We start from the raw sequence: 61076 nt of genomic DNA, 5'->3' as shown, positions 1-61076 counted from the left end.
TCTTAGTGTGTGCGTGCGTGCGTGCGTGTGTGTGTGTGTGTGTGTGCGTGCGTGCGTGCTTGTGCGTGTGTGTGTATGTGTGCGTGTGTGCATGTGCTTGGGTGTGTGTGTTAGTCGTTGGACAATGGCGATTGGCTGGCAAGGGATGCGGTTCTGCATTCTAAGTTTCTAACACTGAGAGCCTCATTATTTTCTGTTCGACCGCCCCCACGTGTGTATTGACGTGTGTATAGTTAAAGAATGCACGTGTTCCGTGAGCATTATATTATAATATAATAAATTCAATTATTTTTTTTATTAGTTTGTTACTTTCTTGTTTATGGCCTTTTGGTTAAACGTCGTCTACGAGTTTCTGATTTACCAGATAACTCGGGTCATCGATTACGTACAGAACTCATCCGACAATACTGCAGAACCATTGTTGATCAGACATATACGCTTCCAAATCTTCAACCATATTCAAATCTATGTTTTGGTGAGGTTCACCATAGGCGTGCCTGGGCCTCAGTCCAATTTGTTGAGTGTCACGTTTTCCCGCGTACGACGTTCCCTTGTAGAGAAGATCCCACTTTCTCCGGACAGAAGCGTTGAGACCTTGCTTGGAAAAGACCGCCAAATACCGGATATTTTGTAAAAACAGTAATAAGCTTGGTACGTGTGTATATTTTTATATTATTTATTAGATTTCATAGTAGGTAATAGAAATAATTAAATTTATTTTAAACTTCAAAGCCGTTTCAATTATATTTAAATATTTAATAGGTAATACGTTATAATGAGGTTATGCAGTATAATATCATATGCATCGATGAAGATAATCATTAAAATCTTTAAAAAAAAAAAACCAGAATATTTAGACAATCTATGTAATAAGAGATCGAATGGACTATTAAATTAACTATGTTAGTTATTTTATAACAACCTCTAAAACTTTTGTATACTAACTCGCCGAAATTCAACACAATAAAAATATTGATTCCATAGTGCTTTAAATAATTAGTTGTTAACATAAAATTGCGGGTTTGAATATTTCAAGTGTGTAACGAAATAATATGGAAAACACGGATTACTTTACTAGTGTAATTCAGTTCATAATTGTAAAAACTATACATTGACAATACATAATAATTTCTCGTTTATTTGCTAACCTGACATATCTATTACCTAGTGACATATTAAAATGGTGTCGTTTTGTCGGACAGTACATATTAATATTGTTGTACCGGGGTGATAAAGATATCATGTGATTATCGTCAATAACAATGGATATCGAATTTATCGTCGTACAGACAACATTAACATATTATATATATAATACATTGTTCAGATCAAATCAACAAGTAGTCGCAGCGACCATGCGACAATCATAACTGCTACTAACCCCCTACTTCCACCACCACGGTCAACGAGCATAGGGTCTCAGACTCTCAGATACCCCACTTAAGATAACAGTCCGAATACTACCCGATTCTGAGTGTGTGTGCGTGTGTGTGTGTGTGTTAGTCGTTGATCGACAGCGATTGGCTGGTAGGGGGTGAGATTCGGCATTCCAAATTTTTAACACTGAGAGGCTCATTATTTTCTGTCCGACCACCTCCGCGAGTGTATAGACGTCCGTATTAAATAACTCACGTGTTCCCTGCGTGTGATATTATAATATAATAAATTTAATTATTATTAATTAGTCAGTGACTCTCGTGTTTATGGCCTTCTGGTTAAATGTCGGCTACGAGTTTCTCATTCACCAGGTAACTCGTGCCATCGATTACCTACAGAACTCACCTGATGATATACCTTCAGCAACATTGGTGGTCAGTCATATACGTCTCCGAATCTTCAACTATATCCTGCGAATCGATGTTTTTGCTATTATCATCATAGGCGTGCCCTGGACATGGTCTATTTTTTTTATGTTTTTCTAACCTGCGTACGTTGTTACCCTCTAGAGGACAGCTCTATTGCTCCGGACAGTAGCGTTGAGACCTCGCTCTCAAAGCTCCACCAAGTACCGGAGATCTTATAAAACAATAATAAGCTTGGTACATAAATTTATTTTTATATTATTTATTAGATTTTATGGTAGGTAATAGAAATGATTTTATTTATTTTAAACTTCAAAGTCGTTTCAATTATATTTAATAGGTAATATGTTTTAATGAGCTTTTGCCGTATAATATAATATGTACTGTCAAAGATAATCACTAAAATCTTTAAAAAAATTAAGTATATTTAGGCAATCTTTGAAATGAGAAACCGGATGGATTATTAAATTAACAATGTTAGTTATTTTGTGACAACCTCTAAAATATAAATAAAATGTTCTATAAAAATTAAGTTCCTCTATATACAATCATTACTACCCTTTCAATTGCTTAGGGAAGATAAATGGATATGGATGTATTATTATTTATAATATCTATATTATCTATAAGGGTGGGAGGAAGTACAAGGTTTTTCGTGAAATAATTACGTCCCATTTCATAGGGGTCTTAACTTATGTTATAATATATAGTTACAATTTTAGATTTCTAGATATTAGTTTTGAAACAAAATACTTTTCCATGAGTCTAAAAACTGCAAAATCTTGATTTCTAAACGTCTCTATAAGTTTGACATTACTTAAACTTTTAATTAAAACTGGTAGAACTGAAATAAAAATTGTGTTAATTAGAAATCTTGGTACCTATACTAGCATTTAGGATCGAGTCCGATAAAATCTAGTTCTGTACAATTATTTTCTGAAAAATATCGAGTATTTTAAACTTAATTTGAATGAATGATATAAGCAACATATACCTACCTATCGGGGGGGGGGGGGGGGGCTCCACTATGGGCTATGGACGCCAGCTCCCTTAAAAGCATGTGTTTCTAAACAAATATACTGCTTACAACCAAGTTAAAAAAAACCTTGTCTCTGGAGTCACCCTGGCTATCTATATGGTATAGGTATACTGATTATTGATATAAGTAACACAACTCTAATGGTTCTGTTTATTTATACTACAACAATAAAAATTATATTATAATCAACACTAAAAACGATTTAAGGTGCCTGGTGCCATTGTAATTTTGTCACAAAAAATCCGCTCTACAGAAATAATGGTCCCGTTCTGCAGAATCAATCAAAATTTGATAATTTGTTTTTTTACTAACAGAGGGTAATATTCTACAGACCACATTTAACTTAGTTTTAAGTATTTTAAACTTAAACTTAATAATGTCTTTAAAAATAAGACAATTTTAAGCTCTTTTTACACATTATTTTCTACTATTATTTAAAATGAAATAAGAATATAGGAGTTCATCAATGCTGCCTGCAGGAAGTTTTTTTCCATCGGATGAAAAAATAGTTATCAAAATCCGATAGTTCAACTAGGCCTGAGTATTTTTTATGCGTAATCGTCTTGTTATAGATATAATATACCCGTAAGCTTGAAATTGAAATAATTAAACCTATTTATCGAATACAATTTCTGAAAACATGTTTTTTTAAATAACTTTTCACTTCAAAAATAAATTAACATGTAAATATTCTAAATATTTTTAAATTTTGACATAACTTTGATGGATTCAATTTCAAAAATCCGGTAAGGTCGTTTTTGTTTTAAACGTCACGACGAATTTAAATATAATGTTCTCAGAAAAAAGTTTTTATAAGATTACTAATAAGATATCAGGTACAATTATTGTTATGAGATAGGACCATTTTTTTTAAAACACAAACCCAACCCCATGTAATGTAATATGATGTATCATTAATTTGCGTTCGTCATTATGTTATGTTACACAGCCACCATGGATAGACTAGCCGCAGAAATGATCCAGAGCAAGTGGTCCAGTGACAACATTAAATCAATTACAAAACTTGTCTTATTCTTTTATTGTATTCATATGATAATGTTGTTGGTCGCATTTGGTCAGCGAAATAGACGTGCCGTGCGTCTGGTAAGGAGCTTGGAATTGGCCATGACCTTGATGATAATATTAACATGTGTTGGGATGCTGTAGTTCTGAACAACACCGCAGTTTAAGTCAGTCTTCCTTAATTTTTGTTCTTAATATTTTCATTATCCGATGTGTACTTCATAAAATACAATTAAGTAAAACATGTAATTGTAAAAAAAAAAATAAAAATATTTATTTCTATGAAACACTGATCTTGTTCGTAAATTTAAATGAAATATAAAGATTTTTGCATTTATATAGCTGGTTTTATTTTTTACTAAATAATATTATGTATATGAAAAAGTATGAAATATATATAACTAGCGATCCGTTTCGGCTCCGCACATGTGCAATGCTGATATTAAATACTACAGAATGTCTACAAAGGTAAAAAAATAAAATAAAATCACTCATTAGAAACCTTTTAAGTTATCAGTGTTTTTCTACTGTATTATGCATGTTATACACATAAAAACCTCCCTCTTGAATCACTCTATCAGTTAAAACAACCTTCATCAAAATCCGTTGAGTAATTTAAAGGTCTGAGCGACTGAGCGACTTTATTTTATACTAAGTAGTGATAGTGATAATTTATAATTTTTGTTTTATTGTAGGTATGTGTATCTTTTACACAGCTGATAATGTAATATGAACACATTATGGTGGACAATATGAGAAAAAAACATATCATTGGTATAACTTTAAAATACATTGCTTGTAAGATTTGTACTATAATAACTAATCTATGCCGATTTTGAAAAAAACGCGTACAAACAGTTAGGATGTCTAGAAAGATGTCTATAGACATATTACGCTGTTCGTAGAATTTATCCAAATTTATGTGTGTAAAATGTGTGAAGAATATGATGCTCAATCGCTGGAAAGAAAAATAATATATATAAATGAAAGAGTCCTAGGGGAAAGGTGTCCAAAAGTGTCCACCCTAAGGTTCAACACAGTGTCACACTTTAGAGATTAATTTTTTTTTATGAAACTTTCAAGATTGTCTAGTTTAACTTGTCAGGAATCATAATTTGTAATCTGGAACAATTTTAAACAAATAAATACAAAGCAATTTAAATTTTTTTTAAAGTACAGAATAGTTCACTTTGACCACCTAGGTGTTCAAAGTGGTCAGTTAATGTCCACTTTGACCGCTGGTTTAAAATTTCTATTATTATTCATTATTTCAGAATATTATCATAAATATATATAATATAACTTAAATTATATTCTTACTACAACTTTTCTTTGATAAATAAGTAACTTCATTTCAAGCTTCGGGTCTCGTATTAATATTTTTGTAATTAATTTACAAATTAATCAAACTTTGTATTTTTTTGGTGAGTAACAAAGCAATTTTATACAATTATAATTATTAAATAGATATAATCAAATTGAAAAATATTTGAAGTACGGGTAAACTGGTTATTATAGTGAACACTTTGCCTTTTTAATAATGTGTTTAAAAAAAAATATTCATATTATTAACTAATTGAACTTAGCTAATTCTAAATGTATAAAATTATGTAGATTTTGAAAAAAAAAATGATTTTGGTATATTAATTACCATTAATTATAAAATATAATTATTTATTCAGAGCACTACCTTACATCAACAGCATCAAAAAATGAAAAAAAATTTTTAAACGAAAACGGTAAATGTTTTTATCAATAGTGGTTTAACAGTTGATAAATATGATAACAATGAAGCAATCCACGTGATGAAACCAGCTGTTTATTTATTTACGACAGGATAATAGGACATGATCACTTTACCCACTATGGACACTTTGTATACCTTTCCCAAGGAAGAGGACATTTTGACAAGCGAATATTATGTAAGATTTTAATGTTTGACATAATATTATCTTAGGTGAAAATACGCATATTATGATATTATGTACACATTATCATGTCTGATGGTTCTCTGAATTTTTTTTGATCTTACTTATTTTACGAATGGAGGCAGAAAATAATTTTTTTTATACTCATTATTCGAATTAAAATTATACTGCAGGTGAACACAGGGTCGGATTGACCCGGAGAGTTATCGAGTGAGACTCGGTGAGTCGTGACTATGTTGGACCGTTCAAGTCACGAGAGGTCGCTGGCTGAAAATATGTTAAGAGTTAAACTTTCAAGAAATTAACCTAAATATTGGACTTTCGAAGGTCAAAGACATATGTTGTAGGTTTTTGATATTAAGTTTGTAAGTGCGTGCCGATAAAGTAAGGAAAACTAGGTAGGCCGAATTTGTCCAATATCGAGCTCTGGTTGAACAACATCATAACAATCTTAAACTTCAATATTTTTGATATTATTATATAATTTGTATAAATAGACCGAATCCGTAAGTCAGTAGCTTAGACAACATACATCTACAAAAAAAATTGTAATTAGATAATTATTAATTTTAATCGTACTAAGTACTGACATACGAATATGTCTGGTTACGGCTTAGAATCACCAGAATAATGGAAGGGTTTGGGAAAAGACAGTTTAAAAAAAAAAATTTTATCATTATTTTGGTATTTTAGGCAAATTTTTGCTCTTAAGTATTATATACTATGATAATATTATAAAAGTAAACAAAGACTAGCTATAAGAATCCGAGAAAAATGTTTGTTGTTTTTAAGGATTTTGTTACTCTTATGAATAGATGACAATAGTTATACATTATTAAATCAAAAACCTAATCGCAAAATTATGCTAGGAAATAAATAAAGAGATGTAAATACGGTTTCTTATTTTTCTATATTCTTTATTTTTTTACAATTTAACACATAATCGAATAATTTGATTTATAAAAATCAAAATCATTTCTAAAAAGTAATACAATTTAAATGTAAATTTGGAGAGTTGCTTGGTTTATCAATCTGTATAAGGAACGTACCTTTGAGAGTTTAGAAAAATAGGCTGATTTTATATTTTTGTTCTCTCGTTTACTAATTTTTAACGAAACGATTTGACCGACGACAGTATACGAATATAATAAAGCAAAGTAATATTATTATAATAGTTACCTAATATATTATTAATAGTCAATAATAATATTGTTTATTTACAAAATTGGAATGGTCGTTGTCTACAAAATAATACAATTGCCATTTGTGGCTGACAATATTTAAATCGGTATTGAAATATTGTGTTTAACATTTGTAAAACGTTAAAGAATTTTTTTTTGTGGTGGAGGGGGTGGGGTATACGGACCTTTTGAACTCGTCCCTCACAGATACAGCCTTGAAAACAGTACAGCGACCGTTCGCCAATCGTATAATTGCTAGTAACCCCCTACTACCATTACCATGGTCAACGGGCACACGATCTCCGATGACCACATAGGACGATAGGCTGAACACGTCCCGATTTTGAGCGTGTGTGTGTGTGAGTGTGTGTTAGCCAAGGGTGGGTTAAGAGTTGACCGTAGTTGGAGGGGGGGGGTAGAGATTCGGCATTGAAAAAAGAGAAAGGTTCACTACGTTATTTTCTGATCGACTGCCGCCGAGTGACTAAAGAAGTATAGTTGAAGAACTCGTGTGTTCCGTGAGTACAATATTATAATAAACTATATTATATTACATTTAATTATTTTTTTTATAGTTTGTTACTTTCGTGGTTTTCTTGTTAACCGTCAGCTACCAGTTGCCGAATGACCAGGTAATTCGTGCCATCCATCACGCTTATATAACTCACCCGACAATATTCCACCAAAATATTTCTACGTTGGCCGGATGCACTTCCGAATCTTTCAACTCATCTGAATCACTGTGCCGGCGAGGATCTTAGTATAGGCGTACTTTATTGACACTTTCCAGTTTTTGGATACCACGTTCAACGTCAGTCGTTGGAGAGCGCAATCCATTCCGTGCAGAAGCGTCGAACCTTGCCTAAAAGTACGTTTAAGCTTTAAATAGGGTCTTGCAGAACCAACTATAGGAAACTCCGTATTCTAGTTAGATAAAATTTATGATAAAGATAATATTTTTGGGTCCTTCTATAAAAACAGTAACATACTGATTGGGTCCAGACTACTAGACTAGTACAATGGGGAAATCGTAAGTTCCTACGCCGGAGAAACAGGTAAAAAATTACCCACGTTAATTTCTATTTCCTACATATGAGATGTTTATAAGTTGCTACACCGCAGAAAAAAATATTATTAAATTATTTTATATTTCATTTTCATACATTTTACAATACATCCTATACAATTCTATATTTTATTTTAATATTATAAGTTAAAAACATCATACGACATTCATTCATTTCCATGCATTTAAATATTGTAAAAAAGTTAAATCTTATAATATATATTTTAATACTTGTTACAAAAAAAAAAATATACTACATTTCATATAATATTAGTTTATTAAATATAATTATAAACACCTAATAATATATTTTGTAGGAATTTACACACGCATCTTTTTTTTTTTTATTGTGTAGAGTTAGTTCCTACAACATGGAAAAAGCTACACGTTATGTAAGTTTCTAGATTGTAAAAATTATACCTATTATTATTAGGTGTATATAATAATATTTCATAAATTACATAACGTGTATCTTTTTTCTAGGAACTTACGCATGTATTTTTTCCCTGAAGGCATTTACATTCGCCTGTATAATGGTAGTGAAAGGGTTCTAGGGGTGTTTCCGTGAAATATTTAAATCCCGCATTTCATTAAAGATTTGGCGATGCCCGATGCTATAATATTACACTATTAAAATTCTAGATATTAGTTTTTAAACAAAAATATTTTAAGTTTAGGTACTTTGGTACTTGCAATTGGGACTAGGTCCATTAAAATCCAGCTGTGAACAATAAATTATTTTCTATAATGTATCCAGTCATTTAAATTCAATTAGAGTGGATGATATAAGCATCATATTATACAGCTAAGAAGTACTGATTATTGATATAATTGATACAAGAAAGTAGTTACACCACTCTAATGGTTAAAGTTTTGTGTATTTACACTACAACACTAAAATTATAGCATAAACTAACATAAAAACAGTGTTAATCTTGAAATATTTTTTTTTCTAATTTGTCATTTCACAAAGAATCTACTACCACAGAACAAACAGAAGGGAATCTTAAGGCTCATCGAAAAACCGTCCGACATTTCTGAATTTTAAACGTGCTGCCACATACCGAGAAATTCCCTTTTTTTTTAAAGTTTTCTGTAGTTTGTGGCTACACTGTTAGTCGGCAATTCCACTCATAACAACAACAACACATGGCCAATCATAGATAACATAGATTATAAATCGGTTTGATTCACGATTATAGATAGTACTATCTATAATCGTGGTTTGATTATTTGAAAATAATAATATATTAAACATTTGAACGAACAGTGTTGCGCGATATAAAGAAAAAAAGGGAAATTCCCGGTACGTGGCAGCACGTTTAAAATCTAGAAATGTCGGACGTAGTTTTATCATGTCCCATAAGAGCCCATGTTAAATGAAATAAGATTCCGTTCTGTTTGTTCTGTGCTACTACTATTACTGACTTATCATAATTTTTATATCGATTTTTAATTTGATGCAATTTATTAAATGATTTTTATTAATAATTTTTAGTAATTTATTACCTAAAGGTATAATAATATAATATAAAATTTGATATAAATTGTATATGTTGTATTAGATTATGAGCGGAGAATGTAGTTTTACAAAGGTGTGTATGGATGTATGATTTTTTTTATTTTAAACTTGATTTTGTAAGTATTAAAAGCTAAAATAATATTTTTTAAAGTAGGTACTTAGAATGCCTTAACTATATCCAATTTGCTACTATAAATCATCTTCAAAATGAAAAACCAAAGCATTTACAGTGATCCAAATGATGAACTGAACAAAAAAACACAATTTTAAAACCCATACATTTATTGCTTAGGATCGAAGCAATTATATAAACTATAAAATTCATTGAATTTTCTATTATCAGTCTTCACTTTTTGAATTCTGAGTTGATCGTTGAATGTTTTGCTTTTACAACGACGAGTGAAACACTCAATAAAACATTGTCATCGCCTTTTAGAGCATTAAATCAGCTATAACCTTATATTTTGAGGGTTGTGTCTAGTAAAAATATTGCCTCGAGTTCCGAGTTTGTACTTTGAGGGTCAAAAGTATCAATATTTTTTAAACTTACCTATGATATCTGATGTAATTTCTGAAAACATATTCGTTATGAAATTTACTAGAACACGGTGTTCTCACATTTTTTAAATAATTTTTTTACTTCCATAATAAATTAACATGTAAATATTCTTAATTTTTTCAATTTTTAATCTAATTTTGATGGGTTAAATTTCAAAAATGCGTAAAAGTGGTTTTTGATGTAATTGTAATGACAAATTACAAATTACATATTATGTTTTCAGTAGAAAATTGTTTATAATTATATCATATTCTATATTATAGTAATGGTAAAATTATTGAAATATCAAATAAGTTTGGTATATTTAGGCAGAAAATCCAAACGACATAAAAGCCTCTTGAAATTTAATATGATGTATCATTAATTCGTGTTCGTTATTTTAATGTTATATTATACAGCCATCAGCAATTCAATATGGACTCCAAAGAACAGGCTATACTTTTAGATGATGGGCAGTTGGAATGTGAAATATTACGAGAACTGTTGGCGAAGACAATAATCAAGAGTTTTATGTTGGCCTTAGTGCTCATCGTCGTCCTGCTTAATTTGTTTATATTGATTGGCATACATAACAGACAGGGTTGGCTCCAGGACTATCTAATAGTGGAATTTGCAACGGTAGGTTTTATGATTGCTGTATGCCTGGTGATGTTTTTGCTCTAAACAACACCGCAGTTGAAATCCGTCGTCGGATAGGTCGTCCCGATTGACCTGTCCTGATGGCTAAAGTGGCCACAGCATGGTTCAGGATCATCGAGAACGGCCATTCGGTGGACGGACTGCGGGCAGGAAAATTATTAAGGTGAGTGCGGCGTGGGCCATTATACCTATGTATTATTACAAATTAAACTTGGGTATTAAGTACTAATAAATATTCACAACCAAGTAAATATGAATTTATTTATGTATTTCACATGTATCTTGTAATTTATGAAGGCGAAAAACACGAAAATAGATCAAGATAAAAATAGAAAAAGAATTTTCCGAAAATCTTGTTTTTTAGGTGATCCTTCATTTATGTAGGACGAATATTTTCAAAAACTTTAATGCTTTTCAGTGTGATGAGTCGAGGAAATAGTGTTAATCGTTAAATCATATACCATAAAATAGACTAAAAAAATTGGAAATATCATAACAACAATTACGTTAAATGCACGATTTCTTGCCCCCTCAATTCAACCACTATGCACTCCGTACGCGTGTCTAAAGCCCCGTGCGCACATGATAAATGATAATATTGTGTAATTTGAACACTGTGTTTATTGTATACATTTATGAATATGTTTGTGTGATGATGTACCTCCATCATCGACTAGACTTAGTAGCTGACTTAGTAACTGTGGTACGCGTACCCCTTGGGTTGGGGGTACTCGAAATGTTTTAAGGGGTACGAGTCTGACAACAAACCAACAAGGAAAAAATTCTTTAGGTTTTTAAATTTTTTTATATATATTTTAATTTAGTAACTAAGAAGGGGGTACTAAAAAAAATGTATTGATAAAAAAGGGTAAAGTGTTTATAAGAGTTTGAGAATCCCTGGACTAAGTAATAGTTTTTGTCATTACGTTGGAAATGACAACAAATGACAATAACTATTATCTAATTACTTTACTCCACACATGACCGCAAGACGACTTCGTTTTGGTGACGCGCATTCGATAGCCCTCCCCCCACGCGAAACTCGTGCTTTTCACACCTAATGATTTTTTAACAAAAACGAATACCTAACCAAGACGATGGTCGTACATCTTATAATATAGGTGCTACTCGTGCTAGGTAATAAGTTTATCCATTGCTCGGATTTTGGGAGGAGGGGTGCACAAGGGGACGAAGCTTCTCTACGATTTTTATTTTTATTTTGCGGCTATTTTTTCGTTACTGGGACGGGTTAACGGTACAAATCGATAAGTTTCATTAAAATATGGATTTAAATTGTTGTCAATTATTCAGTAAATTTTATAATTTTTTATATAAAAATAGTTTTTGATATTACTTAGTTTACTATCTTCTTTTTTTGATTAGACTTCCTTAAACCTTCTGTTTTTTGTGAGTGTATTGATTTTATTAAACTGATTTTTCAAGTGAAATGTTCAATAATAAATACTGTGTTTTATTTTAGACACTAATCTCAAAACTTTTCACGATTTTAGTTTTTTTTTCAAGGGGAAAATTGTAAATATTTTTGAACTTAAATTTTCCTTGTTCGATGCATAAATTACTACTATAATTTATGTATAATAAGTAATTGCAAAACAAAACATTTCAGAATTCGATTGTCAATAAATGTATTCTAAAATCTTCAATATAAGTAGCTAGGCATTAAAAACGATCGACTAGATTAAAAATTAAAGTTACGTTATATTAATTTACAAACACCTTTATTGAAAATTATTTTTAAGGTGTTGTATTCTTTTACTTAGTAGGTAGTAGGTACTACAAGAGAGAGAGTACCTACAAGATTTCAATTTTTATGTTAACTTTTTTCAGATGAACTATTATTATTTAATACTATTTGAATATTTTTGTTTAACTACAAATGTATATAATATTACCTACTATAGTTTTTAATTTGACTCTTATTCATTTTTGTTTTAGATTCTGATCATGCTGAACACCAAACCTAATTAGAAAGCTTAAGTTAAGTTAGAAAGTTACTTTAGATTATGTTTTTAAAATTAATATTAATTATATTTATGTTTATATTCAAAAACATTATTCGGGTGCCGGGTATTTCAATTATTAATTAAGATAAAAAGGAAATGTGTCAGTTGTTTACACTATCTGATAACATTATTATTATGTGGATTATGTTTGTAAAATTATTCTTAATTATATCTATGTTTATATTCAAAACAATTATTCTGGTGTTGGGTTCTAAATAATGGTTAATAAAAAAAAAGGAGACGTGACAGTTGTTCACGCTGTTTTATTATATTATTATTTTATATATTAAGATTATGTAACGATTATGTTTGTAAAATTATTATTTATAATTATGTCAAATAATAAAATTACAATTAAATTTATTACGAATAATAAGATATAATTCATGTTTATTTTACTTAATTAAAACATATTATAACACAACATAACACAACACCTTTTTCTTGTAATGCATAATAACCTAACCTATAATTATAATGACCAATAGATTATCATAATATGTATTATAGGAATATCCGTGTAAAGTATCATAGGTACCACAGAATAGGTGAAATAGCCAATAACTTTCACCTATTCTTTAATCATACTCTTTGTATGTTCCTTTTTTTGTTTTACATTCAGTGCTCTCTTATGACTAATATTCCAATCCGTGTCCAGGATAACGGTTAAATTGGACACCAAGACACTGGGAAATTAGTTTATGTAATACTTAACAGATCTTGAACAAATAGGTTTTAAATTCATATTTTAAAATATAAAAAAATTTAACTTTCAACTTCTATTTTAGAAACTAACTTATATTCTAACTTGGTTAGTTTTTTGTATTTAAGTAACTTCACTTAAACTAGTTGAAAAAAATTACTAACTTGCCCAGTTTTGCCGAGTACCAATACATTGGAAAAACACATTCAAAGGTGTTCTTTGGATGTAGAAGGGGGTTAGAGGGAGTACATGTTACACACAAATTTGTTTGTGGCATTTTATCCATCGGTAAAATATACAAGGAAAATATGTTGATGATTTAAACCACAGATATTATATTATCATACATTTTACCAAAGTCCCCAAGCCATGGCCACGATGGTTGCAACGTGTTCACTGTTCAGCGTAACTACATATAAATTATAACTGAAAAATTCATTATTTTACTTTTTGATTTGTATAGAACACTTGTTTGCAAATTTCAATAAAATATAAAAACTTTTACACACATACAGTTTGATTTATTTGTAACTAAATAATATGTATATGTATAAGTATGAAATATATAATTTAAAATTGTTTTATTGTATGTATCTTTTACACAGCTGGTAATATAATATAATATGATATAAATATAATATAATATAATATATAATATGGTGGACAATATAAGAAAAAAATATATGATTATTGGTATAACCCTAAAACATTTTGTTTGTAAGATTTATATTACAATAACTAATCTATGCCGCGTATATGTATACAAACAGGATGTCTAGAGACGTTTGATACTGTTTGTAGAATTTTCCCAACTTTCTATACATTATATTTAACCAAATTTATATGTGAAAATGTGATGCACAATTGTTGGCAAGAAAACAAGTAGATGTAATGGAAGAGTAAGGGGTACAATAGGAAGAGGACATTTTGACACATGACTGACACTTGAGCAAATATGTAAAATTGTAATGCTTGACATAATATTATATTAGGTGAAAAGACGCATGTTATGTACATATTATGTCGGATGATTCTCTGTATTTTCTTTGTTTTTACTTATTTCACTAATGGAGACGGAAAATAATCATTTTTTTTTTTGGTATACATGTTTAAACACAAAGATATTCATGCACATTTAACACATTATTCAATACAAAATTATACAGTTGAACAACATTGTAACAATTTAAGACTACCATATTAAGATTAGTATATAATATGTATAAATAGACCAAAACCGTAAGCCAATAGTTTAGAAAAAAATATACAAAATATGTTTAAATTAGATAATTATTAATTTAAATCATACTAACATAAGTATGTGTCTGGTTGCGGTTTAGAATTAACAAAATAATGGAAGGGTTTTTAAGTGTTACGTACAAGTTTACTATCAAACATGAATAGCACCGAGGATGTGGAAATAGATATGAGCACGTATATATACAACGGCACATTTCTAAGAGTCGGGCACAAGCCAAGTTAAAAAAATATACTTTTGAAACGAATAACAACTCAAACAATAACACAATCCTCTTACTTTGGGGGTGGGGGGTTTAACAATATTACAAGTTAAACTATTAAATCTTAAATAACAATAAGTTAATATATACTCCCTTTTAAATGAAAAAATTGGCAAACCTTTGGGAAAAAAGGTCATTAAAAAAAAAAAATGATTTTAAAGGTTATAGGCAACTCTTCAGTATTTACTATGATAATATTAGAACAGTAAACAAAGACTAGATATAGGAACCCTACAAAAGTGTTTGTTGGTTACATGAATTTTGTTATTTTTGGAAATATATAACAATAATTATATATTATTAAATCAAAATACCACCGTGGTAGCAAGATTATGGTTGTAAATAAATAAATGAAGAGATGTGCGACTTTATATTTTTCTATATACTTTTATTTTTTATAATATGACACATAGTTCAATACTTTGATTAATAAAAATCAAAAAAATCATTAGGAATATAAATATAAACTTCTGAGAAGTTATAAAATTGAAATGTAAATTAAGGGGCTTGGTCATAAAATTATCACACATCTCTAGATTTAAATAGTACAAGCACAAATTACAATTAAATATTATTATTATTATGAAAACAAAAAAATTTTAATAGGATAATAAAATATTCTCGTCCAACGAATACAACAATAATACATTGTATTGATAAAGAAGATCAAAATTGAAAAATGTTAAGAATATTATATCACAGTAAAAACAATAAATTTGTTTTATCTTAAATCATCAACACGTGTTTCTTAATGCCACATGTATCTGTGATGTATTGTTATTGATTGAAAAAGTATGCAATTTTCAGATTTTAAAAATTAATAAGTCTAGGAAAAAAAAATGTATATTAGATATTGTAAAACTTCATAAGCATTAAAAATTAGAGCACACGTATTGATGTTTGATTGAAGCTTTTTGTAGATGAAATCCATTAGGGATTTAAAATTAACGAAAGTTAAAGACAAAAAAAAGAGAAGTCCAAACATTATGTGACTTTAGTTAAAAGGCAGGCAAATTCAGTGTAATTCACATTGCTAAGCCCTACTGGACGGCATGATTACACTGCAACAGTCGAACGATAGACGGATCACTTTTGGCACCTTCAATAAACTCCTCCAATGATAGACGGCCATCATTGTTCTTGTCCATCTGCCTAAAAATCTTGTCTGTCCTCTTCTCTGGCGTCGACTCATCCTCCGGCATTTTCATTACGGTCCCTACCATCTTATAAATGGCCTGCACACACACAACATAATCAGTAAATAAAATTCATAAATAATAATAATTATGACTACTATTTGGAATTTTAAAATTTACCGTAACAATTTCCAACATTTCTTGTCGTGAGATGAACCCATTTCCATCCAGGTCGTACATGCTGAAAGCCCATTTCAATTTCTGCTCCAACTTTCCACGCGATGTGACTGACAGAGCACAAAGGAATTCCCTGAAATCTATTGTTCCATCACTGTTGGCATCAAATGTTCGAAATACATGCTCTGCAAACTATTTTGGGCATTTAAATGAAATATCTTTTACTTTCTTAAAACTAAATTACTTTAGACGCATCACCGTAAGGAAAGAAATTTCCATAAATTTTCTTAAACTCTTCAACACTTAAATTACCACCGGGACAATCCTTTAAAAAACCTTTATACCATTCTTGAATCTCCGCATCTGCAAATGATTAAATTATGTGGTTACTTTAATAAACATTTATAAAAGAATCGATTTTACCAGAAAATTCAGTATTTTGTCTTAGGTCTTCCAAGACCTCTGGCTTTAACTTGCTGTTTTGTTTTCCCATTTTTTAATCTTATTATAAGATGTGCAGTCGAGTACCATTAAGCTTTCATTCTCATAATCTGTTAAGTTATAATTCAGTTTATTATACAAGTAGCAGATAATAACTAATAATAATGTTCAGATTTATCGACAGTATTATCAAGACCATCATAAAGAGTAGGTATTTGTTTATCATATTGGATGGTTTTCTCAAGGGTAAGTAAAGAAAAACACATTGTTTTGAGACATCAGAATGAAATAAATTTTAGTTTTTGATTCATCTGTTAACCATACACAGCGCTCAGAGCAGAAAAGAAACGTAACATTTCCTAACCTTAAGAACTAATTGTCTAAGCTATTTAAATTTAAACTTAGCCTACGTATAACAAATAAAAATAAAAATAGTTGTCACATTGAATATTTTTTTACAATTTGTGCAAACAAATGTACGTATTGTATAAAATTAAATAAGATAATTAAAATAAGTTGGTCTGTTTGATGTAGTAGCTAGACATGATTGTTACCTACTAAAAATGTATAACTATGACTTGTTAGCTCTAAATTTCGATACGAACATAAATATGAATATAATGTATTATGTTATATTATAATATATATATATATATATATTCATACACATTACACACATACATAAGTAAAGAAAATATAGTTCATTGGATTTTAAAATTACTATTAAGGACAACACTTGACACAGATTTTTTACACTATGTGTATAATATAACATCTATAATAATAATAATAATAATAATAATAATAATATTAATAATAATGGATTATACAAATTGGTGTATAGAAAAATTCTCGATTAATAATTAACCCTAAGTTTTTTTTTTAAATTTGTATAAACTTTTCTAGATTATTAATAATGTACGCGCGTACATAGTGAACAAGAATAAAATACATTGTTGTGACATATATTATTATTATGTATAGAATAAAATATAAGAAATGGCTACAAAAATATTACACGTACTCAAATTGTCTATATAATTTTTTCGTTGAATATGTTTCGTTGTCTGAAGAGTAATAATATATTTTATAAGATATGTCGAGATGGAAAAAATAAAAAAAATAGTAATGCTTGAATTACTCAGGTTTTGTACACACAAAAAGTTTAACCAAGTCAAGCGTTACCGTAAACATTAAGTATCCTTTTTCGTAAAAAAAAAAAACAAAGCGTTTCACACTTATAATCGCGTATTTTAAAAGTAATTAAATTGAATATAACATGAAAATTTATGGTTTAATATTTGGCCGTACACTATAATAACATACACATCACATAATATTATATGCATGATTTAAATGAAGTAACAGGTATAGAAATGATAACAATAATAATAATAATAATAATAATAATATGTTTAATCAAATAATAATTATAAATATAAAAAGTAAACGTATATCATAATTTGGTAACAGACACTTTGGTTGCGATTTATTGCTAATGGAATCCAACAATATAATGTGCACCATCGACGAAAAAAATAGATAAGAAATTAAGTTATAAATTAATGTGATTAGATAATATAAATATATTGGTCCAAGAGAATGTATCTTAAAATTACAAGCGGCTTAATGAACTAGCCAAAGGTAATCAATAATAATAAAATACGATTTCGTCGCATGATTATTATATTTGTGCAGGATTTTTGATTTCTGAACATAAAGTTCCCGACAGTTTTAATACACGAATGGTTCGCTCGATGACACGATTTTTGAACCCGACGTTGTTTGGAAACCCCATTATAAGCCAAGGTTTTTCCTTTTTATTATATATATTTTTTTTGTATGTTTTCTTACAGCCAATTACCTTAATAGCATTATTATTGAAGTAAAACTATAAAAATGAGACCCCGAAAATGGTTTTTGTTTTTTTTTTTTTTTACGGAGTTTTCAATTCCGGTGAACGTAATCGAGTTTTGTAATATTTTTTTTTCATTTTTGAGCTTTACTTTGCACTGATTGAAACCTGTTTCAGATGAAAACATCGCAGGTTAACAGAGTTCAATTGAGTCTCCGTCGTAATTATAATAATAATAATAAAAAAGAAACAAACAATAATATAAATGGGAATGTGCAGAAAATTATTTACACAAATAAGTCACCAGGTGAAGTGGAAGCTAACTTGAGATTCGGGAAATCGTTACTCGGAAAAAGGCCTCGGAGGTTTGCCGATGTGTTTATACTACGCCATACTACGCAAATCGACCCAAGAAGAAATGGGGCGGACACCCCTCGAGATGTAAAACGCGTACCACCTGGCAACCTGCGCATTAAAATCATATGTAATACCGTAGATAAATTACCCTATTAGAGAAAATATAACCATAAGAAAACAATTGGTTTTTTTTTTTAAATTTTTTGTTTTTTTTTTTGGATTCAATTTTTTTTTAGAAAAAACGGGTTGACTTGTTTTTTTTTTTTTTTTTTTTTGGCACCGACAAAGGCGTACCCTACGGGGCGAGAGAAAAAGATATACAAAAAAATGCGGCGAAATATAATATTATATTGGGCTTTCACGCCAGCCGGGGCAGTGGTTATGGCGCTAGCATCTTGGATAGTTCTTCGTCCTGTAGACAGCCTTTAAGGAATTCGTCCTGGGTCAGCTGTCCGTCGTTATTCTCATCCATTTTGGCGAATATATTTTTAGCCCGATCTTCTGCCGAGTCAGCTGGACGGTTAGATGAACACGCACCCAACATATCGTAGATGGCCTACAAATATATAAAATAAAAATCAGTCTCAACATCTACATTTACTCCCTGCGGGCTTAACTACAGCTAAAAACAGAATTAATGTTTGATTTTTTTTTCTGGTCGAATGATTTGGTACAACTAATTTGTACGAATAGTTTTTAAGTGAATTTGTACTAAAACATATTCAAACAACCACAATAACGTTTGAAGTATATAAGTAAAAACATACCAAAAATAAGTACATAAAATATATTTTTAACGATTAAGCGAATAAGGTATAGACCGCGATGGGGTTTGTTTTTGTAACATAGTATCAATGTCTGTACCTGAACGATTTTCGTCATCTCTTGAATATCGATGACTCCGTTGCCGTCCACGTCATACATTCTGAATGCCCATTTTAGTTTTTCCTCCGGTGTGCCGGACGACGTGACGTCTATGGCTAATAGAAACTCCTGTAACCGATACATAAATGTACGATTTTTAATGGCGCCCGTTTGGTGCGTGAGGGTTAGGTTGCAGGTTTGTGGGTGGGTGGGAGCGACCTAATGAATAATAAAAAGTTGATATTTCATTGAACGATCGAAAGGGGTCCGCCCGCGGGTGAAGTTCATTTGACGACCTTTAACGGGTGGGCGACACATGGGAAAATTCAATAAAACCACTCTGGAAATGGGGTTTTTTTTTCGATTGCATTCTGATATATTAATATAGTAAAATATTATGTATTGCATGGGTGGTTTGTAAAATATTATCGAGCGACTCACTTTAAAGTCTATGTAACCATTTTTGTCCATATCAAAAGTCCGAAATACGTGATCGCAGAATTCTTCGGCATTACCGCTTGGAAAGAACATTTTGTACATGTCCACAAATTTTGCTGGTGTTAAACGGCCGTTTGGACAGTCTTGCTGGAATAAAATAAACGTTGTCATGAAATATGAAAATCGTTTCACACAATAGTTTATATTTATTTTGTATTATATTATTCGGGGGGACACAATCATTATAATACCACCTGAACAGCGTGAGTTTGCAGGGATGTTATTATTATTATATTTACGCAACACGCGGGAATTTACATAAACCGATTTGATTTACTTGTAAATTCCAAACCGATAAATGCAGTAATATTAAATTATAATCACTCCTTCGGGGCTTATATATACACGCTGAAAAGGTCATTATTACATTTTGCTTGATTCGAAAAGGGTTGAATACAATATATTATAATGTGAAGTGTTGTGAAACCTCAGTCCATATTCAATACATAAAATACATAGTCTAAGACTAATGGTTCATAAAATGGATTTCGTGCCATAATGAGAAACCATTATTTCAGAACAATTTATATTATTTTTGAAACTTGTGAAAGTTGTATTCTAACTTCAAATTACAGATATCTCCCTGCAAACGTTAATAATTATGTTTTGAGGTTTTTTTTAAAAATCAAACAGTCATTATTTTAAAAAGTATTAACTTTTTTCGAAAATATATTTTTGGGAAATTTTACATTCAATTTTAATATTTTATATAAGTCGTGTTTGCTTTACTCGTGTGAAACTAGTAACAACTTTTCATTTATGAACATAAACCTAACCTAAACCCACATTTGTATGTATTTGAAAACAATAATAATTGCGTATACAATTTAATAAACACAGGCATGTTGGTACATTTTGAGTGCATATTGTGTAATACGAATGTTTACTGCTTTATTTGTTAGTCAGTGAATACGGCCACAAGTCCAAATGAAATATAATTTTTTTGGCACAATCACTGATCAAACCACATCAGAGCAAAAAAATGTTGCTATAGAAAACGGAATGACTCCGAAATATATGACACAATAATAATGATATACTTATACAATCTGAGGGTACAGTGCGTGCACACTTTGCATCAAATGCTGAACGAGTAACTATGCGGAGGCGATTACAACCTGAGCGCTATGTATTGTTTCATGATGAAAATACTGGTTGCTTATAATTATGAACGTTTTCCGGGTACATATGGGCCACGGCATAATTTAATAATATATAATGTGTATAATATGTAGATCGAAGGGTAGAAACGGCCGAAATGAACATACAGAGGACGGTAAAGGTAAATAAATCGAAGTGACGGATCCTGAGGGACTAGATGACTGACTACGCAGTCGAATGGGTTTGCCAAAAACCATAACGGCGGCAGTGTTGTCTTTTGGGCTGCGGAGAAAGAGAATAAAGAGAGTGAGAGAGAGAGAGAGAGAGAGAGAGAGAGAGAGAGAGAGAGAGAGAAAGAGAAAGAGAGTGTGTAGGTATAAGGGCATTTACTGCAGACTTCTTACCCCGTCGGGAGAACTCAATTAATCATCCTCCGGGTTAATGCCATTAATCTTACAAAGCAAAATCCAGAAAAGGTTATATTAATGCCTCGGCCCGCTTTGCAACTCTTCCCGACAGACCGAACTCCTTCGTCGTGTGTTTTTGGCGGTGACGTTGTAGCCAACGACAAGGTAAATTATTTGCATGACAAGTTTTCTCCCATACACATTGTGTAATATAACGGTAACGCATAACACGTCTTCATGATACATATATATATATATATAGTATTATACACATATCATTCATCGTCCGCTAAATAGACGAGAATAGAAAACGCATAAAAGAAGATTAAAAATAATTATCGCATCTGTTAAAATTCAATATCACTAATAAAAATATTTTGCGATTTGGTGGTAATCAAACGCGTGCACCATATTTTTTTTATAACTTTATAGGTAATAAAAAAACGGTATACTGTTTTTACTTTAGTAGGTATTGTAGAGATCTAAACATTATAGTTATAACCCTACAAATAGAGTATGGATATTTTGAAAATTGTATTTCCGTTGGGTTAGGTTAATAAATAAATCTCATTGATTTTTTTTAAACTGATTACTTTAAAAAATGATGTACATTTAAGTTTAATTGTATCATAAAATTTAATTATTATAGCTATTTCTTATCATTTTCCTACGAATAATTTCAATCCGATTGCTTTTACATGACGTGTTGTGAAAATAATGTCTTATGGAAACTTAAGATTAAGAGGCAACGAAGAGAGTCAGAGACAAATAATTTGTTAGAAGATTTTAGTCGATTTGATGGAGGGTTTATAATACTTCTTTTTATAAAATATTTTATTAGATTTCGTATGAAGTGTGTAAATTAATTTATGTCCATCGGTAAAATATATTTTAATTTAAGTTTTATCCATTATGCAGAAGTTTTTTTTATTAGTTTATTGGGGTTATTACAATTAAAGTTTTTTAAAAGGTAAATTTTAAGTGTAAAAAAATTATTTGATTAGTGAATTATTAAGAAATGTTTCAAACGGTTTTTTGCTGTCAATATGAAATACTTCAATAACACCACGTTGACTTATTATGGGTTTGGTTGTTGGATCATTTATAGAGCGGATTAAAGGTTATATTTTCATATAAAGGCATAAAGCGTAAACAATTTGTCAGATATAAAAATGACGGTTCTTTCGAGATTAAAATGACATCTGGTGTTTGTCCCTTGAGGATGGTTTTTAAAACCTTTATATTTTTTACTCTGAGTCGTTAATAACATAAGTCAGGATTTTTTTAAGCATTTCATTTTTTACTGCAGAAGATGTACAGAACATAAAAAAGTTTTTTTTCTATAGTAAAGTGTATTGTTTTATTTTAAGAGATATAATAATACCTACCTATCTATACTACAGTCAATAAAAATTTCGAAAAATTAAAAACATGTATCAACGAATTAATTGTAACGAATAACATTCAAATAATTCTGTCAAAGTACTTTACAATCAGATAGAACATAAATTATTTGCTTAACCATACATAAATATTTAAATAATTAAAAATGGGTGCAACGTTTCAATTAATACATTTTTTTTCTTCAAAACCACGGCCTTAGAAGATAAAGTCGGAACAATTCCCTATTTAACAACGTTAATCAATTGGGTCGCTTAGAGAGGACATTTAGGTTCAGTTTTTTGCCGCTATTTTATTAGGCATCTAGGACAGAACTTTATTAAGGTTATGTAAAAAATAAAAATAAATTTAAGAGGCAAATTTAAAAAAAATCAAAACTAATAATTATTATTGTGATTAAAATCTGAAATATATATATGTACCTATATAAATAAGAATATAAAGGCATGAATAGATATTCATTTGTATATATACATGGAAATAGAAATTATGTTAGTAGTACTGTTTTAAGAATTGTTTCTTTCAACTTAAATATGCCCAACTTATTTTGTTTTTTTTTGTTTGCAATAAAAATTCAAAATTATCTGTGTTTTGTTGTCCCAAAATGTAGTACTTAAAGCCCAACGGGCAAGCATGGGAAAAACCCTAACTTTTCTTGGAATAAAACTAAAAAATAATTTTTTTATTTGGGAAAAAAACATTTTATCTCTGATATAGAACGACAAGTGATTAAAAAGAATCGCTATGGAAATATTATATTTCCTGTGCATATCAAAAACACAAAATGTCTATCGTTTTCATATTTTCCGACCTACATATAAAATGTAAATATTCCAAAAATGTGGTATTGATTGATTGAGTATTGGGACATATTGTATTAAAGATATTTAAAAATATTCAATTTCAAATATACTTGTGTATAGATGTCTAGTGTCTACTCGATGTCTCGATGGTAACTATTGGTAAGTTGCAAGGTTTGAGTATCAATGATAAGCAAAGAGTCCCGACCTTATCTTCTAAGGCCGTGTTCAAAACAATAGGTTTAAGTGAATTGGCTTTAAAAAGTAAATAAAGAATCCTATAATGTTATACAGAGTAAGCATACTCGTATACATTTTTAGTTTATATATCATATAAAATCATAAAAGAAAGAAATATGATAACTGATCACATACTATCAATATATAGTATTTTGATAATACTTATCAATCAAATACCTATATTCTATTCATATTTTTTGAAATGGCTTCTAAAATATTTCTTTTTAGGAAGGAACCCCTTAAGACCATACTATTGAGCCACTAATGTATAGGAATGTAGTTTAAATTATTACATAATTTGAATTCTCATTAATTTGTAATGAGTATCTACCTACACTTCGTACTTTTTACACAAGTCAATCTTATTTTGTAAAAAATAACACATTTTACGGATATAAAATTTATATTTAAATCGCAGCTCTGATAGTGAAATATCAAATGTCACAGTAATATGGTAATAGATAGGTACACTATAACTTAATCATAATAATACATAATTGAAAACTTTAAAATCTAAAAAGAAAAAAGAAATTTAGTTTTTTTTAAATTATGTATTATTCATTATTATCTTACACAGTATAATATAATATAGTAATAATAGTTTTCCTGTATTTTTTTTTTTTAAGTATGCCAGGTTATACAGAGTAAGGTACAAAAGTATTAAGTGAAAAATAATAATGAAAAAAAGTTTAAAAACAACATAAAGTTCTTAGTTCATATTCAATTTACAATACTCTGCCAAAAATCTTGGTTCGATGGTAAAAACAATATTATGCAAAATACGAATTTAGTTTTAAGAAAAGTTTTTACATGTTCTAAAATAGATTAATATTTTTAGAGCGACTGTTATTTTTAGGATAATATATAAAGTGTAATACTAACACGGTTTGTTTTTTTAAACACACTATCATTAATTTAAAAGATTTTTATCATTGTTGAATTCATAATCATAAGGGTCATAGGTACTTGTAACGCATTATTATTAAATTACCAACGAATTACACTTTGAGACTCAAGTCGATGAGATCTGTCTATTTAACAGCAAAATACCCTATTGAAAACAAGTTCAATGGAGATAACGACTGGAGATCAAATTGGAGTCCATCAAACTCCGTCAGTCATCAACTAATCAATGACCCATGCTCCCAAGTACCAGGCATCTCACCTAAGCGACGAGAATGGGTCACCTTGAACAGACTCCGAACCGGACATGGAATACGTGGATAAAATGTATTCGTTTGGGGCATAAAAGACTCTCCTGCTCCCGACTGTGGCCACCCACCTCAAACAATGGAATATATCATAAAAATATTGCACAGTCTGAGCTTTCACTAAACCTATCGACGATATCGACAGCCTTTCGAATGCAGCTTTAACAGGTTAAAGGCCAGGGCTGAAATCACTTGACACGCCCATATAGAAAATCGTCCTACCGCATAGAAGTTACCACTTACCATGCTATCATACGTTCTGACTAATTATATTGTACTATTATTTTATTCTATTCTTATAAAGTTTATTTGTTAATAATTTTACTGTGTTGTTATGTTCGCTAAATACCATAAGACAAATAATAAACAATTAAATTACGAAACTTGAATGCATATCTAGTTGAGACTGATCTTTTAAATTCAAATAATATGTTACTATAATTTTGTTAGTCTGTATACGAATATTATACAAGTGGACCCAACTGCAAACATAACTAAAATTATTTTATTTATACTCGAAAAATTGTTGTACTATTGAAAAATTTCATAGATAATTAGGTTTGCATAAATGCTAATAGATAAATACCTAATATTAAAATATAAGAATAATTTTAGTAAAATTAAGTATATATGACTAACGAAAATTGAATTATCATTTAATCACACAACTGTAATAACCACGAATTGTAAACCGGGGACAACTATTTATTGTGATATCCTATTGTTCACGATTTAAGCAGCTTAAACCCAAAGATATAATAAATCGAAGTGATTTATGTACATGGTTTACATGCATGGCGTATATTTAAATCCTATTTATTGGTCCTCTAAGTCCGTTGACTGTGAAAGTGACCACTGACCAGTGGTCGTTAAAGTTTCAAAGTTGAATTGTTGGAGGGGAAGGGGGTTACTAAGCATTATACTAATCCAGAAGTATAAATGTTCTATAGGCGTAACCACAAGTTATACAACCAATTTAAACAAAATATGTATACAATATACTATATAATATATATATATAATGGGTATTTTTGATCCCGAAAAATGCATTATCCAAGGCAGATTTGTAATGAATATAGAGTGATTCTCAAAGTATCCAAATTCACCTTCTAATTTTCTTCAATTATGCAGTTATTAAAAATATTGGATTTTTGAAATTTTGAAATATACTTATAATAATTATCGTATTTTTAAGTTTAGAAATTTTTTTCTGTTTTTCCAACGAGTATCCCTTCTTTACGGTGAAATATTTAGCGTGTAAGTTTTTCTTAAAAATTTTAAATATTAGAATCAACATTTGATTGAGTAGTCATTGAGATATTCAACATGGTGTACTAAGTATAGGTCCACGATAATGGATTTGGCAGACATTGGAGCTATACTGATTTGAACTTTAAAGTGATTAATATTAACCATTACATAATTTACAATAAAAAAGATTAGTTCTCATTTAAAAATAGACACTCAAGTCTAGGAAACTGCAAGTACCTACCTAATACAAAAAACTTCAAGTATTTGAAAATATGGCCTTTCAGCGAATTCAAAAATTCCAAAAAAATGAGAATTTGAATAGATTAGTATTGTGTTGAATTTAACTCAAGATATTTAACGTGTTACCGACATTTTGTTATCTACACGTGATATAAAAAAAACCCAAACATGACTTGACACAAGTAGTGAAAACCTAACTGATTTGGTAATCTTCATTGAATACGTGTTTTTCAAACTGAATTTATTGTTCCAGCATATTTATACTGAACATGTTAATTATTACAAAAAAATATTAGATTATTATCAATTTATTTTAAGTTAAGTAATCCAAATACATAATAATATTTACATGTAACTAAATATAAGATTGTTATACAATTATTTCAATACGATATAATTTATTCAATTTTAATCTAGATGTATCTTACCTACACAAATATTCAGTTATTATAGGAATCATGGTGTCAAATATAAGTACCAATGTGATTTGTACAGTAAAAGCTTGAAATGCAATAACAAATTTACTGACTTTTCGTTGCTTTTAATTAAAAAAAAAAAAAATAACAATACAATAAAAAAGGTAGAAAAACTTTTCTTTTTTATACACTATGTTTGAAATCATAAAACACCATGTTTTAAGGATGTATAACACAATATCAAAAGTTCAGATTTTATATCCGAAACAAAAATAATCTTATGTATCGTGGAAGTTGTAAGTTGTTTTAAAGTTTGAAATTATAAAAATTCTTAGTAAAAACTGAAATTTCAAATAAATTACAATACCCACAACCAAGTTTATTTTTTAATGAACATGGAAAATGTAAGTAACTTATAAAACTTTAACTCATTAAAAAAGAAATCATGTTATATATTTTTAATTCAAGTATCCACTACTCGTTATTAAGATAAACAAAATAATTATATTATTTGTTACTAAATTACTTCATTAATATGATATGTATGAAGACTTAATACCTATAATGTGTATATTAATGTTTGTTATAAAATAAATATATTATGTTTAAAATTGTAGAAGTTATTCGTTTAAGTGTTTAATTCTAAAACCTTTTAAAAATTGATGTTACGATTTTCATAAGTAAGGGTATAGTATAATTTAAAAAAATGAGAGTTAAACTGATAAACATTTAATTACGGATAAGCTTACAGTCTTATAACCCGGGATTTAAGTTAATAGGATTATAGGAACACGATGAAAACTAACACTTTAACCCTATTTAGTCAACATTTTATCAACTCGAAACTTTATTATATACTGCACATATTAATATACTATTATATTTTGCATATTGTGTGATATCTTGTATTTATTTATTTATGGCTTATCTTTTAAGCAACTTTCAGTCCCTAAATAGTTTTATCCAATTCAATTTAATAAATGTACCAGTTAGCTATTTCAGATTTGAGTTTTTATTTGTCTTAGAGAAATTCTAGGAATTTATTAAGTATAAATTCAAAATATATAAAAAAATGTTTAGTGGGTACAGTATAATGTTTAAAAATCAACGTTAAAAAAAAGTAATTAACCTGGCAAATCCGATACGACACTTAATATTATGCAATAAATCAAAGTTATAATAACAATTTTTGTACTTAACAATTCGAAAATATAATTTAACGTTCAACAAATACCTACTCATAAAATATAATAACAATTGATATTAATTTAAAAGTACAACATTTCATTTATTTATCACAGGGTAGGCATCTAAAATTATAGACAAAATAAGTTCCAATCAAGTTTTTATTACGTTTCAGATTTGCGTGACATCGTGAACAAGAACAACAATAGAAGAAGTATGTTCTTATGAGATTTGTGAGTCCTTTGTGGAAAAGTGGAAAACGGTGAAATGACTATTATCGATCAGACTACAAACGTCTCCAGAATAACAGAGTTGAACGAACAAGCACGAACAATTTAAAGGACTGAAAGGAACGTTGTCACATTGATTCCTTTCGCAAATGGAGTTAAAAAAATATGTTCGATAAAAAAACAAAATGAAGAATAAACTTGTATAGTTCAGTCTTTATTTGGTCCAAGAGAATTATTATTCGATGTTAAACAGTCAAATCACGAGGGACTTGCAGCTAAGACAGTGATAAGTGGACAATTGTAATAAGACTTTTTATAGTATTCGTCGAAGAACAACGCGTATTAGATTGGTTCGTCTAAAAACTTCATATAATATTGAAAGGAAAAATTATGTGTTTTTTTTTTTAAATTTGTTAATTCACTTCAGGTAGGTGGTTACCTACCATACACATCAGCACAGACTGTACACCGGTATTGAATACGTGCTTAGCATAACACAACGTTTGGCCGATAGTATTTTATAATCTAGTATTATGACAATAATTTACAGATGAGAAGTGCATTATTATAGCTGTGTACAATAATTAATATAATTAATAATAACGTTGGCGACAATAATATCAACTACGCGGTACTTACTTTGAAACCTTTGTACCACTCTTTAATGGTCGCTTCGTCGTATCTCGTGTGGGATTTTAAGAAGTCCATGTCCTCTTTGGACAACTTGTCTTTGCTACCGAAACAACCCATGTCTGTAACAAAATACGATAACACAACGGTTAAACAATCATCAAATGCACAACAAGTGGTTTTTTTAAGTGTTAAAAAATATACATGACGTTTCCGGTAAAAATTAATTGGGGTAAAAAATATCTCTTTCACTATTATTGTGTTTCTATCAGACGAGCTTCACGTACACCGTTTGTCCGCTGTACCCCTTAATTGAAAGCTTCCTGCTCTATGTGCACGGCAATAAAACCACTTGACCCCAATTTCAGTGACTGATGTGGCTTCGCCAGTTCGGAAAAATATTTTCTAATCTCAGCGCGTTATTCGATATTCATAATTTATATCCACCCAGTACTACGCGTGTCATACATATACCATACAATGTATATATAGGTATACGGTATATGCGTACGTATATATTTAAAGAAAAATAACGCACATAATGCATAATGGTACAATAGTTTTTGTGTATTCGGAGCGACAGAGAGTAAATACCTCGATTTAATACAATATATTATATTATTTTTATTTTTATACACATCACTCGTGCCAATCGTGTACACACAACAACACAAACTCACGCCCGCGAAGATTTATAGGCCATGCCTTGCCACAAGTCAGCTGCCGTCATCTTATGACTAAATGGTTTTGATGGATGTTCACGAATCCTTAAAGATATTGCGTTTTCAAAATAAATTTGATAAGATGCGGGACTGTATAATATAATATATAGGTAGGCGCCTATAATAGCAGTAAGCTATTGCTCGAAAGTGAATCGCATGTTTCCATTTATTTTCTCCACAGAGAGTCTGTCCCGATAATACTTATTTATAGAATATAAATGTATATAATATTTTAATTCTTAAATACCTACGATATTTATGTGCAATTCAAAGTTAATTTACATACACCAACGTACTTACTGTATAGTGTATATATATATAATATATATATATTATATAGTGACTACTCGGTGTTGTCGATAGTTACGTTAACAATAATTTTAAAACAATAATTATCAGCAATCGCCAGGATAAAAAAAAATTGTCAACAGCGACGTTGGTAAATGCATGATTATTTGTACCAACGAATTTGATAAATCAAAATCATTTTTATTTAAACAAAAATATAAAAAAAAGGAATAGCTGCAATGCTATATAGGTACATCTAAGTTGAAATACCATGATTTGTTTTTAAATTATTTTGTAATATCATAATTTATTTTTCGTTAGGGGGATGCCTAAAATAAAATTGTATTTTATTTTATTTTAGATAAAAGATAATTAAAAACAAAAACGAGATAAAAAATTAATTTCACTTGAAAAAAAAAATGAAGTATATACCAATTCAAATGAATGACATTAAGTATTTTGGTCATTAAGTAAAGTGAATATTTGTGTAGCCTTAAATAGGAAATGATAAACATTTTAATTTATAAAATACTATCACATGAATAATGCTATAGCATTGTATAATATAAAAATGTACATCTCGTTAGTCGGTGAAAAATTTACATATTCATATTTTTACGCAATCAACAAGGATCTAAATTGAATTTTTAATACACTTTGATATATATTTGATTACTTAAGTTATACATTTATATAGTTTTAAACTTAAAGTTATTTTTATGATACTAAAACCTTTTTATGTTGATAAGAAATACACATTCCATTACAATAATTAAATACTTTATAACATAAATCAATTACATTATCATTATTTTAAATTATTCATTTATTTTGACGTTAATTTAATTCTAAAGTAGGAATATTTATTATATTAATGTTTAAAATGTCGTTGAAAAAGTGTTTAGTATATTCGTTGGAACTTGTTCGAACATTCAACGTACATCGTAATAATAGTAATTACAACGAGTATGAAACGCGCTATGTCTTGGTGTGTTTTTAAATTTAAAAACAGAAAAAAAAATCCAGCTACTTAACTTTAAACTATATACCGCGCACGACAATAAATATACCCCGTGTATACGAGTACAGCTTACAAAAATATTTTTGATACAAATTATTCTTGATAATATGTATTTTGTTTGTATATAAACTCCGCAGTAGTGCTCAAAAAACCCCTCTTGTGTCCCAGAAATACCACCAAATCTACAACGGTTTACCGTAAGACCGCGGAACAAGTATAATAATATGTACGCACTACACAGGGACGTTTGATCTCGTATACATACAGTGTGCGTGCATCAGACCAGAAGGTATTTCCTGAATGGAAATATCAACGGGAAAACAGGCGAAAATACGACAGGGAAAAGGGAGCAGAAGCGGGTACGTATTTTTCTCGAATAAATACATATTATTACGTGGTCCGCAAAATAACCGAAAGAACCTTCGGCGGAACGACGTGAAAACGAGTGATTGCACTTTGCCGTGTCAGTGGTTGGTTTGAGGGGGATTAGAGAGGGAGGGGGATTCGGGGAGATGATATCGTATCCCGCTATATACATATTTCAGTATTCTATACGTGTATAGCGCATATAAGTATATACGCCATAGATCCAGCAGCGTATATATTATATTATATAGGTATACATAGAAATGGAAGGTAGAATTCGACGCGTGTTAAAATAATGAGGCGTACCACTGCAAATGGAACTTATTAGGTACCGTCCACTTCACCTCGCCAACAGAAATAACCCCCACACCCACTTCACATACTGATTGTTTGGAGTTTCGACCCTTAATGTGAGGGGGTGTGATATGGTGTAGTTGAAGAGGACCAGCTAGCGCTCTGACCCGCGGCACAGGCGAGCACATAATAATATATAAAAACGTCGAACGTCAAAACAACAAACGATTGTTATGGATGTGTGAAATTCGAGTTTACATTACCCATGTTCGACTCAAGTTCATTTTACTGGGCACGTTTCGTTTCAAAACAACACCGAGTGGTACGAAAATGTGTTTTTGGTACACGTCCCCTCACACCAGCATCACCCCCCCAAACTGTACACTATTTATTCGGACGAAACCGAAGGCATACATTCATTATTGTGAATGGACGCAGAATATATGAGTGGAAAGACCTAGGAATAGTGAACACAGCACGCTGGCCGTATGAATAAATATCGCGATTATAGCCGTAGGTGTATTATAATTTAAATAAATTGTTATTTACGACGCCCCCCCTCCCACAGGAGCCCAGGAATGAATAAATGATAAAATCATCAAACCGATCGCTAAATTATGCGAACGCGTCCTATACTCCTATAGAATATTTATCGTTTCATCCCCGACCCGCGACGTCTTTGCCACATACCTGCTACCCCTACGGCGCCACCAAACATACCGTTATTCCTTTTTTTAAGGTTTAAAAAGCAACCGGAAAAAATAATAGCCGATCCGTGGCATTTTACCTTCAAGACCACTTCCTCCCACAACTGGCGTGGTCGTGATTATGGTCGGTAACGATAAAAAACGTTAACGTTCATAATAATATGTCCACACATATGAAATGGCGGGGTGGACAACCATACATTTCTTCACCAGAGGATGGCATAAAAGAGAAACGAGAAAAAAACTTGATGGACAGTCCAGAGGAGTGGCTAGAAATTTAGTTCGCTACGAACTCGAGAGGATCAAATATTATAGTAGATCATACACAAAATCTACTCATGTCCAATAACCTATATATATAACTAACAATGTCACAAATGTTAATAACGCACAGTTTATCGTTGATATAGAATTTTGAATTTACAGTCGACAGCATTGACGGATTCGATTTTTTTTCCTCAAACTAATTTCGGTGACCTGATGCTGGAATTTCGGTAAAGCCACCACGAGTTCATCCCATACTATGTACATACGCGAATAGCTGAGGGACGCGGCCTCTCGCCAATTTGGGAATACTGCAGGTGCGTAACGCAAGGAAGTGGTCGACCGGGGCACACGGTATAAAACCGATCCACCGAGTCACCCCCTTCCCACAATATTGACCGACACCTCTCCCCCAAAACGCAACCGCCCCGCGGTCCGTCGGTGGACGGAGGCGCGGAAAACACATTTATACCATCGTCGTTTGCAGCGCGACGATCGCAACCACGAAACAGTACCTCTACTACAGTTTATAATTTATATATACATGCTGCAGAGGGGAGGTTTTAGAATATATATACGTAGGTACACTTGTATAATATGTGACGGACGGTTGAAAAAGAAAACTCGCGGTCGAAAGAGTACCACCCCGAGCACGCACTGCACTATACATACGCATCGTATTATAATATATACCTGCACGCGTTTCCGAGCGTTCGATTTATTACCTACAAGTTTTTATATATTTGATCGGCGCGCGCAGTTAATATTATACATAATATGATACGTATATATATATTATACATGGTATGCCGACGAGCCCACTCGCCACACCACTACCACCCACCCCGGCCGCCGAGCGATATATATATATATAGTTTAACGCACTGCACGCCCGACGGTGTACGGGTTATATACCTGTACGTATATTGTATAATATAATATATAATATATACATGTATAGTAACGACACAGTGACAGTTTCCGATTCGTGTCGTATAATATGTGATCGACGACCGGGGGGGGGGGGGGGGGGGGAGTAGCTCCCGCGTGTCGTTCCACGACGATAATAATAATATAACGTGCGTCAAACGTGTATCCGCACACGCGACCCGAAATAATAATAATATGTAATTTTACTATAATATATTAAATATGCATATGTGTGCGATATGCGCGCACGAGATAGTGACTTATTGTTACACGTGGGTACGTGCCTATAAAATACAATGCATTAGCATACGCGTACGGTATGTCACGGTATGGTATATGGTACGGTACGGTATATGGTGTGTACGTGTAGGGTGATGGTTGCAGGTGAGAAAGAAGACAACAATATACAGCCGAGACGCCCCGTGTACGATGTATAGATCGATATATACGAACCGAAGAAAGTACCACAACGTTCGGGTATATCTGGGCACAATGGTCGGTACACGTATACAAAATGACATTCGATTCGAAATTCGAGAGAGAATACAAATGGGAAACCAACGCTCCTGCGCCCCGGGCAAACTATTAAGTTCAAGAGCACTCTCGATATAAGCACGAGTATAATGTATATATATATATAAATCATATATTATACAGGACGATTTGTATGGATCACGATGATGCCTGGCCCCGGAGGCAACCCGAAAAATGAAGATAAATAATTTTAAAACGCTGACGTCCTTCAACGATTTGTCGGAATAGGTAGGCATGATATATATGAACTCGAGACATTTAAAAACTGACAAACACACCTATATAACGACCATTTTATTGATAGATGTTTGACATATTTGTAAAATAATTTTTATTTCGATCAGATGAAAATACCTACACCGATAAAAAGGACAAGAGACGAACGGATTAATCAGTTAAAACGTCAAAGAACAAACAAATATCATTATAATCAAGGTGTAAAGATTATCATGTTTGCATATGGTCGTCATCTGATCCACAGAAATACTGAAAAACTTGTTCTGCACCAAATGTATTTGATCTTGAGAGTTGAGACTGCGTGATAAAGACAATATACAAAGACGAACAAAAAATAATCGGTTGAAAGTATTTTCCGGGACAAAATATTCCCGAAACCACCTACATATACACGTACATCAGTGTATACACATTCATAATTTCTACATTATAAAACACGCTGAAACACATATTATACTTGTCAACACTCTTCAACGAATATTTACACACTGTGTATCGATATTTTATCACCTGACTCAGGACTATTATTATATAAAACAAACATTTATTATTTTCATGTTCGTGGTTTACATGCGACATATACCAACGTGGCTACGTACCACAAAATACAAATAATAATCATTTAGGAATAGGCATACAATACCATTTAATTAATACATTAAGAATATATTTTCAGCTCTCCTAATGCTAAATTTTCATTAACGTAAGCACATAAACGCTATTTGTTTACTCCCAGATGTTTTATATTAGTCGGCTAACCGTCGAGTCGTTAAGACAGGAATATAAAAAAAAAAAAAACAATCACATTATCTATAAACTATAAAGACTAAATAAATGATTGTAATTATAAATAGCTTTGACGGGTTGATGTCATTTAAATGATTTACGCACACAATTACTGAAAATTATTCATAAACTGCCTCTTGAAATGAAAAATTATCAATCTGAATAACGTTCTACCGACGATCGTGCACTGCTGTATAATATAATATTATATGTATATTAGAATATTATGACGAAAATTCGTCATTAGTGATCTTAATTGAATACATGAATATAATTAGGAAATTATTCATGAATACGTATATATGTGTAGGTAGTGAGGTACCAATCGCGCGTTGCTCTAAAGCAATTAATATACGATTAGAATTTGGTACAGACGTACAATGCCGTTCGAACTATGATGTCAAACCAAATAAATACTTAACATTGAAAATACTTGTTACATTTTAATAACTCAATTATGAACTACTATAATTAGCAGCTCGATTATTATAAGCTGTAAAATGGAAACGCTATATAATACTATAATATCTATTTGCTAAACAAAGAAGCCAAACAGTGAATTGTAAAAAAATCGAAATCGATAAAATTTAAATAATATAATATATATACACACAAAACAATATTTACGCCAAATCCATGTACTTCTATTATTATGTGCCTCTATAATTATACCTAAAATATGCAAAATGCATGATAACAATGTACTGAAGTGTATTCAGTTTTTAATAAAATTGGTTCGTATTAATACCAATACTATAATTATATAAAATTATGAAGTATACTCGTTCGTAAATATTTTATAGCAAATATTGATTTATTATAAGTAATTTTGTAGAATTTTATGAAAACCTATAGAAAAAACCTAATTACAAAAATATATTTTAACATAATTAATGCACCTAATATTTTAACCAATTATATAAATGTATATTTACAACACTGTGTTCGTATTTTATTCACGTTTAACAACTTGTTTATTACATTAAAACGTAAAACTTAATCATGTACATCGATCGCCGAAAGTCGAAATATGCGTCTGTTCAATATTGTTGTTTAGTATCACCAACAAAGACGATCACGCAATATAATTTCGACACGATCAAAATTTAAGTAATTAATAATTATTGTAATCTATGGTAGGTATAAAAACCTTTAACGCGATAAATATAATATAATATGTGTACATAACATAATCATATTTATGTATGGACGTTTTGTAATCTATAGAATTTAAGAATTCAGGGATGCACCTCCTAAGTCCAAAGGTCAGGTTATGATTGCGAAATGAAACCGCCACGGTGATGTGAATAATTAATATTGAACTGCACCCAACCAAAGTATTAGCGTATTTATTACCACAAATATATTGTTATATATGACAACAACCGTCAAGGTATGTGCAGTCGTTGGAATCCGTTTGAATAACTTATGGATACTTTTCTAATGCAAACGGATGACGTTTTCAGAACACGAATATTCACTGTGCGTGCGCACGAGACGAAAAATGGATTTAAAAAAATAACATGTGCGGTTTACACATCGTATTATTATTATATTGAACCACGACGACGGAAAAACGTAAGCACTAGCATATAAATATATAGTATACGTAATATCATTTCGTAATACAATACAGTTAAACAATAAAAAAAAAAACGTATACATATACACTTCACATGTAATATGCAGTATACCTCTACAGCTATGTATAATATATATATATATATGCATTATTTTATCGAACACCCACGACATCACCGGTACAATGCAAAATTTGACAAAATTCGATAAAACTATTGCACACATGATATTCACGAATACACGACACACGCAGGTACGAGGGGGGGGGGAATATAATAATATATTTATACAATATTACTCGAAAACACTTCCCGCTCGTTTGCAAACATACGATATTATTATGTAGGGCGTCGTATACACCACGTGTTGTCGTTTAAGTTACAAATGCGTACCCACGCGAGTAAAGGAAAAAAAAGTCAAGTACTTTTCGACAATAGACTGTTTCTCGAACCTGTCGCCACAAGTCATGAGGTTTTTATTTTAATATTTATTTATCGTTTTGGTGAGTACCTATGTGCGCCGCACATTGCGTTCGCGACATCGATCGGTATACAGTATCGTACGTTTTCGATTGAAAGCCCCCGCCCCCTCCCCCGAACACCACCATCAGTTTTCCATCGAAACACTTCCGGCGATTTGATTCTAAGAACGAACAAGATGTCCGAACTCTTTCGTCGACTAATTTTCCAGAAGTTGGGCATTTTTTTTATATTTTTTTGTATTGACGATTTTGGTTTCTATTAATTTACTATTGAAATGCAATTGAACTTGACAAACGCGATTTCCTCTACAGTTAAAGAAAATCTCCGACCGATGCAAGTGCAGACTTGTTCATGAATTCAAACGTATTTTTATTTTTAAAATAAGACCACTGGAAGTATCTATACCTAAATTATTGTCAGGCGTATTTAAATTCACAAATTGGTTTTGAATATCTTGATGCACTGCCGAAATGGCATGAGCATGAGCGTGTGTAATGTGTATCCGACATTCTGACACGTTTAATGGTCGGGATGTAATTATACACTACCGTACACATACACGGTCTACGTTCTTACTTTGTGTCAGGTTAACCAGGAATATTTAATTAGAGGGCAGCACTATAGTCCCCTTAACTCCTCCCCCCTCCTCTCTTGACTATACGTCCCTGCGAAGACACACACACACACATTACTGATAGTTTACTAGTCGTACAAATATAAACAGTGCCAGCAAATCAGCATTGACACACACACATATATTATAGTAGGTATATAGAGGGTACATAGAGTGTCCGTACACAACCCCTTAGAACAATAAACATCGGGGACGACGAACGATATTGTGTTAGAAATTCGAATACTATATATCAGGGGTGGGCAACTCAAAGTCACTAGAGCGCCAATTCTTAGAAAATTAAAATTTAGCGGACCTGAGCATAGGTTGAAACAAAAAAAAAGGGCCATTCAAAATGTATAAATATAAAAAACTATAAATAAATATAAATATATAAAAAATAAATAAATAAATATAAAAATATAAATATATTTTAATTGGTGTTAAATAGATAATAGAGTGTAGACGCGATAAACTTTAAAATTGTATGATGTATGATTTGAAAATGTAGCTCGGGCCGGATAAAAAAAGGCTCGCGGGCCGTCAGTTGGCCACCCCTGCCATATATGTTACTATTGATGACACTATCACGTGATGTGTGTGTGTGTGTGTGTGTGTGCGCGCGCGCTCCGATACAGCGCCGTGACGAAATCCATCTCTGCTACATATGCTCATCCTGGCAAAGTCTTAATGACCGTCGCGGCTTTTGAAACGGTCGAGTCCACCGCAAAATCATCGTCAGATTTATTTATAACGTTTTCTCCGCCGTCAGTACAATATAAACACCACAAACAGCGGCCCACACACATTGCAATAATGTGCAGACATCAGCCGAGCACGTCACTGGCGGCGGCGCCATTAGTTACACACACAGACGCACACACGCACACACATGCACACGCCACACACACTAAGTGACTGCCGAACGGGACGACACGCGATCGTAATTATTATTTCACCATCGGCCACGACGACGACGACGACGACGGAGAGTTTCGTGCGCCCAACCGAACTTGACACGTTTAATCATAATTCAATAATACAAGTCCGACGACGTCAAGTTCACCGCCGCCGCCGCCGCCGACGGTGACTCGTGTGCCCGTTGGTGTAATATTATGTGCTTGCCGTCGTAAATATTCCAAAGCGCCTGCACGCTGTTATATCCGTATGAATAATAGGATATATTACGGCCGGCGGTTTTCCGGAAAATGAAAACGGTAGAAAATATTACGTCGACCAGCTGTGCGCCGCTCTGTATTTCGTTAAGTTCTTAACGAAATTGTCGTTTTTATTTTAGTATGCACTGCGCATAATATATATATGGGTCGAGATTTCAATATCGAACACCAGACAATACGATGTTAATCACCAGTCGTTGTGCACATAAATCTGAACGCTCGATATCATTGTTCGAGATTGAAAATAGTTTCTACATTCGTTTAGGAAAATGTTATAAAACCCTAACTGTTCTTAAACAGAATCGTTTTTCGAATTGATGTAGATATTGTTGCGTTCATATCTCATGCAACATTCATAATGAAATGTCAATATTATATTTGTGCCTCACAGTAGTATAGCTAGCACCGACGAGCGAACCAAGATGATTGCCTTGATCTTGTCTATGTACTTGCTACTTTTTCCCATTACTATTCATAATAACCATAGAACAAAAAAAATAAAAAAATTAATGTTTTCGAATGTTCTTTTTCTCGCAGTGTGTAAAGAAGAAATAACATGTCAAATGTTAAAAATTGTAGTGAATACATATTACAAACACATTTCGTCCATAGCTGTTTCATTATCCCCATTTATATAGTATAATATAATTCTATACTTACAGTCGTATGATATTTAAGACATCGAAAAGCAAAAAATCAAGAAGACACGCAGGTGTCCCTTGCAGTGTATTATACAAAGGTATACCATAATATTATACATGTTCATCACAGTCTATTCGGGCTAATATAATTGTAGAAGCTCAGCAGTAATTTCGCGAGCTCGGAGGTGGTCTTTGGATGTATACACGACGCGATATCATCTACGATTGGGACATTGCGTGCATAATATTATAATGTTATAATGGACCTTCACGTCGAGGTCGATTGTGTTTCGATCGATTACGACGATAATATTTCATACGCACGCTATTGCAGCGAATCGCTTTGATTAAAAAATAATTATTATTACAATCATAATGCGCAAGCGGTGGATTATCTCCCGTAAGGGATATGACAGAAACAAAAAATAATAAAACGGTGGGCACCGGGAGAGTGCTTTAATTAAAATAAAACAATCTCCGGGCGAACGTGTCCCATACAATAATATCCATTATTATAACCGAATGCCGCCGCTGCATACCGTTTTAATTTCCATCTCTGATTGGTATTTATATTTTATAGTAAAAGCCATTTCGTTTTCCGAATACATTAAACAGTAAAAGGGTAAAATGCGATTAATTATGCAATTTTTATCGTGTTTTTACCGACTTCTCGACAATTCGGGGATCCGCATTAAAATAAATCCACGACGATTTTTGAATTTCCGAGTGTGTAATACCCGGCACTCTACCTTCTCGGAAAAATAATTATACATTTTGAGCCGTGCCTGCCGCCGTTATATTATGTTCGGAATGGTTATAAAAAAATAAAAAAAAGCGTTTGAAAAAATAAGGAGAACTGTCGAGCCTTAATTTCATCCGACACGCACGGCGGCGCACGGTTGTAACCTGCGCAGGTACACATCTCGACCATTTTGATTACTCAAAATATCAATTTTAGACTTGACACGCAGCACATAACACGACGTGTATGATCCAACTGTCCAAGTATATATTATTCTATATACCTACGTCAGACAGCAGATGCGAAGGGAAACAAATATCATCATTCGAGCGATCCGGCAAACTGCAAAATATATTGTGATATATTATTGCAATATATAATATTATACGATTCTTGACGTAACGCAACCACTCGCGTCGTGTTCATATTGTTTTAAATTCCGTTAAAATACCACGGAACACCACGGCGCGGTTACATTTCTCTGGAGTATTGTTCTTTATGTAAATTTAAACATTTATGTTATTGCACACAATGAAATAAAACTATAACGGTTAAAAACCGAGGGTATTATTCGCGTTTAAGGGAAACAGCTAAACGTTATGTACCTACCTATGTGTATAATAATATACATAATTTATTATTATAAATACAACAATATAAAACAAAATTAGAAATGCTTTTAAATGGGCAGTTACTTTTGCCGTGTTCATAATATATACGACACATTATTTTTATTTTATGCAAATGTGTGTATGCTTACTTGATGATAATATCATATGTGACAGCAAATGAGAAAAAAATATAAATTTTTAATTCGACGAATATCATTTAAAACTGCAGATATCATATGAACGGAAAATATTTTTCATCGTACTGGAAATGAAAATGAATCAACAATAAATACGAATAATTATTTTTCATGTGATATAATATCGTTTGATTACATATTATATGATCGTGCAGATAGAAAAAAAAGCTACTACAGTATTATGTGAGTTGGGCGTTCGATCAATCTCAATCGTAATATTTTTCGTATTATTCCATGGCACAGCTCTACGTTCTATCGCGGGGTTTGTTCTCAGAAGAAATGTTTAATCAGTATTAATAGGTACGCGATTTCTCTGGAAAGTAATGTATTTCGTATATAAGATGTATTTGTTTTCTCTTGCACGGTCCCTTTTTCAGTGTAATTGAAAAAAAAAATAATAATAATTCTCCAAATCAATCTTGCCGAGACAACTCAAATGTGATGCTGTCGGAGTGACTTATTATTTTTAATACGGCCCCGCGCGTTGTTCCTTTTATTTATTTATTATTTATTTGAAGAACTTTGATCTGCTCGGCGCCGGGCCGCGTATGGCGTAGGTAGTAAAACAGTAGGTATATATAGCCTCCGGAATGGAAAATGTGACGGTTTTGGGTTTGATTAAAAAACTTTATGTGCGCAGTGAATTTCAAAACTTTTGACATGCAAGCCACGGTAAATACACAAGGTGAGAGATGGCGAAGAAGTCGGAGAAGAGGCGTTGTTCGAGTGTATACAACGTCTATGTATACAGTCGTAGCAGTGTCTCTCCGTCTCGGCGATGGACACTGCGGCAGTATATATCACCGTAAAAAGGGTAACCCGACACTGGGAAAACACAAATGCCGAGGCGAAGAAATATAGACGAAATCGACGACGGAGTTTGTTTTCGCAACGCTTTAAACAGAAATGCTGTTCGATTGTGTTTGCGTTGGAAATCTCTCGGGCAAACGCGATGTATACACACCGCCTACTATAACTGTATGCTGCGCGTATGTACACGATCGAAGGATCCCGAATAACTTCATAATCGCAACTATCCACTCGAACGAACAAACATAATTATTATTAGTACACATTGTTAACGCACGTATATGTACAAAAGGAAGTGATTTATTTTTAATTAATAAAACCACTTTAGAAACGTTTATTAAATTATACATACTATATATAATCGTCGTTTGTACGGACGCGAGACGTTTCGAGATGATTTCAGGTTTCAAATTTGGCGAGGTACATCATACGATTTTAAGCGGCGAGTGATTCTGCAGGGGAATCTCAAGTAGCTGCAGGTAATATATTATATCATATATATCATGTAATAATAATGGTGAACAGTGACATCCTAATCCCATACGGATCAATGTACAAGAGCAGCGTTGGAGTTGGAGACATACACAGCCTAAATTAGGCATAATAAAATATACAAGACGATTTAACGCCACCCCACCTCTGCACAGTACAATGCGTATACTAATTTCAATGGCCATACCGACTCGTGAGTTTCTCTCTTTCGACGTGAGTATACCGATGCATGCGTCTTATTGTAACCCATTACAAAGAAATAACTATTGTTGCGACGTAGGTGTATAAATAAACCGTGCAGAGATCGAAGTAACGGTGTCCTATATATATATACATAAGTATACAGTGTGAGTGTGGAAAGTTTGGAGACTTGAGTTCCTCCAATGCGCGGTGTCGTATACTGTTATGTTTAATCGGCGAACGTCATTTCATACGACGTGATCTATATAATATACACGTGTACATTCTTCACTACATCACAAACGGGACTTTCAAAATTCCTACGAGCACTCTGTGCATAGTCCGTGTAGATGATAATATGCGCGTTTGTGTAATCGAGCGTCTTGTATACAATTACGGTTTCGTCATACGAATGGCAATTTGACCGTCGGAGTTTATATATAGACATATTGCCAAAACGTGAAGTGTCGCTAAGTTTATCCTTTATCGAACAACCCGGTCACGTCGACGTCTCGATCGGTTAAGTATACGACGTGTACCAATATCAATATACATTTATACACACGACCGAGTTTATATGTCTCACTTTTGAGGCAGAAATGGCCAATCCGTATAATAATTGAACCTTTATGATATAATTAAATACATATAATTAGATTATAATCGGTCTAATCGAATATAGATATAACGACGAACACATAAAAACTGCGATACGCGTACATTAGTATAAGTATTCACGTTTTACTCGATTTATGCTCGGTAACGCGATCGGGGCTTACTTTTTATGTGAACTAGAGGGGGGGGGGGAGATATTAGAATATTCATGTTTGAAATTTGATATCCCCCTGAAAATTTGCTTGGCTCATATAAATATCAAGACGCGCGAGCACGGATTTAAAAATATTACTGTCTCCCCTTGCTTCTCCAATTTACGCGATCTTTCACATTTTTAACATATATATATATATATATGTATATTTCTTTTTCATAGAACTTTCAAAATATTCTTGCATAAAACAAATGTACTGGAGTATTAAAAGAAATATATATGTTTAATACAATTTCTACTTTTGTACAGATTCTTTAAGTGCCAAATGCCGTATTAATTTATCACGATTAATATAAAATATACAAGCCAACATCTGTATTGGAGCATGCTACTCTATCTATAAGACGTATATTGTATTATGCCATTATGAAACTCATTTGCACATACCTATAATATTTTTGTAAATGCTGTGAATGGTTGGGCACATAATTATATGCAACGAGTAATAATTTTATCGTTATATAATACGGTTAAAAATTATTATAAATTGGATATTTATTTTTGGTATAATTCGACTTCAAAATTTTCATTTCAGGGCGATAGGTCGGTGAAATTTTATAACAATTCTGCAGTATCTATAAAAGGTATTATACTTATTACAGACGTGAAAACGGTTCGATAGAAAATCGTCGCATGATTATAATAGATCGGCGGTGATACGATCGCGGAGAAAATGAATGGCGATGACCCAATACCGGATACGGGCGGGGGAGGCAGGAAACTCCCTCCCCCCCAGACCATCAACCCTTCATCAAATCAACATATTGATCATTTCCGGACTGACAACATGTTCCATCAGTTTCCCGAGGATAGAACGCCGGGCGCCGCGTAAAGGTAGGATGCTCAAAGTCATTGTCAATATAATGTTCACGGGTTCCTTATATAAAGGACCTATATTATAGGTACAATAAGTTATAAGACTATATTATATACAGTTATATATACTTCTACTGCCGTTATTTAGGAGTAAGAATTAATTGTAATCAAACGTCATAACTCGGCTAGGTTTGGAAAGCTTCGATTAAATAATAATTTCGTAATAATATGACGATTTTTAAAATATAACACCAATATCAATATGAGTATCGTGCATAATATTGTCGACTTATATTTAGTTAGTTTATAACATTATTTGTGTCGAATACGGCGACACATATAATACAATAAGCATTTTGATATAATTTTACATTGTATAATAAGCGCATCGAGTTTTGAGTTATGCCATTCGTATAACTGCACTAAAGTGCATGTATAACCGGTGTAACTGTACAATATTTGTTCATACGGTGTACACGTTTGAGTCGATGGGTAGCCAGTCCGAACGTTGTCCGCGGAATTCCGACCAACATCAAAGGATGTTTAGGAATGAATGTAAAATTTAATTAGATATCCGTCATACAGACGTCAGGCACACGCCACCGATGACCCCACAATTGCGTCAAATATATTATGATTTATCGACAATTAATAAAAAAAAATATCAGTATCAATTAATTGATGTGTGTATATAAACCGTGCTATACTATAACCTACCGGGACCTAACCGTCTGTACCAGATACCTTTTCATGTATGATACAAAAAAATAATATAATACAATTTATACATAGGTATATACATTATTATAATAATAATATTATGAACTTTAATAATAACTTAATATGCATAATAGGAATTATAGAGAATATCATAACTCATTGTGCAATCAGCAATTTCAAAAATACCATACCGACCTAGTAATATATTATATTACATAAATACGAGCAATAATATGATGTTATTCATCACTGAATTCAGTGATGGTTCGAAAATCGAAGTAGGTAATCAAATTTTGGTACTCGGGAGTTTGATTAAAACGAGAGAAAGGCCACCACCCAGTATTATATTTGATCTAAACGAGTCACCAAAATTGATTAAACAGAATGTAATTTTTTTTAATTGGTCCCAACGGGTCCCTGCACGAAATAATGATCGCGGGTGTAATATCCTATCCTAAATATAAAACTTACCCCCCCTCCCCCCAATCAAAGTTACGGGTGATCAACGCGGCACTCCTGCAGACAGTGTACAGCGACGCGACAGAAGCTAAACAGATGTATTCATTAATTTTTCCGTTAATTAAAAACACGAAGGATTTATATTGTTGTTTAATTTTAAAGGTTTTTGTCATTGTTTACACGCGCGCGAGTGTATACAATAACATCATGACGAAAGGTTGACGCGCCTTAGCTATTATAATAATATATTACATAATGGCTGACAAATAAAAATAATAATAATAGTTACTGTGCGGTGTACGTAAAATATAATAATAATATATTGTGTTGTGGCCGCCGAACGAAAGGATTATTATGTTTGATGGGGAACAATAGACTGATCCACGAGTTTACTCAAGTGATAATAATATGTGATCTTGTTTGTTGTCGAAAAACGTGTTCAAGGATTTACTAATTAGTAATTACGGACTATACAGAGTGCAGTGTATATTAAAATATATTCTATATTATGACAGATCGGCGGCTGTATACGAGTATATAGTCAGCCGGCTGCGAATATAGATCATATAGTAATAATATACATTATTGCGAGGTCGTCGGATGGAACACTCGGCGCGACAATGACATCGCAACAATTATTTCGGTCACGAATATCCGTCCTAGCTGACATACATATTTTAATATTAAATTAATAAAAATGTTATATGTATATATTATACAGAAAGAGAGAGGGAGACGGACAGACAGATAAAGAGAGGCGAGCGCGATGACATTTGGGCTCTTGAGCACATATTATTATTATACTATACGTATCAGGAACGCACGCACAGGGTTAGGTATACGTGGTCGCAGTTGGTAACAGCTGCAGTGACCGTATATAACATATTATATAATGAGGGGATCGCGCTGCGACGAGTGAAACGTGACGGAATAAAATCTTACTCGCAATATCATCTGTACGCGCCGCACTATCGTGACATATATAAGTTTCGCGTGTGACGATTTATTATAAATATATGCTATTATTGTAATACGTTATGAATTATTACGGTTTTCGAGTCCGTCTCGCAACGAACGTGACCGAAATTCTGTCTGCCGATCGATCGATACACACGCGCACTTTTGTCAAGTCCAATCGCTCATACGCGTATATGCCGACGGAGATATAATAATAATAACGTTTGATCGTGTATGTGTGTATGTGTGTGTTTGTATAAGTGCATTATACTTACAGTAGCGACCGACCGTGGAGTTAAAACATTTTTTTTTTTTTTTTTTTAATTGCATTTCGGTCGTTATTGGCACTTGGCTCGGGAAATCAATCGGGTTTCGCTTCTCACTTTGGGAGTGTGCGTGCGTGTGTGTTGCAGGGTTGCAGGGTAGGAGGTGGGAAGAAATTTAATTGAAATCTCTTTGAGTCCGGCCGACCGCACTGCAGCAGCAATGATACATACCATCCTCCTCTTCGTCGTCGCACTTTACAGCGAATTATCCGTGAAATACATACGGCTGTATATAAAAATATAATATATATGCCTATCATATATTATGATTTTTAGAGCGTTGGCCAGTGAAAAACAGAACGATCGAGCACAGAATATCATAACGCCACTGTTTGGTTTAGGCAGATGACAATATTATAGGTAAGTAAACCATTCTGCGTGTGAACATATACACGTATAGAATTATCCAGAGGTAAGACAGCCGAAAGAAAATAATATGAATGTGCACTGCACACATAATATATTATGATCACGGCGCGGTGAGCACGCGACGAAATGTTTTGCGATTAAAAAATCGGAGCTGAGTATTTATAAATATAGGGTCGTAAACGACGTACGAGATTTCGTCGCCATAACGCCATAGTCCGAATCGATGTGAATATCGCCGTGAGGAAATATGTGGAATAGAGTTCGACGAGTTGTCGTTTTGGACGATTTCGGACGACAAATATGCAGGACAGCGACGATTGACGGAAGTCTGACGAGACACAATGCAGTACCTACCTACCTGTAGGTACTCGCTATTATACGTACGTATGCGTATATTATCTACAACATTTGACGATGCGCTAGTGGAAAAAATTTTTAAAAAAATCCATCGGAATTATTGCGGCGGGGGACGAAATGACAGCGTTGAAGCCACACGATTTGTGAACGCCTCTCGCGCGTCAACGTGTTGCTCTGTTTGAAAAAAAAAAAATATTTAAAAATAAGCTGTCATTGCTGCGGTTCGTGTGTACAATATTATACACCTGCGCGCGGCTGTTGACAACGGGAAATTAAAATGTCTCGTGGCAAATGTATACATAATAATAGGCACACACTACCGCATAAATACGTGTGCTCGACGAGATGGCAGTCGATCATGCGATGTTTAAAAATATAAACGGCGAAAGTGAACTTTCTAGCGACGCCTTTGCACCGTACACAACAATTCACGACGGGCGCCGAACGAAATCGGCCAAACAAAATATTATCGTATGAAATATTATGTATTTATTTTTCTTCCGTCCTTATGTGTATTTTTAATATATATATATATCTACGAATTCTCGGGGCGGTATTACACACATAAATAATATTATGCGTAGTAAGCGACGTGATATCAAAACGCGATCGTTTAGAAAAAAATATTATAACGCATCGTAAGATATATATGATAAATAATCGCGGCGAGGGCGTAGAGGGAAAAAAAATTATACGGCTAAAAAAGTTATTTTATAAATCTACGCTGATATTAAATCGGTCGCAATAATAACACCCACGCCAAGACTAAAAAAAAAACCCCCGTCATTAAACTTGCTGAAAACGCGTACAAGTGTACATTATGTATGCATATAATATTATATGTAATGTGTATATAAGTTTAAATCCGAGGAATAGATTTTATCGCGTTTTCTTTCCCCCCATTGCGGTCACGTCCAAAAACCGCTAGCACAAGGGGTGGGTATTTTCCATTACAATAATAATAATAATAATATAAATAATAATATGATTATAAGGAACAATGCCCGGATCATTCGGTTTTCGCATATCAACGAGATGCATAATTATTTAAATTCGAAATCATATTGCATAAACAACGACCGGCAAAAAAAAATCGTAAATTATAAATTACAAAAACGTTAATCGATTCATTATTGTTTACGAATAATTAATGTCAAACGGGACGCGAGAAATTATGTACAATAAATATGTATGAAGACAATATAATATGAAAAGGTTCCGTGAATCCATAAACCAACCGGCCAGGTGCTATTATAATTAATAATAATACACCTACACGAAATACTGTTATTTAGTGTTTATAAACACCATCTCTGGAGAGTGTTATATATAGCCAATATATAATAGTTCACAGGCGCTTATGGAATATTAAATATCGATGACAAAAAGTACATAAAGATTGTGAAAATCCTACATCCATAATCAATCAGATTATACTGTAATTATTTACCTATACAGAAGAAGACCTTTTTTTGGAGGAGGAGTGAAGAGGAAATAATAATTACTCAGTGTTCGGGTATTTTTGGAGTTTAAAATCCAATTCGAAAAAGTTCAAAAATAGTTTTATTCGGGTTTATAGGTTCTCGCATGTTTTTCAGTGACAACATTCAATACATTTTATTTCATTACCCAATGCATTACGCAAAATCATTAGTATTTTTTTTCCTCCGAAAATGCAGTGTCTTAAATACCCACATTATAAAATATGTAAAAACACAAAAAACACAAAAGTTAATCAAACGAAATTAAGTTTTGATTAGGACTAAAAATAAACGTTAGTGTCGCAACTCACGGCGCAAAAATAAATTAATATTATCTCATCGTAACGGATCACGTCAACGCCGGGGGTGCCAAAGTTTATACTTCATATCATATACTGTGGATATAATATATATGTATATGTGTAAATATATATTGTCACGGGGGGATGATTTTATCGGGACGCGTCGTCGCGAAGTTCAAATATTTGTTTTTCCGCCGGTTTTCATTCATTTTGTTATCTTGGTTATAATAACCTAACAGGAATATATTAATTATTCAAAACAATATAATAATATAATACGATATATGATCCGTCATCGTGTTGTATATCATTTCATGTAGGTATATACAGGTGGTACCTATACCTATACGCGGGAATCGATCGTCGAATAAACAATTTATAGGTATGGCGTGTGTTCAATTAAAATAGAAGAGAGCCAGTCGATTTCGCCACTACATTTTACAGCAAAAGCCAAATCGAATTTCACTAGAGTTTTTTTTATATTTTATGACGGGTGTACCTATATATTAATCAGTTACTTCACTGGTTCGTTATAACTATATATACATAACTTATAATTCGATCAATATATTGTGAGAGCTATTATAAACCCCTTTTACGTTACTATAACATATTATTATTTTTTTTTTGTAAGCGTATTATGTGCACTTGGAATATTATCAAGTAAATTGGGCGTACATGAACCAATGCAACAGATACAACCTCAGAGTATTGGCGAGTTTCTTATCTGTCCTACTCTGTAATTTTAATCTGCATTAATGATTTTTCGCAAACTTTTCCAAATACATATACACAATGTAATTGTTGCACATACTTTGTTCCAACTTTAAAGGCGTTAGGACGTTTCAGAACTTTTCCCAGCTATTTTCGTTAACACGAATTTCTGATCACCGAACGTTAAAGGCATTATGTCATTATGATGATCAAATGACGGCCAATTTCCAATCCATTATTTATTTAATATTAAAACTCATAGCTGGTAATGATAATAATTATAATGATTTTGAGCACAAAAATATGATGATAAATTGAAAGTAAAATCAAAATTAAGAGTTTAAAAAACTGAGGGGAAAATTATCTCGATCCGAGTTATTTTCTTAGAAGTAATTGGGTTTTACTTTATAGGTACTTACTACAGTTGCTGAAACCACATAGGTAACTAAAAGGCGATCATAGTTTAATGACTTTTTTCAAATTGTATTTTTTAATATGAATTAAATATAGACTATATAAATAAAGTCAACATTCTATAGTATATAGATGTAGTCATATGGCATATTCTTGGTTAAGTTGTACCTTAGTCACTATATTGAATAGTAGTTAAATATAATATATCAATGCGATTATTGTTGCATGATAAAATAATAGTTTGCAAATATCGAGATAAAATAGTTTTGCATTATTATGTGACCGTAATAAACATAAGAAATGTACAACGAAGGAGAATAATTTGAAATTTAAAACCTCTTCATCATCACATTGTTTTAATTAAAAATAAGTACGAATTTGAATAATAAACTCAAAACAATTTGTTTGAAAAACAAATAAGTATAATAATATTGGAGTCATAATAACCTAAAGTAGAATAATATACGTTAAATTTAATTAAACGATAAATAACACGAAACTAATTGTTTTCTGAAAGTAACAACATTGTAAAGTCTTCATGGTATAAGCTTGTTAATATTGTAAGCTTTCACGCTATGCTTAGAATTTAAAATGTTTGTAATAACACGCACCCACGCATATAATAGATAATGACCACAGGAATCAGTATCCTTTATTTAAAAAAAAAATATTTATGTGTCTGTATTTCATCTTGCGAATTAATATTTTCGTCTAGTTCGATAAAACAAGAGTATAATAGTCTTAGTTTTAATCTTTATTAAAGTGACCACTGCATAATCCAATAGCTGATACCCATAGGTAATAATTTTGAATAACTTTTTTTAATAACTCAATAATAATAATAAACACAAAATATAAGAAAAAATTTAACGATTAACCATCAGATATGTATAAAAAATTGAAATAACTGAAAGTGATAATATTTTACTGCTCCAAAACAATGTACCCCATAGCTTTCAGTATTAAGCTAATAAATATAAAATAATTCAAAAACTACTTTAGACCAAAAAAATTCATACCTACGCATGGTTCTGTATAGCATAACGTGATCAATATTTATGTTTGAGTACATTTAATAAAATGTTAATAAAAAAAAGATTACAAACATTGGCAACCCCATTGAGACAGTATAAAAAACAAAACGAGAAACACATTAAAACCATTATGTGAACGTTGTACTTTCACACATTCATCATCTCAATTAATAAAACACGAGGTTCGTTAAAAATTCACCCCCACCCCAGAGTTCAGCAAAAAAAGCTGTATCTGATAATTAATGTTTTCTCCGATCAAGCCTAGTAGTGTAGTGCACATATTATCTCATACACGTACAGTTATTATTAGAAATATTATTATAGAGTCGTGAGCACTGCATTGTTTTCTAAACATTTTTTTCTACAAAAATAATATCATACACAATATGCAACAATTTTAATATTCGAATATACATGAGTATAAAACCCGTTACGATGTGTATATAAATACATATAGGGTGCAAACGGTAAGGTTATTCGTAATGAAAGGAAATATATTATTTATTACATAATGTATAATATATACTACCGTCTTTAACAGTTCGAGACGACAAATACGATTTTTAATTAACGTTTTAAACACGGTCGTATAATTAGGTTTTCAGCGAAATTTGCGTTCGGCGGTGGGTTACACTCGAGAAAAGAAACAAAACAATATCGCGAATTTATACGAAAATGCCACCCACCCACACACACACTTTGTGACGTACCAATTAAACGCGTAATAATATTGTATACCTACGTGAGGGTATATAGGAAGGTGCGTTTATATAACTTTATGCGTTTGGGGGGGGGGGGGGGGGGTTCTAGCAATAATAGGAATACAAATACCGCGAGGGTATAAACATACGTGTAAAATCGTAATGAGAAATTCGGTTCTGCGGACGTGCTCACACAAGGGGGGGGGGTAGAGCTTATACACACACACACCCTCGACCACTCACCCTTACCCACACTCATACACACACACACACACACACACACACACACAACCCCATCGTTCATGTACATATACAGTATGTGTGCTAACCGATCCACCGTTGCCCCTAGACACGGACATATATATTTTATAGACGGTCGTAACGGCGGCCGCGGTCCGAAACGCCACACACATGCAATAACGCACAGGAAGGAATATAATATATTATAACGTTTATGATAACGAGACCGCCGCCTCCCCCCCCCCAACCGCCGCCGCCGCCACAGACTCCGAAGACCCGGATCGCGCGGAGGCGGAGGCGGCGGCGGCGGCGGTGGCGGTTTGGGGGGGCGGCAGTGGGTTTTTCTCCGGAAATCGGAGCGGCAATCGATAATCGCGCGCGCGGAGCGAACGTCGCCGTTACGTATACACTACGCGTACACACGTACATGCGTATATATATATATATATATAAACACGTACAATTTATATACGTGTGTATATAATATCGTATGCCGCGCGCGGGTGAATCGCGCCACCCGCGCCGCCCGCGTCCCGCCGATTATTCGCGCGCGCCCGCGTCACTCGCGCTCTCACCTGCGAACGGTCGTCGGTCTGCGACGGCGGTGGCGGCGACGATCCCGCGTTTGCTTCCGCTATATGTGCGACAACCTGCAGCAGTCCTCCTGCTGTCCGTCCGTCTATATGTATACCGCGGCGGCTGGCGTCTGGATCGGAGGGCTCTCGATGCGACGTGTACAACAATAATACGACGCGTCTGCGTTACACCGCCGCAGTCTTATAATGATCGCGCTGCGGTTGTCGCGTCGACGGCGGTCGTTGCCGTTGTCGGGGTCGGGGACTGATCGAGCGACGGCGACGGCGGTAACGACAACGTGCACATCACCGCAGCCGGTCGATATTACCGCGTGTGGGTGACACGCGAAAGATACGACGACGGCTAAGACGCGCTCGGCGTAGTATGCGTCTTACGTGTAATAAGTCTGCAGGCTTTTATTATTCCTCGAGCGGCACTCGAGTCGGACGGATGCGATGGTGTACTTTTCCCGGCAAAAAAAAAATTAACAAAAAAAAAATACGTATAGGACCGTAAAAAGTCGACTCTTCGTCGTTTTTGATTAGACCGAAAAAAGAAATCAAAAACAATCTGGCATATATTATAATGGTATATATATAATTATTAAATCGCGCCGCGAATGCGACACTCGTCGGTGGAACGGTGGCGGACGTTAAAACACAGCGTCGAACGACACACTACGGTACGCGCGCCGACTACTATAAACACAACATTGGGTGAACGAGCGGCGGCGGCGGTGGTGGCGGCGGTAGTGGTGCCCCAGCGCCGCGCCGCGGGTGTTGCTGGCGTTCCGCGCGGCGGCGGCGACTCACCCGGGCCCCCTTCGCAGCCGACCGCCGCCCGTCTACCGTTGGCAGCATCGCGGCCGCCGCTGAGGTACGTGTGTGCCGCCACCACCACCATCGTAGCTGCTTTAATATATATCGGCGGCGGCGGCACAGCTAATTCGATTATGTCCTGGTAGAGAGACGAACTAACTCACACTCATACAGACGCACACGCACACACGCACAAGAGTGCGCAGGCGCGAGGGACCTGTACGCTTACTCTTGTATATTATACAATCTCGTGTACACACACACCGTATAAAGGTGTACGGTCCAACGCGGGTGTGATCGTTTTTCATCCCCCCCCCCCCGAAAAAATTCCCCGTATATACGTACACACACACACACACTCGCGCGCGCGACCAAGCGATTATAGGTATAAATTTATAGGTATGTGTGGTATATACCTATACGCACGCTGTACGTGTATAAACCAGACAATATGCCATCCCAACCTGCACACACACATATATTAATATATATATATATATTAATATATATGTGATACCATCGGGGGCAATACGCGCACCGCTGCCACACGAGCTCGGGGTGAAATATACTCTCGGTGTTCGTTATAGCCTCTAAAAGGGTTAAGTTTAATTCGATAAGCTCCTACACACGCACGCACACACACACACACACACCCGCGCATATATACACGGTCGAGAGAGCGGAAAACGGTGTCGGGAGATGTGTGTGACATGTTGTTGCATTAACACCACCACCACCACCACCACCACCGCAGACGCCGCCGCCGCCGGGCCTGTCACGGCGCTATCGGCCGTGTGAAATGCGCACGTATTTACGACGACATGACATAATAAATAGGTCGTTTTTTTGTTCGAAATGAAAAAAAAAACAAACAGACAGACAACGATCGACCTGCACAGAGATCGGCCGAAAACCGTTGGTCGGGAAGAGGACGGCCGACGCGAAATTGTAGTCTCGTATAAACGCATCTTATATGCGTCCAAGTTGTTATATACAGTGACGCGAAAACGTACACTGCAACAGGCCGTCGTCGTCGGGTTTTGAAAAACGGTAGCGGGACCCGACAGCGTCGCGACGGGTCGGCAGAAGAGCAACGGAATTGTTAAACGACCCGGAGAAACTTTGAAACAACGACACGAACCGGAGGTCGCCGCTAGCGGACGAGGACGAGGATGAGGAGGACGAGGAGAAAAAGGATTTCCGCCGAATCTCGGTCTAAAGTGTCCAAACCTTATTTTATCATACACGCGTAGCCGTCTTTATTTGCCCACTATTAACGCGTCGTGTGTTTGTGTTATCTCGCGCCACCGGAGTTTCGCCGTCGACCGAGCAGCTTCCGGTGCAGCGTTTTCGCACGATGTACACGCACTTAATACCTGTGAGAACGAGACGCGATAATACGGAGTGATGCGTAAATCCCTTCAACGGAGCATTCCAATTTCCAACAGTCGTAGTATGATAATAATATGGGCATTGTAACCGAAAAGCCTCGTCGTTCCTACATGCAGCAGGCATGATGACAGTATTACGTATATTGTTTATTTCTCGGCACAGTCGTGTGGATCTTCATACGAACCGCCGTATTTGCTTGCCATTCGTTTTTGAATTGTATCCGAGTGAGATAATAACGCGACATCGTTACACGCACATGAGATTATTTCAATTTATTTGTCGAATCTTAATGCATTTATTTATATGATTACAGTGATCCCAATTCTTCGAAAAGCACGTATAATTAAAATAACGAAATAATCCCACACAAATCATGTGATATTACGTTTTACTTTCAAAATGTACTCATTTTATTCCATACAAATTGTATTAATAGTTTAAAATATATCGAGGTCCATCATCGGTTTGTCATAAACAATCAAAATTTAGAAAACAAATTATCGAAAAAACATAGTTTTATACGTTTTCATACTCTATAGTAAATCAAATCTGTTGTCAGTAATTTAAAATTGTGTATAAATATATTTTGTTTTATTAGAAAGGCAGAAACTAAATTATAAATCCAAGAGTTCGAAATGATGGCTTGCACTGCAGTTCAACAGCTGCGCATTTTTCTACTGTTGTATACAAAACAAACATAATACATTGATTAAGATAGTGAAAGTCAAAAAATGTATTATTAATGTACTGTTATTATATATTTTAATTTTTAACAATACTAAGAATATTTCACTTTTATTTTATACTTTTGATAGCCAGACAACAAAATAATTAGTTTGTATAAATGTCTATTCTGCTAGGTACTCGCATATACCCAGAAGATTAATCACTTAAAGCGCAGTGACAATGCGAAAACCTTCGACTATTAAGACCATATTTGCCAGGAATCAGGTCCCCGATTATAACAGCGTAAGCTCTATCCAGACATCTAGTATTACTTTTATTTCAGCGATGAAATGTTTATAGTTTTCCAATAAGAATGTTTTGACAATTTGGTATCTTAAGTGTCTAAGTGCTTACGGCCTACAAAATACGAATAGTTTGATACCGCCTTGCATGTATACGGTTATCTATGTATTGATCAAATACGATGAAATCCTATTTCAGAGCTTAAATGATAGCCACAAGGGACTGTATTGGGAACCGAAAGAAAACGAGAAGAAAATCCTAATTGCCGGATCAGTCTTAACTGCACGGTAAGCCCTATTTTCTCTCATAAATACATACATACACATACACATACACATACACACACATATATATTATATATATTTCATACATCAACCATGCAGTGTATTAATAAAACGTCAGCAATATTTTGTACTTGTACATTTATATGTTTTTCTTTTGAATCCTTGCTCCCTCTTTTATTTTCTATTTATACATACTACATACAATAAAAATTGGTAAGATTCTAAAAACACTATATTTTTCACACGATAAAACTAAAAATGAAAAGTTAAAATTTAACATGAAGGGTTCAATTTAATTAAATACCCTCTCATATTCATAACTTTATTAATGACATTTAGCAAATTGACATTTTTGAATAATTAGAGATATGGGTACTGATTTAATTATTAATAATGTATGTCTAATATTTTTAATCAAAAAAAACTTTTTAAAAATGTATAAGTAAATTATTGAGATAACGTTTTATTAAATATATAATAACAGAATAATTTATAACTTTATAAATCGTATTAAAATTATAAAAGCCACTTTGCAGTTACTGTGTAATGCGTATTATGAAATATAAGTGTAATTAAAAATCAAAAGAACTATTATTGAATTATAAAAATTTATTATGATTATAATTCTTTAAAAACTTTAAAAATATAATTCATGATTTCGATTTATTAAGGTTATTATACAATTCAACGTAGATATTTAAGTATACAGTTGAGAATTAAAGTTTGAAAATTCTTATTATTTGTACCAATAATAAGCACTGCACTGTGGTCAATCATATTATGTTTATTTATAGTTGGCATAATTAAAATAAAAAGTACAGATACAGCCGGAAATTTGTTTATGAACCACTGGATCAATTGTATACGAGATTCACCAAGTATGCCCTTGCACTCCTATTTTTCTTTTAATATACATTTTTTCAAATTATGATTTTGTAATTTTTAAGTATACTTAAGAACAGTATTATCAGGTTTAATTATTTAGCAATACCAACATCAGTTACTCAATCGGTTCTCGATAACAAGGGAAAAAAGGTTCATTTATTTACATTTTTCATGTAACATTAAATACAAGGAGTGTCCTGCATGTTATGATACAAACTTCTTTTTTTTTAAATTTTGAAGTATATGAAATAAAATTTGAACGAGTAGTTTCCGATGTATTCAAATGTATATATACTATAAGGATAATAGTCATTAAAAATGGTTTTACAAACATATAAAATCGTTCTAATATATTATGTACCTAGTATTTATTATATAAATCAATGAACAATATTTACAAATTTTAAAATGTTGATAAATAATGTTAGTTACTTAAATTTTCAAATCAACACAGACCTTATATCTTCCAAATCCATTATCCGCAGTACACAAAGTTGAATATTTCAATAACTACTCCTTAAAATTACAATTTCTATATTCAAATTTGTATAAAAATCTTCCTTCTATCAATGTAGGTACAGCAAGAAAGGTTAGCTCTCGCTAAAAAAGTTTTTATCCACACAGGAAACTACTTAAATGTTACATAAAATCAAAATATTTGAAAAAATGGTCCATCAGTACACTTAAAAATTTAAAAAAAATAAAATTTGATTAAATTATTATTAGGAATAAAATAATGGTTAATTATTCTGTATACATTTAAACAATGATAAAATAAAGCATATGAATATTTATTCTGAGTTTGCGGTTTACACGTATAAATTATCAAGATATTATTAAAAATGAGTGCTTGCAAACATTTTTTTATAAACATTATGATTCAAACACATCAAGCCATCAAAGAATCTATAGATTACAGATATAGTTTATAATTTGATCAGTTATATGGCTAAATTTAAATCTTCAGAGGGTGTTTTTTACATAAATGTATTGTATACGGCTATAAGATATACAAGTTTCAAGAATATGACTTTTTTTAATAACATACTTATGTAAATATGCAAACGGCTATGGATAACTTTAAACTGAAGGGCATAAAAAGAAATTCAAAGTTATCAGAAATTTAAGCCATTGAAATTTCACAACATAATATATATTTTGTGTGTAATGGAAGTTTAAAAAGAAAGACAAATATTTGTTTGAACTTTGAGGTACCTATATATTATAATATTATGTCATTTTACATCATATATGTACGGAGTATATAATAAAATGAAAATATTTATTTTACTGCGTTTGCATTAAATATCAAGTTTCTCGTTATCTAGTTACTATCCGCAAGTACGCGTTATTTATACTTAAAATTATTGTGAAATAGGGATGATGTTCTGCACTGAACTTAAAACAATAAAATGATATGATATTTATTTGGTTTGCCATTTCCTATTAGCTATTGATAACTATTATGTATGTGTAATTTCGTCATTGTATTTAATTAAATAAATAATATTCTGTTATGCATACAAAAATATGCGGGCACGCTTTCTATACCTACGCTAAGCGTAAGCACATAATTTAATGGACGATTTTAAACAATTCCACAAACTTATATACCTACATTATACACCTCGACAGTCGTACCTTTATCATTATTATTAGGTCATAATGAAACACTACACAACCAGAAGGATGGTAGGTATATAATATAAACGCGCAGTGGTATTTCTCGAAAGTGCATATTATAAAATATTACTGTTTACACAGCGATTTCGGGTGTAGTTCGAAACGCAGTCGACCGCCAAAAAGTCACTAGTTTTAATGGAACTTAGGGTTGGTAAATTAAAAAAACAAACTATATGTATGTATATACTATATATATATGCATACACATGCACATTAGGCCGTAAGCGCATGATATAACGTCGAGCTGGGGCGGCGAAAATTTATTTTGTGCAAACTACCGCTGGCAATCCGCGGTTGACGGCTATTTTAACTTTGACCGAAAAAACAGGCCCGGGTTATGAGCTTTCAGCTATATGTACAATTGTTGGACGGAAGCCATGTATAACCCGGGCCAGAACAATACGCGAGCCAGTAAAGTAGTGTGTGTGTGTGTGTGTATGTGTGTGTGTGTGTGTGTGTGTGTGGGTGTGTGTGTGTGTGTGTGTGTGTGTGTGTGTGTGCGTACTCACACAAGCAGTGTATATACACGTGGTAAATGATGTACGTATATATACGCACTTAGTGTCTGAAATGTCCATTACAACGTGGTCATTGATGTACACGAGCACCCTTGAGACCAGATATCCGCCCCCCTAAAAAAAATTCTGTTCGATTTTGGCAATACGCTCGGAAAGTTTCTAAACATCCACCACTGCTTTCATTTGCATTATTTTGTATATAGTAAATAATAACTGTACGATTTACGAAAATATATTTTGTCTCTATAAACAAATCGTTTTTTAATGTGCAGTGCCGTTAGAAACGTATCTTTTGCGCTCATACTACGTTTTATTTATTCATTTTTTTTTTTTATATAGAAAAGTTAATAAGCAGGACATCAAGTATAACTTAGAAATACATCACGTGTTAAAGAAAAATGAAAAAGAATAAACAGGATATACCAAAGAAGGGATTTATCTCATTTGTATCGATAAAAGTTGAATAACTGTAAAGAGTTAAGACATATAATTATATGCAAATTAAAATAAAATGTTGGATTGGAAATGTTGTAAGAAGTACTTAAGTAATAACTTACCCATCGGCCGTCTGTCAACTTTCAACGTATGTGATGTTGAATTGCATTTCAGATAGCAACCGCGGCTGCTCATTACACCGTCCTGGTGGACTCCAATCTTTGCTCTAAAAGAAAATAATATTTTTATAGAATTCATAAGTGTACTCTCATATTAAAATATAATACATAAAAATTCTATGTATAATATGATAATAATATTAAAAAATATTTAAAAAATTATATTTAATCAAATAATTAATTTTATACACATCGTATACTATACACATAACATACAGATTTATGTTGGATGTAAATTGCGTGAATTTATGTTTTTTTTTTATCAAAGCTCAAAGTTTGATACTTATTATATAGTATATGTACATATTGGAGAATAAACACGGACATTTTTTTTTAGATGTACCATTTTTGGAGTTTATTAGAAATTAACAACAACTAAGACAGAAAAAAATTATAACTAAAAAATTTAGGTGGTTAAGTCCATAATTAATAGTATTTGTTTTTTGAGAAACGAGTCAATCTCGTTCCTTAGACTCGCTGCAGTAGAATAAAATTA

The 61076-nt window shown here is 32.6% G+C and overlaps 2 protein-coding genes across 3 annotated transcripts; both read right to left on the bottom strand.

The window, feature by feature from the left end:
* Positions 1–14524: 14524 nt before the first annotated feature.
* Positions 14525–17216, bottom strand: LOC111039194 (neurocalcin homolog). The gene is made up of 4 exons (XM_022322564.1): positions 16743–17216; positions 16564–16682; positions 16323–16511; positions 14525–16241 (listed from the first exon to the last, which is right to left on the bottom strand). Exons 1-4 carry the CDS (start codon positions 16810–16812, stop codon positions 16047–16049), a joined length of 573 nt encoding a protein of 190 aa, XP_022178256.1. The 5' UTR covers positions 16813–17216; the 3' UTR covers positions 14525–16046.
* A 728-nt stretch (positions 17217–17944) lies between these two features.
* Positions 17945–60625, bottom strand: LOC111039193 (neuronal calcium sensor 2). 2 transcript variants are annotated; one of them, XM_022322562.1, is made up of 5 exons: positions 60524–60625; positions 29456–29568; positions 20278–20421; positions 19837–19965; positions 17945–19528 (listed from the first exon to the last, which is right to left on the bottom strand). In XM_022322562.1, the coding sequence occupies exons 1-5, from the start codon at positions 60594–60596 to the stop codon at positions 19352–19354; spliced, it is 636 nt and encodes a 211-aa protein (XP_022178254.1). In that variant the 5' UTR covers positions 60597–60625; the 3' UTR covers positions 17945–19351. The 2 variants fall into 2 exon arrangements, with proteins under 2 accessions (XP_022178254.1, XP_022178255.1); XM_022322563.1 differs by lacking the exon at positions 60524–60625 and adding an exon at positions 53417–54165.
* Between the last annotated feature and the right edge of the window lie 451 nt (positions 60626–61076).

Source organism: Myzus persicae, unplaced genomic scaffold, assembly GCF_001856785.1.
Source record: "Myzus persicae strain clone G006 unplaced genomic scaffold, MPER_G0061.0, whole genome shotgun sequence".
Lineage (NCBI taxonomy): Eukaryota > Metazoa > Arthropoda > Insecta > Hemiptera > Aphididae > Myzus > Myzus persicae.
This window is presented reverse-complemented; position numbering and strand designations above follow the sequence as displayed.

What these genes read in the sequence shown, in the direction of transcription:
- LOC111039194 (XM_022322564.1), bottom strand. Translation starts at nt 16,812, where the DNA reads ATGGGAAAACAAAACAGCAAGTTAAAGCCAGAGGTCTTGGAAGACCTA. An exon ending in ACAAAATACTGAATTTTCTG is followed by an intron (nt 16,683 to 16,742) that starts GTAAAATCGATT and finishes AATCATTTGCAG; the next exon opens with ATGCGGAGATTCAAGAATGG. An exon ending in AAATGTTGGAAATTGTTACG is followed by an intron (nt 16,242 to 16,322) that starts GTAAATTTTAAA and finishes GTGTGTGTGCAG; the next exon opens with GCCATTTATAAGATGGTAGG.
- LOC111039193 (XM_022322562.1), bottom strand. Translation starts at nt 60,596, where the DNA reads ATGAGCAGCCGCGGTTGCTATCTGAAATGCAATTCAACATCACATACG. An exon ending in AGTTGACAGACGGCCGATGG is followed by an intron (nt 29,569 to 60,523) that starts GTAAGTTATTAC and finishes ATTTTGTTACAG; the next exon opens with ACATGGGTTGTTTCGGTAGC. An exon ending in ATGGTTACATAGACTTTAAA is followed by an intron (nt 19,966 to 20,277) that starts GTGAGTCGCTCG and finishes TATCGGTTACAG; the next exon opens with GAGTTTCTATTAGCCATAGA.